Source organism: Carassius gibelio, chromosome B23 (assembly GCF_023724105.1).
Source record: "Carassius gibelio isolate Cgi1373 ecotype wild population from Czech Republic chromosome B23, carGib1.2-hapl.c, whole genome shotgun sequence".
Lineage (NCBI taxonomy): Eukaryota > Metazoa > Chordata > Actinopteri > Cypriniformes > Cyprinidae > Carassius > Carassius gibelio.
Genome location: NC_068418.1, coordinates 4,422,243 through 4,483,190, shown reverse-complemented (window position 1 = coordinate 4,483,190; position 60,948 = coordinate 4,422,243). Strand labels below are relative to the sequence as shown.

At 39.4% G+C, this 60,948-nt stretch overlaps 1 protein-coding gene across 2 annotated transcripts; it reads left to right on the top strand.

Annotated features, from left to right (window-relative positions):
- Positions 1 to 589: 589 nt before the first annotated feature.
- LOC128011284 (minor histocompatibility antigen H13) lies at positions 590 to 32,982 on the top strand. Of its 2 annotated transcripts, XM_052593516.1 has the most exons (13): positions 590 to 939; positions 3,426 to 3,524; positions 5,097 to 5,210; positions 5,668 to 5,750; positions 5,849 to 5,937; positions 6,022 to 6,107; positions 11,301 to 11,426; positions 11,513 to 11,570; positions 12,328 to 12,411; positions 13,909 to 13,945; positions 14,041 to 14,143; positions 18,516 to 18,601; positions 32,161 to 32,982. In XM_052593516.1, exons 1-13 carry the CDS (start codon positions 748 to 750, stop codon positions 32,228 to 32,230), a joined length of 1,227 nt encoding a protein of 408 aa, XP_052449476.1. In that variant the 5' UTR covers positions 590 to 747; the 3' UTR covers positions 32,231 to 32,982. The 2 variants fall into 2 exon arrangements, with proteins under 2 accessions (XP_052449476.1, XP_052449477.1); XM_052593517.1 differs by lacking the exon at positions 5,097 to 5,210 and having other exon boundaries at positions 593 to 939.
- Positions 32,983 to 60,948: the final 27,966 nt, after the last annotated feature.

The following is a 60,948-nucleotide window of genomic DNA, read 5'->3' as shown; positions in this document are numbered from 1 at the left end:
GTCTCCATCATTGATAATAGTCAGAAATGTTTCTTGAGCAGTAAATCATCATATTATTCTGATATCTGAAGATCATGTGACACTGAAGACTGCAGGAATGATGCTGGAAATACAGCGGAGCATCACAGAAATAAACTGCATTTAAAATATATTTAAATAGTTATTTTATATTGTAGAAATATTTCAGAATACTAGTGAATTTGATGTATTTTGGATCATGAAGCTTTGGTGAGCAGAAGAGACTGCAAATTGCAAGTGGAAGGAGAAGAAGGTCAGTACAAAGTAGTTAGACCGCTAATAGTAAAAATCAATCCTTAGGAATAATAATATTCTTAGGACGTAGAATTCTATATTTTACCCCTGGCTCAATTTTTTTATGTATTTTTTTTATTACTTTATTTTTTTATTACTTTGTTTTACTTTTGTCTGTTTATTTTACTTTCTTTTTACTGTACTTACTCTTTGTCTACTGTTTATAGTTATAATATTATTATTTTTTTAAGCTGTTATGTTTTTTCAATAATAAATAAACAACAACAACCCCTTCCGCTATTGTCTGATTGCTCCGGTCCAGCGGGGGGCAGTGCGCGTGAGAGAGCGCGAGAGGATCGCGGAGACTGCGCCGGTTGAGTTGTTAGGAAACGTGGCCTTAAGAGAGTGTCCAGCTCAGCTCAATGAGAAGCGCACTCAGCTGACACTGTCATCGCAACTGTATTTGGGCCTCGCAGTGTTTAAAGGCGCGGGAACATGGCTGATGTGGAGCAGGACGCAGCGGTGCCGGACGCAGCCGGTAACGGCTCAGACGCGGTGAACGGGAGCGCGGGCCGCTTCGTGTCCAGCCCCGAGGGCACAGCTCTGGCGTACGGCAGCCTGCTGCTCATGGCCCTGCTGCCCATCTTCTTCGGAGCGCTGCGGTCCGTGTGCTGCTCCAAGAGCAAGGTAACCGTGCGTGAGTCCGAGTCTCTCGAGAGTCACGCTGGATGGAGAGAGCAGGCCTGTCACAGGGACATATGTTTCCTAATACATCACCTGTTTAACACCGATGACTGCATCCTCTGATATGTGTTATGTATGCTTTCTGGACGCTTTGTCAATATGTTCTTACCAGTGTAACTCTCTGATTCTCTGTGTTTTGTTCCTTCTGAAGCGAGATGACAGCTGTGTGAGAAGTAGACGCAAGTTTTAAATTCTTTCTTTCTGCTGCCACGCTCAAAAGTTAGATGTTTTTGTGTTTCTTTGCAGATTAAGCATTTATTATATCACAAGACACGGTGTTATAGTGATGCTTCTGTGAGTGACCAGCTCACTTCACAACATCAGTACACGGTCTCTCCTCTCAGCCGTATTGACCCAGAATAAGACGATCTGAAAGTACGCGGTGCTCTTGTGTTGAGGGTCTAAACTGTGACACGTCAGTAATACACCCTCGACAACCCAGAGTCATGATGTGTGTGTGTGTGTGTGTGTGTGTGTGTGTGGTGAAGATCGCGAGAGAAACACACGAGGAAGAAGAAGCGTAGGGTTACCTGTTACTTTTATGATGAATCAAAAAGTGTATATTTTTAAATGTGATTATTGTTGGTACATTTTACCAATATGTATCATACTTTAAAAACAAAAAATTTAATAAAAAAAAATACGCAACGAAAATAATTTAGAAAAAAAAAGGTTTTACAGAGAGTAGAAAACAAGATTTGGTATATTTAAAAAAATTTTTTAAGGTTGATCTGGAAAAGGGGGGTCGTCTTGTAATCAGGCTCATCTTAAAGTCGGGTCAATATGGTCAATATTACATTTCAGCAGATTCTGGCTCAAAGTTCAGGGTAGTAATATTACTCTTGGTCAGTGGTTCCCAACCTTTTTCAACTCGCGGCCCACACAAACACACTGCCTGACCCTGCTGTAGTTGGGGTAATAGCAGTACTCAGAAGCTAGATCGTTAACTGTCTTTACTGAATGAATGCCATTTATACATGATTGAATTTGTTGTTCTTCAGCCATCTTTGTTGCATTACATGCTAGTAAAGATATCTCAATATCATTTTAAATTCCTTTTCTTAAAGTAACATTTTAATATGGTGTTCCTCAGTTTAAAGGACTATGTGGTTCAGTCCCAGAGACATTAGGAGCCCAGTGCGACTCTGTGCCCAATTTGTTGAATTTGACCTACTTTCAGTGGATGAAAGCCGAATGCGGTCCCTTACAGCTAACACTTGTAGTCAATGAACACTTTGATAGTCTGTTCTCCTAACAGGAAGTCCGTACAAGCAGCAGTCAGTAGAGGATTAGTAGACCGTCTGCTTTATTTTGGATGGGTCGATGAGAAACTTTACAGGTATAATGTCATCTTATTCTGCTAACCCTAACCCAATCCTAACCGTCCAGGAGACATGTAGCTGCATGAAGCAGAATCTGCTAAGTTACTTCTAGTTAGTAAAATGTCTAAAGAGGACCATCAAAATGAAGTGTAAGCAAGTAATACTGAAGGTAAATGTGATCACCTTCCCATCACCCCTGTGTGCTGTCTTTAATGCATTTAACAGACACTTTTATCCAAAGCTTTGTATTTGGCCTAAGCAAGTGTGCAAGATTCTTGTAACAATGTCAACACCATTTAAGATGATCCTTTTGCAGTTTTACATCAGCTGAATGTTGACATGAGCTTTTTCTGGAGAGCTTCTCAGTGTGGATCGAGAAGAAGAATATCTTGAGATGAGAGCATCTCTCTTTTGGATTGAGCATCATAGACAGATATTTTTAGTATGATGTATTTGACCAAAACTACAGGAAAAACAGCAAGGTTGTGAAATGGCACGGTCTAAAAGCCCTGTTTTCAGTCTTCAGTTTCACATCATCATTCAGAAATAATTCTAATATGTTGGTGTTCCAGAAACATTTGATCAATGTTGAAGACCCTTCAAAAAGACACATTAAAGAATCAAAAGTGACAGTGAAGAGATTTATATTGTTACAAAAGATTTCTATTTCAATGAAAAGCACTTTTAAATGATTAAATTTCACAATATTAATGACCCTCAGAATTGTTTTTTAAAACACCCCTTAAATGTTATAATCATCATTACAGCGTGGTTTCTTATTAATAATTTGCATGTTTCATATCCTGTGTGTGACTGTGTGTACTGGACTGTAACAGTCTCTCTCTCTCTCTCTCTCTCTCTCTCTCTCTCTCTCTCCCCCTCTCCCCCTCTCTCCTCTCTCTCTCTCTCTCTCTCTCTCTCCCTCTCTCTCTCTCTCAATCTCTCTCTCCCCCTCCATCTCCCCCCCCCCCTCTCTCTCTCTCTCAATCTCTCCCCCCCCCCCCCTCTCTCTCTCTCCCCCCCCCCTCTCTCCCCCCTCTCTCTCTCTCTCAATCTCTCCCCCCCCCCCTCTCTCTCTCTCCCCCTCCATCTCTCCCCCCCCCTCAGAGTGCTTCAGATATGCCCGAGACCATCACAAGCAGAGATGCTGCTCGATTCCCCATCATTGCCAGCTGCACTCTCTTTGGCCTGTATCTCTTTTTCAAGGTGACTGTGTGTGTCTTCAGTCATAGTCACAATGTTTCAAATTGTTTAATTTTTGTGTTCAGTTTGAAGGGTGTTGTTTTCTGCCGAAAGGTACAAACATACACACCAGTCCGTTTGTGAGCTTGCAGTACATGCAGTGTAATATCACTGCTTGGTCACACTTTATTTTAAAGGGTTAGTTCACCCAAATATTACAATTATGTCATTAATAACTCACCCTCATGTCGTTACAAACCCGTAAGACCTCCATTTATCTTCAGAACACAGTTTAAGATATTTTAGATGTAGTCCGAGAGCTCTCAGTTCCTCCATTGAAGCTGTGTGTACGGTCTACTGTCCATGTCCAGAAAGGGAAGAAAAACATCATCAAAGTAGTCCATGTGACATCAGAGGGTCAGTTAGAATATTTTGAAGCATCGAAAATACATTTTGGTCCAAAAATAACAAAAACTATGACTTTATTCAGCATCGTCTTCTCTTCCGTGTCTGTGTGAGAGAGAGTTCGAAACAAAGCAGTTTGTGATATCCGGTTCGTGAACGAATCATTCGATGTAAACCGGATCTTTTTGAGCCAGTTCACCAAATCGAACTGAGTCGTTTTAAAAGGTTCACGTCTCCAGTAAGCATTAATCCACAAATGACTTAAGTTGTTAACTTGTTTAATGTGGCTGACACTCCCTCTGAATTCAAACAAACCAATATCCCGGAGTAATTCATTGACTCAAACAGTACACTGACTGAACTGCTGTGAAGAGAGAACTGAATCAAATGTGCACAAACTACTAGCTACTACTAAATATTGTAGAAACATAATTTTCTGTAAAGTTGCTTTGTAACGATTTGTTTTGTAAAAAGCGCTATACAAATAAACTTGAAGAGAGAACTGAAGATGAACACCGAGCCGAGCCAGATAATGACTCGTTCTCGAGTGAAGAACCGGTTGCATCGGTGTTCGGATCACCAGTAGTTCTTTCGGACATTTCGATTCAATAAACCTGTTCAAGAAAACGGTTCACCAGTTCTTTTGCGCTCGACGTAATGCCGTCATTTGCGATGATTGCCCTTGATTCAAGTCTTCGGTTTACCCGCGCTCATAACACTAGCACAGAATCAGTTCAGTTCAGACGCTCTGTGTGTCGGTCTGCTTCACGCTGAATCACACATGCGCAGTATCACCAGCTCCTCGGTTCTCGAATCAGACGCGTCTGACAGAAACGGTTCTTCACTCGTGAACGAGTCAGTCTATTGTTCGTTATCTGGCTCGGCTCGGTGTTCATCTTCAGTTCTCTCTTCACATCAGTTCAGTCAGTGTACTGTTTGAGTAAATGAATTACTCCGGGATATTGGTTTGTTTGAACTCAGAGGGAGTGTCAGCCACATTAAAAAAAGTTAACAGCTTAAGTCATTTGTGGATTAATGGGTTTGGAGACGTGAACCGTTTAAAACGATTCAGTTAGATTTGGTGAACTGGTTCAAGAAGATCCGGTTACATCTAATATTCTAACTGACCCTCTGATGTCACATGGGCTACTTTAATGATGTTTTTCTTCTCTTTCTGGACATGGACAGTAGACCGTACACACAGCTTCAATGGAGGGACTGAGAGCTCTCGGACTAAATCTAAAATATCTTAAACTGTGTTCAGAAGATGAACCCGAGGTCTCACGGGTTTGGAATGACATGAGGGTGAGTTATTAATGACATAATTTTCCATTTTGGGTGAACTAACCCTATCCCGGTGAGAGAAACACTGTCCAATATTTTGAATTTGGACTGCGATACCTAGTTCAGTGGCTCTCAGACCTGTCCTGGAGTCCCCCCTGCTGGGCACGTTTTGTATGTCTCCCTCAGTTATCAGCTCATTAGTGGAGACTGAAAGATGGGTGTGTCAGATATAGGGAGACATACAAAACATGCAGTGCTGGGGGTACTTCATGGAGAGGTTTGAGGACCCCTGGCCTAGTTCAACCACTCGGTGTCAGTCCTACATACAGCACCTATCCCCCAGCCCTAGACCACTTTACTTACAAAATACACCTTTTCTGTTAACTGTAATATACATATTTTGCTCTGTTACACTGTATAAACTTTGCTTAAAAGCAATACAAAATGGTTTTGTAATGTATTTTTCTTTTACTTGTAGATTTTCTCGCAAGAGTACATTAACTTGCTGCTATCCATGTATTTCTTTGTGCTGGGAATATTAGCGCTGTCTCACACAATGAGGTATGTGTAGAGCTTCTACAATGTTTCATGAGTTTGAGTTGTGTAATGCTTTTGATATGACATGATTTAGGTTAACTGTTTTGGTTTTGCTGTCCCAGTCCGTTTATGTGCCGAGTTTTCCCTGCTAACTGGCCAAATAAGCAGTACCAGCTGCTGTTCACCCAGGGCTCAGGAGACGGCAAAGAGGGTGAGAAGTGTTTGGACATTTACACAACTACATTTGTGTGTATGGTGTAGAAATACTCTTGAACGTCCCTGTCGTCTCCCACAGAGATCGTCAACTATGAGTTTGACACCAAGGATCTGATATGCCTGGCAATCAGCAGTGTGGTAGGGGTCTGGTACGTCCTCAAAAAGGTAGAGTAGATCGCTTGTCATTTAGATCAGCTTTCTGTAGAACAGTGTCCGCATTTGCTCTATGTGTGTGTGTGTGTATTTTATTTATTTAAATTGTATTAATATTGCTGATTCTTTACATAGGCCAATAGCATATTGTATATAATTTAAATGTTTAAATCCCATAAATGGCAGTAGTTTCAAGTGAATCTCCAACCCTTTAAATACATTTACTATATTTGGTCACACAGATCTTTCTTCAGTATATCTTATTTCTGTGTGTGTGTGTGTCTATATATATATATATATATATATATATATATTAGTGGTGGGCCGTTATTGCCGTTAATGTGCTGCGTTAACGCGAGACTCTTATCGGGCGATAAAAAATATCGCTCTTAATCTATTCTCAAAGTTGGGTTGGGAGCTGGGTCTATACTAAGCAAGCTATGATGACTTTCAGCTTGATATTTTATATAAGCGACTCGCTGAGGACAGCCTAACGGACAGCGACACTGAACCGAGCTCTCTTCTGCGAAGTTCTCCTCAAAGTCCCTCCTGCACCGGAGCGAACAAATACAAATCGCAGTTTGAAACGAACAACAAGATGTGAAAGAGCCCGATTCAGTGCTCGCGGTGTTCTGGTGTTCAGGGCTCACGCAGAGAAAGGCGTCTCGAGACACTGAAAATAAGCGTTTTCAAGTGTTTAGATCAATACACTTGAACATCGAATTTGATTATGTTTGCTCTAATGCCGACAAATACATACGAAATATGTCAAAATATCCACCTTGGAAATTATGCTCGAAAAAACTGTCAGTTATTTCTTAAGTGAAAGTAAACTGTTGAGGAAAAATGGGATGTGTATTATATTGGGTGCGTTCATTGTCTCTTAAAGTGACCGCGCCTAATTTAGCCACTGGCTGCTGTAATGTTAATCCAAGAAAATGAAGATCACTCACTGCTCTTGACTACTTTGTAGTTTTAACAGTCAAACCAAAAATTATTCAGACACCAGATATATATTTTTTATATATATAGCAAAACTGTAATAATGTGAGAAATGTTGAAGGTGTCTGAATAAATGTAGGTTTCGTTGTATATTTCATTTTTACATTGAAGACTATCCAGTGCTATTTTACATTTAATTATTTAGTTTCTGTACCTTGACACCTACAAACTTGAAAAAACCTTGAACATTGTGTAAATGGCACAAATAAATAAAAATAAACAAACATACAAATTAGACAATTTCAAACAGGGCCCACTGGTGCAACCTTCGCCGGGTCCCCGCTTGTGCAATGTGGCATTAGTTTACAGCTTTTTCAAGCAGTTTGTGATGCATTTTGGAAACAGGAGATGTACATTTCTAATGCACCATCTAACTTGATAAACCCCTTCTCAAAGACTTACTGTTTGTCAATTTTATTTGGGTAACACACATATTCTGAATGCCGTCGGCACAATTCGAATGAGCCATTTTAATCTAGATTAATTTCAAGATCACAGTGAGATTAATCTAGATTAAAAAAAATAATCTATGCCCACCCCTAATATATATATATATATATATATATATATATATATATATATATATATTAGGGCTGTCCAAAATAGCGCATTAACGCTGTTAATTGGTTGTTTGTTGTTAATTACGTCAAATTTTTTAACGCATTTCTCGCATGCGCAGTGTGACAAATTATTCAGGTCAGGAAAGTCTCGTCGATCTCTGAATTCTCAAGATAGTAAAAAACAGCGGCGAGCGCCGCGACGAAAACACAGAAGAAGCTTAAGGTTTTATTCGAGTTACTCTCAAATACATTCATGCCAAGCTCGATAAACAGAGACGACTTTGGTAGTTGATACGCTGGAGCTTCTTCCTGTTATAGCGTCCTGTGTTTCACACTGCGCATGCGCAGAACGCCTACATGCAATGCAGCAAAAATTACAGCTGTTTGGAAAAGCATATGCATTTTTACCTGGTTTTACTGGCACTTGAAGCCTTCAGAACGTGAAAATATCGATCCTAAAGTATTGTGGCAGAGCAAATGAACACCTCCCAAAAACAAGAGTGCCCAGAGTGCTGCTTATGTGATGGTGGAGCATGTTTGTGTTTCTGAGTTCATTCTTTCAAATTTCTCTTTGCATAATTTCATAGATATGTGGCTATATTTAACCACTGGTTCACCTAAAACTCTTCCACTATCTGTAGTTAAATGGCATGGTTTGAGATAGTGCTCAGGTAAATTTGATCTAAGTAAATGTTAAACTTTTGAAATTCAGAAAAAAAGCACCACATATTGATGAATCAATACATGAAAATTATGTATCTGTGTCCTGTTATTTATCTTTTGGTGTGCATTTCAGAAAAAAAAATGGTTAGGATTCAGGTGTAATTGCAAATAGTGATTAATCCTAATTAATCCACTGAAAATTCTGATTAATTTGATTAAAAATTTAAATCATTTGACAGCCCTTATATATATATATATATATGTATGTATGTATATGTAATATTTAACATTTACACATGAAAGCTTTGGCCATCGTTTACTGATGAATAACATATTAATTACACATTGTGTTTATACATGTATGCACACATGTATTTACCCATATACTTGTCTCCACATTTACATTTGGCAAATGCTTTTATCCAAAGTGCATTTTTATCAGTTGTAGGGGAATGTACAGTTAAAACCCCAGGACCAGGAGTCCGAGATGTGATCAATTAATAACATTTACTGAAGAAAATAGCAGTTTCGTCAACTTAAACACTCTCTGTGGAGTTTGTAGACTCTGCATACACGTTCAAGACACAAGTGTTTATACTCTAACAGAGGTCGAAAATTACATCCGTACATAGGTAAACAAGATTCTGGTTGGTTGAATCCTAGATAAATTAATAAAATCTCCACACATGGACGTAAAACTTGAAGCATATCTTCTAGGGATTGATTGAAGTGATCAGAGGTCATGCACAATAGGTCTCGGATAGGTGATGACAAATGATGATCTCTCTCTCTCTCTCTCTCTCTCTCTTTCTGCATCTAGCTGCAAAGATAGACATCTACACACAAACACGGTGAACACTTATCGGTACTTCAAGGTTGCGGGACTCTGCTCTAAATCTTATCAAATATTGTTAACTTCATACACACAATCAGAGCAACTTAGAGAGTGAAAAGGCAGAATATAGACCTATTCATCATATTTTCTTACATGCAAAAATGTAGCTTTGATTAACAATTATTCAAGAAATATTAAAGTAACAATATTATGACAGCCATTGTAGATCTGCGATCCACTCCTTCACAGTTTACACTTTCACTGGGAACCAGCTTTATTGCAATATACTAGTGCCATTATTGACCATGACATTTCAAAATTGAAATACTGATGTCGTCTTAATATTACACACAAAATAATATAGTAAAAAATCCTGTAAAAAGTCTCGTTGATGCTGGCTTTTTCATCACAACTGGGCTGAATTCATTCCTGATGAATCTGAATGTAGTGTTTACAAACTAATTAACAATCGGGTTGATGTGCATTTATTTATTTTTTGACGTACACCGCACAAATAAAGAGTTTCCTACTGTTTGCACATAACCACTCTCCTACACTGTTTCTTTACTTGTTTTAAATGGCAGATGTATCCAGATGGATATTACATATAAACCGCTGCTTATGTCTTTCATGCAGTAAAATCGCTTTGTTAAAACACCGTTAAAATAGTTTTATGACAGGACACTCATTTGTACAGCTCTTTAGTCAGTGGAAAGAGCCGTTCATTCTGCGTGTCATTTCTTCTTCGTTGCACATGCTTAGTCCTTTCAGTCTCGGTTTCCATCTGTTCGAGCGGTTACTAATACATATTGGCCGTATTAGAAAAGGAATGAACCATCCTTAACAATCGAGCAATCGATGCCATTATTGACAGATTTTTGGATGCATGTAAATGTAGTCACTTGTAACTAACAAAAAAAAAAAAGTGTATAGCTAGTACTGCGGCACAAACTGCTGTATAAATGCTTAATTTCTTCTTTCTTTCATTCAGTAATTCATTTATTCAGTTGTTATTGCTATAAGTTTGACAGCCCTTAATTCACCAAACAAACCACACAAGTTGTTCACGCTAGCTGCGGTCTCTTTTTCTGCTGCCTCTTGATTGACATGAAATGATCGGGCCTGATCACCCATAGCGGATAGCGTAGATGATTGCTTTTATCAGCTGATGCAGATACATCGGTGTATCCCTACAGATTACCCTTTAGCTAACTGTTAGGTCTTAAAGAAATGCCACCGTTTTTCCATATTTCACAATGTTGTTCCCTCAACTTGGATGAGTTGATGCGTACCTCTCCCATCTCAGTGCATGTGCTTAATCGCTGTAGCACGCGGCACCTCTATGCTAGCGTTTAGCTTAGCACCATTCATTCCTTCGGATCCAAACAGGGATGAATTTAGAAGCCACCAAACACTTCCATGTTTTCCCTATTTAAATGATGATAGTGGGTAGCAGCTTATAGTTTGTTCTCGTATATTTGTTGCCTTTGCATGGTTTCAGTGGGGTCTTAAAAGTCTTGAAGTTGTATCAAATTTAAGGCATTAAAATGTCTTAAATTGTACAAGAAAGTCTTAATTATGATTTCAAGAGGTCTTAAATTTGGGGACGGAAAGACCAGAATTGCGATATAGCTGAATATGATGATTAAACTTCAAAAAGCTAATGTTATGATTTCCTTGAATAAACTAGAGCTGCAGCTCAAAGTCCCGTGCTGTGCTGCTTTGTGTTCTGCTGTTAACAGGGAAAGTTATTTTCCACCGAACGCTCCACCTGCCGGCAGAGAATGAATGAACATTTTCAATAAAACAGAACAATGCGAATATCAGGAGTCAGCTGTCCACGGTTGTACTTAAGAGATCAACACAATAACACACTTGGGCAAATATCATCTAATTATAGTTATCGATAAAATCCCACAGTAATTTGCAATATATATATTTTTTTTTTTTTCAATATTGCAATATCAAAAAATAATTTAAGTCAGTATTTTATGTCACAAATATATAATCCTGAGTACAAGTGTATATAATACTGAGTTTATGAATTACTCAAAGAAAAGGCAGCTAATTTTTGTCAATCGTCCAATAAAAACCTTTGTTGACTGACAGGCATATATAGACAAATGTGTGTGTATTTCCTGACAGCATTGGATAGCCAATAACCTGTTTGGACTGGCTTTTGCCCTGAATGGAGTTGAGCTGCTCCACCTCAATAATGTCAGCACTGGATGCATCCTGCTGGGAGGTCTGTTCGTTTATGATGTGTTTTGGGTAAGTTTTAAATGTAAACTTTAAATGCACAATTGTAAAACCTGCTTAAAATTGTGCCCACGACATGCACTGCATTTGCTTTCTAGGTTTTTGGCACCAATGTTATGGTGACAGTTGCCAAGTCCTTCGAAGCCCCAATCAAGTGTGAGTATCTGATCTATCCATCCTTCTCTCCATTAATCTCCAGAACAGAAGGTGGTTGGTTATTTCAGTACCATATAACCATATAGTGGTTACCTATATTCTTCAAAACTAGCTTTGGAACTAGTGAATTTAATCTCTTGAGCACGTCAAACATACTCCTATACCCACAGCATTGTGATGCTTGCCTGACCGGTGCTCGGACAGATGTGCTTGCTGTTCTGTACAATTTCCTCTGCACATAACTTACATTCTGTGGTCGTGTGTGTGTGGTTTGAATAAAAAAAAAGAAAGAAAAGAAAATCATTTTCATTTTGGATAAGAATCATGCTCAAAGTAAGTGAGTCTATAACAGACTGCACTGGACAGGGATAATTACATAACGTATGACATGCAGTTACATTTTCCTTGTTTTTGTTTACATAGCATTTACATATTTAAAGAGTTGTAGATAAATTATATATTTATTTAGGCATTTTATTTTTTTATTTTTTAATGCATTCAATAGAATACAGTGCACTTGTAGGTAAAGTGTACCTATAACTTGTCAGTGGCAATTTTTTTTAATCCTAGAAAAATGTCCTAATTGTCGTCTTATTATTATTATTATTATTATTTTTATTCCGTCATACAGGAACAGATTTTAAGGTTTACTTCAAAAGTCATGGGAACCCTGATAATCACCTCTTCTGCTAGAAATGACTACACTTAAACTTCTTCTGATATTTCTGTAGTTAATTCTCAGTCCTTTTTTTTCTAGTGGTTTTTCCACAAGATTTGCTGGAGAAAGGTTTAGATGCCAATAACTTTGCCATGTTGGGACTGGGGGACATTGTCATTCCGGGTAAATATATGAGGATGATTTCTGAGACACTTTGACATGTTTGCTTAAAGGGTTAGTTCACCCAAATATTAAAATGATGTCATTAATAACTCACCCTCATGTCGTTCCAAACCCGTGAGACCTGCGTTCATCTTCAGAACACAGTTTAAGATATTTTAGATTTAGTCCGAGAGCTCTCAGTCCCTCCATTGAAGCTGTGTGTACTGTATACTGTCCATGTCCAGAAAGGTAAGAGAAACATCATCAAAGTAGTCCATGTGACATCAGAGGGTCCGTTAGAATTTTTTGAAGCATCGAAAATACATTTTGGTCCAAAAATAGCAAAAACTTTTTTTTCTTTTTTTTTTTTTTTTTTTTTTTTTTTTTTTTTGAGAACGAGTCAGTCTATTGTTCTTTATCTGGCTCGGCTCGGTGTTCATCTTCAGTTCTCTCTTCACAGCAGTTCAGTCAGTCACTGTTTGAGTGCATGCATTACTCCGGGATATTGGTTTGTTTGAATTCAGAGGGAGTGTCAGCCACATTAAACAAGTTAACAGCTTAAGTAATTTGTGGATTAATGCGTATTAGAGACGTGAACCTTTTAAAACGATTCAGTTCGATTTGGTGAACTGGCTCAAAAAGATCCGGTTACATCGAATGATTCGTTCACGAACCGGATATCACAAACTGCTTTGTTTTGAACTCTCTAACAACAGACACGGAAGAGAAGACAATGCTGAGTAAAGTCGTAGTTTTTGCTATTTTTGGACCAAAATGTATTTTCGATGCTTCAGAATATTCTCACTGACCCTCTGATGTCACATGGACTACTTTGATGATGTTTTTCTTACCTTTCTGGACATGGACAGTAGACCGTACACACAGCTTCAATGGAGGGACTGAGAGCTCTCGGACTAAATCTAAAATATCTTAAACTGTGTTCAGAAGATGAACTGAGGTCTCACGGGTTTGTAACGACATGAGGGTAAGTTATTAATTACATTATTTTCATTTTTGGGTGAACTAACCCTTTAAGACAGTTACTGTATGTATTGCACAAGACAGGCCTCATTTATAAAATGTTGCACAGAAACCATCCTAGAATTCTCTCAAATATGCGTAGATGTGATTCGAAGATGCTTGCCTGTTTGTGTGTATGTTCAGTCTCTTTCAAATGTGAAAATACATGAATCGCAAATGATCTTGAACTTGCAATCAAATTAATGGTTTCAGCTCTCTGCCTTGTAAAAGTCTCCTAATTATAATGTCATTAACATGTAAATGATCGCAGTCATTGTACAAATGCTTTAATTTAGAACCGCAAGTTGCAAGAACAGCTTACATTTTCAAAAACCTGCTGTAAAAGCAGAAACGTGTGTACGTCTGTCCAAGATCAAATCTGAGTGTACACAAGCTTTATAAATGAGGCCCAACCTTTGAACTCGGAGTCATGACCATTATAATCAGTATTTAAATGAAAACGCTTCTTAATGAATCCACTATTTCCTGTTCTGTTAGGAATCTTCATTGCTCTGCTCCTGCGCTTTGATGTCAGGTAAAGACTGTTTGTTTGTTTTTCTCTCTCTTACTTCAGATGCATTTGATTTTGATTTACAGCTGTTCTGTCATTTTCTTGCCTTTCACTCTTAGTTTAAAGAAGAACACCCGAACTTACTTCTACACCAGTTTCCTGGCTTACATCTTTGGCCTGGGTCTTACCATATTTGTTATGCACACCTTTAAACACGCTCAGGTAAAAACATAACAATAAAACACAGTATTGTGGTCCTTCATGAAAGAAATCCTGCACAGATGAAAGTGACGTGACATTCAGCCAAGTATGATGACCCATACTCAGAATTCGCGCTTTACATTTCACCATTAGTGCAAAATGAAAATTCAGTTATGTAATTTACATTTGCCATTTCTTTGCTAGTTTTAATAGGTAAATAGGTAAAAACACATTTTAATTTTAATGCTTTATAAGTTGCAAATTCAAACGGAAATTGTATTGTTTAACTTGTCCTAGCAATAACTGTAGAAAAAATTATAATTTAAATGCAATTTTCCTAAATGCATTTAGACTTGCGGGTAGGACACTTGATATTGCATTTTCACCTTGCTACCGTGAGAATTGTAGACAAATGCAGTGTGAATTTCATAAACGCATTCTGAGCCAAATGTGCAGCAAAAGGATAGCAAAAATAGATGTAAATTAGGGCTGTCACTTTTAGTTCGAAAATCGATTGCACAATCAATTGGACCAACCAAAAAAAGTTGAAAAAATGAAAATAGGGAATCGATTTTAACCAAATATGTACACTATCAATTTTAAAATAATTAAACAATTAAAAATATATATGTAACAAAACTCCCAAACAAGCAGAAAAAGAAAATAAAGAATTCCGAAAGTGCAGTACGTGTTGCGAAAGCTAGACAGAAAATATTTTACACGCCAATAACATTCGCGCCAGTGACGTTGAAAGCGTCCTCTTATGCTGCGTTCACACCAAACGCGAATAGAGCGTCTGGCGCGAATGATTTCAATGTAAAGATGTGTTTTTCGCCTCATTCGCGCATCTAGTTACAGGGGATTCTGAGTTATGAAAAGGACCATTGCAAGCTGACAGCGACCAGCTTTTGTGATGGAAAATTGGCAGTAATACCCCCACCTTGCGCAGTGTCCCTGGGACATCAGTGCTGTTGGAGCACGTCTTCTCAACAGCTGGACATATAAATTTAAAGTTTCATTTTTTTGACAACAGTTGTTTGAAATGGATTGAATCATTAATTTAAAATAATCTGGGAGATTTTTTTAATTGCCTAAATCATAAATGCAGCCGGGTTGAAGCCTGAAGTGACGTTTTTCTTTTGTTATGGCAGCCGTCCCTTCTGCATATATATTTTTTCAAGAATGTTGCACTCCTGTTTTTTATTCTGCATGAAACTTCATGCCAATAAATAAGAAATATTGCTGACTTGTGCTCTTCCAGCGCTCTCTTTACGTTTGTCCGTTGTTTGACGTTGCAAAAGGAAACGTCTTTTTTTTGACATGGAAAACCGATTTTACAATCAATTCAATGAACACTTATGTCCTAATCTAAAACGATTTTTTCACAAAAGTGACAGACCTAATGTAAATGCATTTTATTTTTCTTAAATGCATTGACACTTACACTTGATCCAAAATATTATTCAAGATTGCGGCGCGTCCACACACAACGGCTTCTTTGCTCCCGGCAGGGCAGTGTTTTTTGTCTTGTGAGTCGCAGTGTTTTTGTACATCTTCATCGCATCGACCTCTCTTTAAGCATGCATACAGTTGTGAGTTTTCTGCTATATTTTGGCAGAACCAAATGTTTTGAGTTAAACTCCTCACACATGGAAGTTATGCGAGATCTCGGTCTGCTTGATCTAGGACTTCACCATCACGGACCCCCACTACTGAATCTCACCTACAGCGTAGGAAGCAGAACAGGGGTAACAGCTAACCCACACAAGCCATCTATACCCACCATCGTACTGGGTAACATGCTCTCTTTGGACAATAAACTTGATTACATCTGACTATTACGCTCCACTCCGAGGACTGTGTTTTTGTGTTCATGGAAACCGGTCTCAGCAACAGTGTTTCAGACTGTGCTATTCAGCTCGACCAGCTGACGTGCTCTCGAGCGGACCAAGCTCTCGTCGCGGGAGGAAAAACCTGTGGCGGCGGGCTTTGTTTACATCAATGATGCGTGGTGCTGCGATGCTGTTGTGGTCTGCAAACACTGCTCACCCCTGCTGGAGTTCATGATTATTAAATCTGCTGAGGGAATATACTGCCATACTGCTCGTTGCTGTTTACATTCCTCCGAACTCCAACAACAGGAACGAGACCCTAAATGAACTGTACCAGCACATCAGTGAGCAGCAGACAGCACACCCCGATGCTTTTCTCATCATAGCTGGGGATTTCAACCATGCTGACTTAAAGAGTGTGTTTCCAAAAATACACCAACACATTAACTTTCCAACATGAGTTAACAAACACTCTGGACTTTGTTTACACCACACAGAGAGGAGCTTAAAAACCCCTGCACCACCCCGGTGCCTCAGACCACATCACTGTCATGCTAATGCCTGCATACAAACCGCTCATTAAGGTCACCGAAACAGTTCAAAAACAGATTTATGTGTGGCCAGAAGGGCCGTCAGAGGCTCTTCAAGACTGCTGTGACACAACTGACTGGAATATGTTTAAGCAGCTGCCACATACACTAACACCACTGACCTCCAGGGACCCGTTTCACAAAGGAGGTTAAGTGATAACTCTGAGTATGTTAAGCCTGAAATGAGGGAAACTCTAGGTTTTCTGTTTCATAATGGGAGGTTTGTCAAACCTGAGAAAGTAGGGTAAGTCAAGACCGTTATTGAGAGAGAGGTAACTTACTCTATGAACCTAACCTGGTCGGGAGCAGGTTTTCTTCGATAAACCCAGAGTTTCTTTCAGTCTCCTCTCCTTTTTTAAACAATTCATTGATGCATGCTGGAAAAATGCTCTTCTTACTAAGTGTCCCCCCCCTCCCCCCAAGTACAAATATTAAAAAAATAATTAAAGATTGATTTTCTATATAAGATACTTAGTCTTGTTTCCTGGGGGAATCTATATTAAAAATTAAGTGCATTTTACTGAAGTAAAATTATATGCCAGTGTGGTAATAAAAATAATCTGAATGAAAATGGAAAGCAAGATTATTCGTAGTGTCCATTACTAAGAGCAAATCTCCTGTAGCTTCGCCCTCCATCGACACACAAGGTTAAATACGACACATGTGAATAACGGCTTCAGTGGTGTAGGCAGAAATGTTTTGGGCACGGAAACTAGCTTGTAACGCGATTGATTGTGTTAGAGTCCAGCTTTTGCTGAGCTTGATCTTCTCACTTTTCCCATCACATGTCATATTAAAATTTATTTTCAATAAAAATGAACTAAATGTTCTAAAAGTGGAAGTAAAGTGCCTAACAAGTGTTTAATAATGATGTAACTATTTGTGTAATAAATATAATCTGTTATTGCATTGTTAATATATAACACTGAGGTGCAAATCTATCTGCCAGTATAAAGTATAACTAGCATCTAATTATAATTTACACTTAGCCTGTTGCAAAGAACTGCTACTTTTACATGGTAAACAGAATATATCATAATTTTCACTGTACATTGCTCTTGGATCATTTGGTTCTTCGAAGCTCATCCCGGAGATGCCGTGAACTTAAACCTGCTCGGGAGCAGCTTATTTCATGTAAACAGGATTAGATCGCTTCTTTTCAACCAGAACTGATACTCAAAATATGTCTGCTACCACCGCTACTTTATTACAAGAGTATCGTACTGATCCAGGGACAATAATTTAAAATAATAATCATTCAAAAAAATATTTAAAAATAATGCTGTGTAGTACATAACTGCCTGCTATAGTTTTACTCACTGAAATTTATTTGTCATAAAATTATTACTTCATAATTGTATTAGAGTCTTACACACATGCTATACAGATAATAGAGTCATGCATTATTCTGAGTGATGATGATATTATTCGAGTGGCTTGATGGAGCGCAGGAGATGCAGATAACATGATATTGACCCTTGAGAAACTTTCATTAATGCTGTCACGTAACAAATCTGTCCAAATATAAAATGAAATGAATAGATCATTTCTACATTGAAATAAAAATGTAAAGACTGCACAACTATTATAAATTGCGAATCAAAATAATTGGGAATCATGAAAAAATTATAATAAAATGAAAACATTATTATCTGTTTTATATATTTATTATAACATTTATGTAGTTTTGTTTGCTTGGCTGTTTCCTTATAAAAGTCCAGAAATTTGTCAAGTTTTTCGTCAGGTGTCGTTTTAAATTATATGACGTCATTACAACTTATAAAGCATTAAAAAAAATTAATTTGCGTTACATGCTTTTAGTTTAAAAAAATTGTGTATGGGAAAATGTAAATTTAAATACAGAAATACATTGCCATTTGACATTGCATTGTCTTTTTGCATATTATATTTCAAAATGAATTTTGTTACGCATTTGCTTCCATATGAATTAGGCTGTGTTTTGTTTCCCAGCCTGCTCTGCTGTACCTGGTCCCTGCTTGTGTTGGATTTCCTGTGGTGCTGGCCCTGTTTAAAGGAGAACTGACGGAGATGTTCAGGTAACTCCCATCTTGACAATGATTATATTCAGAGTTTATGTCCAGGGACAGGATGTTTAGGGGACTTTAGCTTGGATTGTAGTTTTAAAGACCACAGCACACTTCTGCACTCAGATTCATGCATGCGTGTTATTGTCTTTCTTGCATCCAAAGCCAAATCCAGCAAATATGCTGCCTCGTTTCTGCTGTTGCTCTTACATTTCAATATACTCCATATCGCTTCACATTGTGTAAGAAGTGTTTGTGATCCTTGCAACTATGTTTAAAAGAGCACAAAGAACAGTTTAATCGGTCATAACTTCTGGAGAGAAATGCCGCAGACAGTTTTTCAAGCTGTTTCATACACTCAGTGGGTGTTGCACTGCAACAGTCCAAGAGAAGTTTAATAAAAATTGCTTCCATTAAAAAAAAAACAAGTGTCTTGCATGCCTCCAAAACCCTCCTGTAGTCAATCAATGCGTTTTTGTAAGAAGAATATACATTTTCAAAACGTAATAATTACTTTAATGTAGCTTGCACCAACAGTTGTACGCAGAAGCAATTTTGGGTTAGATGACGTATGGGGTCGGTGCCGAGTCTCATGAAAACCAACGTTTGTTTACAGGATCAAAAAAGTTTCCTTACTCGGGGTGTCCACGGTGTTGTAAAAGGTAGTAAGTGAAATTAGCCAAAATTAAGGAAAATAAACATTATCTGACAAGGTATTGAATTTTCAAGCCAAATATTTTTTTTAGATACATTTTAAATTTGTGTTAAGTAACTCTAAAGTAACTCTATACAATAAATGATCGAGGCAAATTCCTCTGCCTCGATGCCTCTTTTAATTTATTTTAAATCTCACGTCAGGTTCTTTCGCAATGATTTTTTTATGTGACACAGCGCGTTTACGTCACCCACAAAGCGGAAGGAGACACAAGCGCTGAGTCTGAAATCGCATACTGCAAGGAGTCAGCAGGATATGGACTAATATCTGTAAATATTAAGCCAGAACAGTCTTTTTAAATATGAATCCTGCATGTTCTGCGTGTGTCTGTTAATGAATGGAGCAGAAGCGCGTCTTCCTTTATTAACACACACTGAAGCACGCGCGACGCTCCGATGATTTCAGCATCTGCTGGTCACTAAATAAGGATGAACACATGAACAACATCTCCAGAACTGCTCTGAAAGTCACTTCATGAGCATTTGACCGTTTGATTTGAGTAAAACTAGCGTCACATCACATACATAGAACTGTAAAGGTATGTCAACCCGTCAAAATAAGTCCAGTTTAGTTGAAGACAAATATTTGACAGATATGTTACTATTGTTCAGCAGAATGTACATAGCCTACTACTACTACAAAAAAAAAAATAATCAAACATTATTTTTTAAGGTTTAATCACACAACATTTCTTCCAGGTTTTATTTTTAATCGTAAATACCCTTTGTTTACCAAAAACTTATGTTTGCTTAATTTTTAATAATTTAAAGATAAATTAAATTAAATGTTTTATGTGTTCAATGTTTAATGTGCGTCTCAGAAAATACTTTTATTTAAAACCCCATCTGAATGGCACTTAAATGCACTTAATTCCTCCGTCAACTTTGTCATTGTTCACAGTACAAGTACAGACAAACAAACAATGGGTAATTAAATGTTTGTTTTTTTCATGTATGCATTGCATTCTATGCATTTAAAAAATGTAAAAAATTCTAAAAAAAGGGAACTTAGTTGTTCATTTTAAAGGGTTAGTTCACCCAGATAGCAAAATTATGTCATTAATAACTCACCCTCATGTCGTTCCAAACCCGTGAGACCTCGGGTTCATCTTCTGAACACAGTTTAAGATATTTTAGATTTAGTCCGAGAGCTCTCAGTCCCTCCATTGAAGCTGTGTGTACGGTCTACTGTCCATGTCCAGAAAGGGAAGAAAAACATCATCAAAGTAGTCCATGTGACATCAGAGGGTCCGTTAGAATTTGTTGAAGCATCGAAAATAGATTTTGGTCCAAAAATTGCAAAAACTACGACTTTATTCAGCATTGTCTTCTCTTCCATGTCTGTGTGAGAGAGAGTTCAAAACAAAGCAGTTTGTGATATCCGGTTCGTGAACGAATAATTTATTTTACCAAATTGAACTGACGGTTCACGTCTCCAATACGCATTAATCCACAAATTACTTAAGCTGTTAACTTTTTTAATGTGGCTGACACTCCCTCTGAGTTCAAACAAACCAATATCCCGGAGTAATTCATTTACTCAAACAGTACACTGACTGAACTGATGTGAAGAGAGAACTGAAGATGAACCGGCAGGTTTTGTGCTTGATATTGTTTTGTTTGAACTCAGAGGGAGTGTCAGCCACATTAAAAAAGTTAAACGCTTAAGTCATTTGTGGATTAATGCGTATTAGAGATGCGAACAGTTTAGAATGATTACGTTCGACTTGGTGAACTGAATGATTCGTTCGCGAACCAGATATCCAGACTGCTTTGTTTTAGAGCTGAAGATCTTTGCCCGAACCCGACGGGACCTGATGGGTTCGGTCGGGTTCGGGCTTAATTTATATCATTTTACAAGGGCTCGGGCCGGGCTCGGGCTTTTGCTCCGGATTGCGCGGTAAATGAGCGGTCATGTGATGTGTTTCGATTAGCGCGAGAATAATGCGAAAATGGATGTTGAGGAGGTGAAACGGAGGCTTGCATCTGGCGATTATGTTTTGGTTGCACCAGCAACCAAAGCCAAGTCAGAGGTGTGGAAACGTTTTGACCATGTGCATAATGCGAATAATAAGCCAGTGGGTTATGTGAAATGCAAAAAAATGCGACATTCTGTTAAAGTACGACAGCAAAACGACAGGGAATTCATCGCTGATAAGGCATGTTGATCGGAGCTGTTCAACACCTGCCAGTGCCCAGAATCAATCTACAATCAAATTGTTTGTTACTGCATCAAAACCCATTCCTGCAAAGGTGAAACAAACGATGACGGAGAAGTGTGTCAGCTTTTGCTGTAAAGACATTAGGCCTTTTAATATCATAAATGGCGAGGGGTTTGAAGAACTGGTGCAAGAACTAATTAATGTCGGGGCTGTGTATGGGAAGGTCCCCGTAAACTCTGTTATTCCCTGCCATGTGACAATTGCAAAGAGGTGCACTGACATGGCAGAAGAAATGAGGGAAGCTTTAGTACAGAAACTTAAGATGGCACAGTCGCAATGACCACAGATATGTGGACAGAGGATTATCGGAAAATTTGTTATTTGACAATCACATGCCTTTCATAAGTGAGGATATGGAACTGGTGAATAAAACACTGACAACTACAATATTCCCTTTGGAAGAGGCAAAGACAGGAGAAAATTTCAGATGGGAGATATTGAAACTACTGGTGACAAAGTTTGGCCTTGATGCTTCCTCTCTCAGCAAAATTGTATGGGTGACTGATGAGGGGGCAAACATTAAATTAGCTCTGCGGCAGTACCAGAGATTGGACTGCATTGACCATGTCATTAATACGGTACAGCGCCATGGACTCGACATCGCAGTTATCCAAAGCCGACGGTGCTCCGGACATAGGAGATACCATTTCTGCTGCTAAATCATTAGTGAGGTACGTTAAACAGTCGGGGTTGGCTGCGCAACTGTCAACAACATTGCTGCAAATGGGAGACACTCGGTTCAGTACGGTGTACCTAACACTGACTTCTATACAGGCCATTTATCATGAGCTCCATGAAAAGCTGGAGGCACGAGGGGAGAGCGCACACATTGAAAAAATAGCACCGGACACACTGGGCTTTTTGATAGACTTTCTGAAGCCGTTCTATGAAGCACAGCGGGAGCTTGAGGGAGACAAGTATCCAACACTTAATCTTGTGTGTCTGTGGTGTGAGAAACTGAAACGCCACTGTCAGCCCAATGTCCTAGACTCCCCTCAGCAAGCTGTTGTGCGTAAACGGCACGAAGACTGGCTCGCACGTAAAGTGATAATACAGGACCTCCACAAGATCGCAACATTTCTCTGGCCAAAATGTAACCAGCTGAGAATGTTGTCACCCTCAGACAGGACTGCCGTACATGCTCATGCCCGCACTCTTCTCCAATCCATGGCTGCAGGTGCACTAGATGTGGAGATATGAGACCCAGAGCTCTCAGCAGTCGAACCCACTCCTCCTCCGTCAAAAAGAGTGAATTTTGCGGAGTGGGAAAATGTACAGCAAGCTGACCGGGAAGATGACGAGGTCACTCGCTATATTGAAACGGCTGTCATGGAAAATGAAATGGATGTTCTTGGCTGGTGGAAGATCAACAAAACATCCTACCCAAAACTTGCAAAATTAGCCAGATCAGTACTTTGCATCCCGGCCAGTAGCAGCAGCAGTGAAAGGGTGTTCAGTGCTGCTGGACGCACCATCAGTGAGAACAGGACCGCATCAATCAAAATGTACTTGTCGGGCTCGGGCCGAATTCTGTCGGGCTCGGGCCCTGTTGAGCCTAACTTTTAAGGCCGATTACAGCTCTACTTTGTTTTGAACCCTCTCACACAACAGACATGGAAGTGAAGACAATGCTGAATTGCTATTTTTGGACCAAAATGTATTTTCGATGGTTCAAAAAACTCTAACTGCCCCTCTGATATCACATGGACTACTTTGATGATGTTTTTCTTCCCTTTCTGGACATGGACAGTAGACCGTACACACAGCTTCAATGGAGGGACTGAGAGCTCTCGGACTAAATCTAAAATATCTTAAACTGTGTTAAAGTTATTTATTACATAATTTTGCTATCTGGGTGAACTTACCCTTTAAGAGACCCAGGAGTCTTATTTTTTCTTGCATAATTAATATTGCACTTTAATTAAGCAAAAACACTTTATCCGATTACTCAATTAATCGATGGAATTTTTGGTAGAATACTCTATTACTAAAATATTCGATAGCTACAGCCCTAGTTGAGAGTAGGACCTGAGTGATATCATGTGAGGTGTTTGTTCGCGTGTGCGCTGTAACAAACTGGGTAACCGGCTGGCTTGCTGCCAAACATTTAAGTGAGCTCGCTTCCATTCAGTAACTACGAAAATTGTGATCTTTTGTGAAAATTGGTCCGGAAACATGCATTTTTAATTTCCACTAGGGATGGGCGTTTTCCGCAAATATCACATCACATCAGAATATTTGAGCTCACAAAAAACTAATATTCATTTATTTAAATTAAGTTTAATGAGAATTATTTTTCAACAACATTTATTGTTTCCATCATTTTGAACAACCTTACACACAATAAGCTTGAATATTACACATCGTGTTTTGTAGCTGAAAACCTTTAACAATGCGTGCAAACAAACAAAAGTACGGATTAAAAGCAAAAAAAAAAAAAAAAAAGTGAATAAAGAAAAAACGTAAAGCAGCCTGCAGCAATTAGGCTATTGTAGAGCATAGCCTACACTTAACTTTGAAACTTTTAAACTGTCAGCAAATCTATTGTGCTTTTTTTTTCTATTGTTTTACATGTTCTTGTTAAGAAATACGGGCATGTAAACATGATTTGGGGAAAGTCGGCCCCTTAGTCTGTTAACAATAAAGCTGGCCGCAGAGAAAACGCGCTCTGATGAACTGTGTGCTAAGTGAATAAGTTTTGTGAAGCGCTTCGTGTTTTAGTTTCACCACCGAATGGGATCCTGATCTGGTGGAATAAATGTCTCCAGTAAGAACTGTTCCCACTCGTCTCGGCTGGACTCTCTGTAATCATCGCTGAAGAACTGGCTCAGCCTTTTCAGACGAGTGGGCATTGCATCCTCTTAATCGTTGTTGACTGCGGCTGCATCCGCACCACTCGCATCAAGGAAAATGTTCTGATAATGTTCAAAAAAGTTTTTTTTCTTCTCTCGTGTTTTCATCGAGAAACCTGAGATGTTTGTGCCGAGGGTCTAGGGCAGACATGAGAAGAGTTTTCACTGCATTCTCCAAGTTAGCTGTGTTTTTCATTGCTTGAGAGATGCCACAGCAATGTTCTTGAATTCGATCACTTTCTGTGACTCTCCACGCCATATTTGAAGTACTGTAGAAGACCGCAGTTCTTAGGGGCCGTTCACATATGCATGCTACCTGAAGGTCGTTGCTGTTTTGTGCTGGAATCTGTGCATGCGCTGACTGGGTGCGATCGCCGAAGTGTCGGAGAAATTGAGCTCTACTACATGGTTCGGTCGCCTGCCTGGGGATACACAATCCAGTCTGGTTCGTTCACCTGCCTCAGGTACCAGTGATGTTGTCCATCATTTGTTAACCTCACGTCAAGTCTCCAAACTCTGTCCCTGGCCCGGGATTAGTGGCCGCTACACAGACTTCCCACACACACACACACACACACACACACACACACACACACACACACACACACACTCTCCCATTGCACACGCATACACCCATACACAAACACTCGTTGGGATTATTTATTTTTCTTTGTTTTTTTTCTTCTCTCTTGTTTTTGTTTTCCTTTGAAAATTTAACATGTAAAAAGAAATGAACTTTAAAGAGGAAAACGAACTTTAAGACACTTGTGAATCAAGGACTCTCGTGATTTTGTGATTGTTTATGAAATCTTGAATTGAACTTGAACCGCAATATTGTTACTTTCTGTTTACACTTTCTTCTGTCATCTGTTATGGGAAGTAACAAAAAAAATCCAAATGGTGTGAAAATTTTACTTGATGTAGTTTTTTTTTTTTTTGGAAACACTTTTTTTTTCTTAAAATTATATTTTTTGTTGTGTAACAGTGGTTTGAGCTATTTACGGGGAAACTGAAATTAGTTACGCATTATAAATAAATCAAATAAATATTTTAGTTTTGCTTGTCTGGCGCCCGAACAATTTAACTTAAATTTCCATTTATTAAACAAAATTCTTTTTGGGGCAGCCACCGTTACAGCATCGAGTTAAAAACCTCTCAACTTTTCAGAATACCGCAAGCGCACCGCAGGTCATGTTACAAGAACTAAACATTCAGCTTCATCCTTTCCCGTAACAACGTTGAAAGCTCAGCCAAGATGAAGGAACAGCTGATCATAGCTGTATATGGATTGCCATTTTGAAATAAATTTAGTAGCAGAGCTACTGCAAGCGATTTTTAGTGCTGCAAATCCATTTATCCTTTGCTGAAATTTCCGCGTCTTCATGAAGAGTGCATCATTGTTACTTAGCAACAGCAGACGCCTCAGGTGCCTTCTGCCCGAGCGCATTGGAAAGAAGGAGCATTTTTAGGTGTGATATGTGAACGCCCCTTAATCATTAATTATTTTTTTGCTTGCATACATCTTCAAATATGCCGTGGAGAATCACAGAAAGGGACCAAATTAGGTTTTATTGTTTTCTTTTTTCTTTTTTTTTTTTTTTCTTTTTTTTTTGCGAAATTCGAATAATCATTTTTATTTACCGAATAATTAGAGCAGAACAAATATTCGAATGTTCGACTATCCGTACACACCCCTAATTGCCACAAAATATCCACATCATCTGGGCTTAGAAACGCCCCGTGACGTCATCGCAATGCACATTCAAAGATAGGCCTTATGTTCTCATCAGGAGCGATTTACAAGAGCTACACTGGATAAACAAACCGAAAGAGGAATGATTTCTAGTTCGGGCTATACAGACCGTTTTGTCTGCTCGAGCCGGAGCTGCAACACCGTTATACACAGCCCTGGGAGATACAGTCCAAAAAGAAGAATCAATAACATCTCTGTGAAATCTTGTGAGAAGCATTCAAACTCAGCCAAGAATTCTGTTAAAGCTGATATCAAAACAAACACCACTAATGTGGAAACCAGGAAAAACATTGTTCAATAAACACAACATCTCCACCATTCACCATGGACTTAACAGTGAACTACAAGAACAACTTGTCAGAAATGGTCTAATGTTCAAGTGATTTTAAATACGTCACATAACTTTTCCCAGCACTTTAAGTATTACCAAATTTGAAAGTTATTTTTAGTGTGATGTTTGTTAATCTTTAAGTTTCTCCCATTTATAAAACTAAAAGTTTCATAATGTAGGAAAGCAAACGCTTTAAAAAAAAAAAAAAAAAAAGATATTAAATGAGCACTAGTAGATGGCTGCAGAATAGTGACTATATGCCATTTCCACTCCCTAATATAGCCTACATATTTTTGTATTCATTAAATTAAATTTTTGATATTATGAATGACCGTAATAAAAGTACATTTTATCAGATATATTACACCTGTTAATATATCTGCTGTCAACTCTAAACATCTCAGCAGTTTTACAGGAAACATCTTAGAGATGTGCTGCAGATGAACAAGCACTCCTATACATATACATCTTGCATATGTACATGCAGACTTTAAATATACATCTCCGAGATGAAGATGTGTGATTAAGGTGCTTTACTGTCAGGTGCTGGAGCCACATGGTCCTCCAAGTCAGAGAAGTCATAACGGTGTTAGAAGAATGTTCTCTGGTATATTTTCACTGCAAAACAATAAGAAATGCTGCAAATATAATTGCAGATTTTGAGGAAAAACTGCAGCAAAATCAGTAATTTTGATAGCAAAAAAAAAAAAAAAACGGTGAAATCCTGGAAACCCTGTTTGATAGACCTATATGCTTACATAGTTGTTTGTATTCTAACATTTTCACGACTTTGTGATCATTTTATTATTTAGCCTACTGTTGCTTTTCAGTAATAGTAGCTATGATATTGGAAAATTTATTTAATTAAATGGAGGTTGAAGTAGACTAACTTACCTGTTAAATTTGCAATTTCATGGTTAATAGCTCCAGTCTAGGCCACAAGCAGGCAGGCCATAGGGTCCTGCTCCACCTCTCAAATTGACTACATTTCTAGGTCAGTGGTTAAACTTTTTTCACAGTACCCCCTCAGAAAATATTATGCTTTCCAAGTACCACCATTGTGACTAACATTGACATGGCTTGTGATGGGCATGGTGTTATAGACTTACTGTAATCCTACTTCTGACAAGTGTCTTTGGGAAGTCGTGGCCTAATGGTTAGAGGGTTGGACTCCCAATCGAAAGGTTGAGTTCGAGCGTCGGGCCGGCAGGAATTGTGGGTGGGGGGAGTGCATGTACAGTTCTCTCTCCACCTTCAATACCACGACTGAGGTGTCCTTGAGCAAGGCATCGAACCCCCAACTGCTCTCCGGGCGCCGCAGCATAAATGATGAACACTGCTCCGGGTGTGTGTTCACAGTGTGTGTGTGTGTGTGTGTGTGTGTGTGTTCACTGCCCTGCGTGTGTGCATTTCGGATGGGTTAAATGCAGAGCACAAATTCTGAGTATGGGTCACCATACTTGGCTAAATGTCACGTCACTTTCACTTTTTCACTTAATCTGAAGGTTTAGCATGGCTCTGATAAGGCCAAACATAAATTATAGGGATTTTGTTTAAATTATTTTATTATATGTCTTATCCAGAATACCACCAATAGTGAGTCACAGCTGGAGAACCAATTATCTAACTTTGACAAAACAGTCCTGACATATCTATCACGGTCCAATGTAGCCCAACACTTGGCTCATGTTTTACTTTAGGTTAATAATGCTATAATCATAGGATAAGGTTGTCTAATAAAGCAATTAGTAAAAGGTAAATAGTAAAAGGTATGAAATTTAAGTTGAGAATTTATTTATATACCCTGCTTACTTTAAAACCAGTCTCCTCTAGGGCTGGTCTGAATACCATTTTTTTGAGTTTCGATGTAGAGGTATCCACAGTGCACCCGAGAGCCATCGACTCGAGACCGGACCCGGGACCCGTACGGGGTTGGGTCCGAATCTATTTCTTCCTGTCCCGGGTCTGTTTAACATTTGTGTGTGATACCCGTGTGATAGGAGTCTTCGGACTTGGAGAACACCCGGCCGTGATCAGACACTGCTTGTGTTTCTTGTAACTTGCATCTTGTAGGCTTGTTTTAGGTTGATCCAGCTAGCACGCATAGTGCAGTCTCGAGCGCGTGTCATGTTTCTATGGCAACCAGTGAGGGACACAATGACTTTGACCACAAAACCGCACTTTACTTTTTCTCCAATTTTTATAATATAAATGAACCGTTTAATCTTAAAGTTTTAGTATTTCAGTTCAATTCAATTCAAGTTTATTTGTATAGAGCTTTTTACGATATGCAAATTTACTGAACATTATCAAAATCGAAAAAGCTCTACCTCCTTTAGACTTTGCTATTTTAGGAACTACCAAAAGTCCAGTGTTTTGTGATCTTAGGGAGCGTGATGGGTTGTAGCGTGGTATAAGGCTACTTAGGTGTGCAGGAGCTAAACCATTTAGGGCCTTACAGGTAAGTAATGATAATTTGTAACTGATACTGGACTTAATCGGTAGCAGAGAATATAAAATTGGGGTAATATGATCATATTTTCTTGACCTGGTAAGGACTCTAGCTGCTGTATTTTGGACGACCTGTAGCTTGTTTATTGAAGAAGCAGGACAACCACCTAGAAGTGCATTACAATAGTCCAGTCTAGAGGTCATGAATGCATGAACTAGCTTTTTGCATCAGAAACAGATAACATGTTTCGTAGCTTGGCAATGTTTCTAAGATGGAAGTATTCAGTTTTTGTAACATGGGAAATGTTTTTTTTTTTTTTTTTTTGGTCCAATAATTAATGTCTTATCCGAATTTAATAGGAGAAAATTATTGGTCATCCAATCTTTTATATTTTTAACACACTCTGTTAGCTTAGATGATTTAGAAGTTTAATCTGGTCTCTTTAGCTGAGTATCATCAGCATAACAGTGGAAACTAATCCCATATTTTCTAATAATATTACCAAGGGACATGTATATTGAAAATAGAAGGGGACCTAAGATGGATCCTTGTGGCACTCCATATTTCACTGTTGATAAATGAGATGACTCCCCATTTAAATAAACAAAATGGTAGCGACAGGTAGGATTTAAACCATCTTAGATCAATTACAAAACTATTCAGGTATTCAAGGGGAAGGCTCTTATGAGTTTTTCATGATCTATGGTGTCGAACGCATCACTAAGATCAAGTAAAACTAGCAATGAGATGCAGCCTTGATCTGATGCAAGAAGCAGGTCATTTGTAATTTTAACAAGTGCAGTTCAGATTCAGACTTGACGCATAGCAGAGAGCACAGAGATGATAGCAAATAAATGACCTCAGTGTCAATGGCACTGAACGAGCAATGATTATTATAATTCAAAAGAGCAAACAGTCGAAGTTATAATGCTAGTTAACTTGAGTTAGAATGTACATGTGCACAGTTGCATTTGTCATCCGTCATTGTGACATCAAGTGGACTTTTGAAGCTGAAATAATGAGTGGATTAAGCTTGGACTTTATTACAGTACATTATCTTTCGCAGGCGGTTTATTGACTTGGAATATGTGACAATCGGGTCCAGTCAGGTCTTTGTCTTCCCGGCAGGTTCGGGCTCCGGTTTTCAAATAATGGGCTGGTCCGGGTAGGCATTTCTCGGATCTACACCGGTCCCGGTCCATCTTTTGAAATAATAGATGGGTCCGGGTTGGTTCTGTGTAGTACATTACGGGTCTCTTTCGGGTTCGGTCACAAATTTTTGGACCCGTGAAGACCTCTACTTCGAAGCTTCGGTAGTAATCTACACTGAATAGCGGAGGGATGGGGGCTGAACATATTCTTCTCTCTAACACTGTCTATACCGTACGCAAGAGGTGCGGCACAACAAAATACATTAGAAACTATTTTGCTGTCTACACTTGATGCGGTGCATGCACAGCTGAAAAATTCCTGACAGTAAACTGCTGCTACGTTATATTTATGACGTACTGACACAAGTCTCTAATGATTTTCATTGGGACATGGAGTCCCAAGATTTAAAGTTAGGCTGAAACATTCTTTTGTGCTTCAGGCAATCCAATAGTTGAAAAAGAAACTTCATAAAAAATGTAGAGTATTGTGAACATGGTGTAGCTGTATAAGTGTAGTAGGAGGGTAAGATATAATGAAATGTTATGAGTGTATTGTATAATGTCTTTTTGTTCTTGTGTGGATGAAGTGCATGTTTTTTAAAGGATTTCGATTGTTGTAAACCAATAATGTGATGCAAGAAAAATCAGACTTGTCTGACAAAGTGTTATATCATGTTGACTTGATGCATTGAAATTTTTCAATTTACTTCAAATACCTTCTAACATTGGCACTTTAGTCGTATAACACAATGCATTTTTCAGTGCAGCGCTTGATCTAGAGGTTCCATTTTTTTTTACGGTTATTATAAACATTGCCATTAAATTCAGAAATAAACAGAATATGCCAAATGTTAATGTAAATTGTTAAATTTAAAGGCAACCAAACAGATGACGTTTTGGATTTTTGGAGGTTAAAAAAAATGTATATATTGATTTGCTGCATTAAAAAAGATTTATTGTAAAAAAACAAACAAACAAAAAACACTGAAGATATAGAACTACAGCATTTTGAATGAAATCAAGTCGAAGTTTATTTAAAGTCCACACACACTCCTAAACTGAAGGTTTTCCACTTGCCTGTGCTGCACTCCTCAATCGTATGGAACCTTATTGAAAAGCTCCTCTTTTCTTTCACTCTATCATGTCCCTTCTCTGGCATGCAGCTATAAGTTGTCAGATGAGGTTATGCCCCACACGCCATGGCTCACTCATTTCCCAACTATGTCTGGCTAGCTCCCCTTGAAAGTACCTCCAGGAGCTTAATTTTGTTATCCTCCTAGTTAAGCTCTCTCGAAGTGTCATGCATCTGCTTCATCTGATGATGCCTCGCCTCCAGTAGTTTCACTCCTGCATTCAATGACCGCAGTGCAAGACCGCAGTGTTGTTCCATCTGTTGACTACCGTATTTTTCGGACTAAAAGTCGCACTGTACTATAAGTCACATTTCTTTAGAACCAAGAGAAAACATTACCGTCTTCAGCCGCGAGAGGGCGCTCTATGTCTTCAGTGGTAGATTACAGGAGCAGTGAGCAGCATAGAGCGCCCTCTCACTGCTGTAGACGGTAATGTTTTCTCTTAGTTCATTTCTCTTGGTTCATGTTAAATTAATTTTGATAAGTTGCACCTGACTACAAGTCACAGGACCAGCCAAACTATGAAAAAAAAGTGACTTTTATAGTCCGGAAAATACGGAAATCGTAAACTTTTTGATTTCAAGTAATATGGTTCAACAGTAAAACTGCAATGTTCATAGGGTTGCATCTGGGGATTATTGTACATTTAAGATCCCAGGAGCCTTTTATAATAATGTTTACAGATATGAAATCATTTGACCTGTAGTTCTGTCTTCAGTAAACACTGAACTTCGTTAGCTTCTTGATGTCTGTTTGATTCTCTCCCTGCCTCATGGCTTTCCTTGTCATCCATGTACATCTGTCGCTCGAATCAACTTCAGCAGACATTCATTTATGTAAAAGGCGCAAGTCACATGAAATGTAGGGACAGAGCAGCCCAGCAGCTTTCTCTATTTATGCATATGAAATAATGTTGATTGCCTCCCCATCACCCTTTTGACTTGTTTCTTGTGTCTCCTGCAGATACGAAGAGTCTTCACCAGAGGAGGCGTCATTGAAAGAGGAAGTAACAGAATCTGATAAAGACAAATAAAAATGTGGGTTGAGCCCTCAGTCATGTCCTAGAGATGTGGTCATGTTCAGAGTCTGCTCATGGCAGTCACGTTTTGTACTTTTGAGCTTTATTTGATTGATGTACAACAGCTTGCTCAGTGCCTGTGTATTGTCCTTGTTCCTTTCGTTCAATTCATTGCCTTCAACATTTGAAAATTTGATCGGTTATTTACTTTCAAACGTGTGGTTGTTTTTTGTTTAGTTTTTTTATCCTTATAATTTGAACCGCGTAGAAGTTAGGCTTTCTGAATGTAATGTGTCGGATTGCTAAACAGATGTATTAAAAATCAGATGTCACAAGTCACTACCTATTCCCCAGTAGCTGGTTTCTGTTATTGGTTTTATTCTAGGATCTCATAAGAGATTCAGTTTGTGAAACAGAAGTAATTATCCATATGTTATTACATGAAAGGAAACAATTATTCTTTCTGCAAGTGTAAACAAAAGTGGGACCAAATATCTCCTTCTAATGTGATGGTAGTGTTTACATGTGATGTTTTCTGTCTGTAGCTGAAGGGCTCTGAGTTTAGTTTTCTATGCCACATCGTTTCCTGATCATATTTGTTTGTACAACTCATGCTTAGCTTGGTAAGCATTATTTTACAGTTTCCTCTTGTGTAATCTTTATTTTCACAACATAAAAGTGTAAAATTTAAGCTGACATGAGGAGCATTTCTTTCTCACTTTAACTTTTATTTGCATTAAACTGTGGTTTTTACCACTGTAAACAAAGCATTTATTCAGTGTGCGCTTCACTATGTTTTTCATATTGAAAAATCAGTAATGGTCTAGATACAGTGCTTGTGTTGATAAACAAGCCAAATAGTCATCATTCAACTGACTCCAGGGTCAAGATGAAGAAAGAAACAAGTTATTAGTCACCTTTATTTATATAGCACTTTTAAAAATACAGATTGTTTCAAAGCAGCTTTACAGTATTAAATGGGGAAAATGATGTGTCAATAATGCAAAATGACAATAGTAAACGTTTCTGTAATGGTTAGTTCAGTATGTTTAAGCTAATCACAGCGGTATTTTTATGGTATAATAAAACTGTTAAGCATGAATTTTTTAACTTACTGTTTTACAAGAAAGGCAGAAAAATGGCAAAGCACTTTATTATAATTATTATTTAGATGCCCAGTTACAATAAATAACAACAGAGATTGTGAAAAGTACATACAACAATGACAGTAAAAATGCAAGCTGTTAGCAAGATCTAAGGAGGCTATTGAGTTTGTGAGTGTTCATTTAATTATTTTTTGTTATTATTATTATTGGTTATTGTGTGCAAATAAAAACTGTTTAGTTGTTTCAGTTTTGTATTTGCCTAATTAATGACAATCAAATTTGTATTTTAAACAATTTCTCAAATATTTCATACAGTCATTAAATTTATTAGAGTGTATTTATTAACTGTAATTGTGCATCTGAAAATTAATAAAAAGTGATTCACTTTTTTTGAAAAAAAATGCCTTGTTTGTAAAACAGTAAATCAGAAATGGACTGAAAGAGCTTAAACATTATTAACCATTACAGAAAAAAGTCAAGTCAAGCCACTGCACAAGATGACAGCCACAGGTGTCCCCAGAGTCGAGTCAGGTCACCGTTTACACTCCAGAGTCAGGTCAAGTCACCAGTAACACTCATGAGTTAAGCACTACCAGTTAGACCTCAGGAGTCAAGTTAAGTCACCATTGTTTCTGCTCAGGTTTGTCAGTTTACAGGTTTCTGAGACCAAAAAAAGCTTCTCTCTCAATGAAAGCTGTTTCATTCAATATTCAGTGCAAACCTTGCCAAACTGCAGGATGCTTATGCCTTATGAAACACAATGTTTTTGCAATGCTGTAAGACTGTTTTTAATGTGTTAGAAGTTATATGCACAAAAACAGGTTTCTGAGAGCAGTAATGTTGAAATACTGCTTCTGTTCAAATGAAGTGAAATCTAGCCCAAATCTGCTCAAAAGCTTTTCTCTCTATCAGAGAAAGCTGTTTCATTCAATATTCAGTGCAAATCTTGCCAAACTGAAGGATGCTTATGTCTTATGAAATAATATGTCTTTTGCAATGCTGTAAGACTGTTTTTAATGTGTTAGATTAGATGTTATATGCACAAAAACTTATGTTAGGCTTCATTGCTCAAGAAAACACTGTGTTGCAGTAAATATTAAAAGAGGAAAAAAAGAGAGAATGACAGAATCAAATAAGAGATGGGTGCCTCCGTGTCAGAGGCTCATCTAGGAGGATGATCCTCACAGATTCTGTTTTGAGCGTTTGGGGGAAGAGCACGCTCTCGAGGGCGAATGCGAGCACTGTGATATGTTATCTATAAAAGTGGTTCGCGTGCAGCTCACGTTTTTCAAAAATTACGAGAGAGAAGATTCTCCCTCATTAAGATCCTGGGGGTCGCGTGTCGATCTGGCCGAGGCGCGTGGCATGACTCCGCCCCTTTCTCTCGCGCTCTCGCCAGATCATGAAGCCCTCGGATATGTTTCTCAAGTGCACCCCAGCGCTTGTTCTGAACGGCCCGAGGAGTCTTCATCTCTTGCCTCTGTTGAGATGGAAAGTGCCACCTCCCATGATGATAAAGCGAATGAAGAGCTACTCGAGGTGGGAACTTGTGCAGTCGGTCACCTAAGGCTAGACTAGCCACAGGAGCAAGAGACCAACAAACGCTCAAAATTAGATGACAGATTTCTGTCAAGTGGCCAAGGGGAGGGGCCTCAGCGATGGTCTCTCTCCTTTATTCGTGATCTCCACGATGAGCTAGCATTCTATGGCTGCTATGGTCTCCACGGAGAGACATCTGTGGCTGAACCTCACGGGCATCAGGGAGAGAGATCGAGCTTTCCTTCTTGATGCCCCTGTCTCGCCTTTTTGGCGATGCCGTCAACACAGTCGCCACTAGGTTTCGGGAGGCGAAACGCTATGAGGAAGCATTTGTGAGGTTCCTCCCCTGCCGTGCTCAAGCGTCGGGACCGTCAGCCACCCCAAGTTCAGTTTCTCTGAGGCGAGAAGCCCAGAAGTAGAGTGTGGCAAGTCGTGCCCCCCCTCGAAGAGAATGGGGAGCAGCTTGCCACATTTCTCAGCCCGCCTGTAAAAGACCGGACCTGCAGAGCATCATCTCCGGCAAAAAGAAGTCCTGAGGCTGGCGCGTGAAGTTCCAACAGAAAATAAACACTCCTTTCTGGCACCCTCCAGGGCCCGTTGTTTTATCTCCACCACCACTGGTGTTTCGGGGAGCAGCGGCCTCCAGTGAAATGTTAAATGCTCGGTTGCCTCCTGCCATGTTTCAGGACATCGGACATCTAACATCCCCCAACAAAACGAAGTGTCAAAATTAGTGCCCCTTTCGGAGAAGCTGGCAGCGTGGAAGCTACTGCCAAATGTCTCCCCATGGGTGGAAAGGACTGTAGTGAAAGGCTACAGGATTCAGTTTGCGTATTGTCCTCCGCGTTTCAACGGCGTGGTCTCCACTTCCGTGAAACCGGAACGAGTGCATTTGTTGGCACAGGAATTGCAAACTCTACTGGAAAATGGGGCCATAGAACATGTTCCCCTGCCAGACAGACAGTCAGGCTTTTACAGCCGGTATTTTCTTGTTCCCAAGAAAGATGGGGGATTGTGTCCGATTGCCTCAGAACATACAAGTTCAAAATGCTGACAATCAAGATGATTGTGTCTCAGATCCAGTCCGGCAATTGGTTCGTGACTATCGATCTCAAGGATGCTTATTTTCACATCGAGATCTTGCCACAAAACAGGAAGTTCCTGAGGTTCACTTTCGGGGGTGAAGCTTACCAGTATCGGGTTCTTCCATTTGGCCTAGCTTTGTCACCCCGCACGTACAGGGGCGAAAATCTCATCTAAATGTTGGGGGGGACAATAAACATAACATTTCTCACAAGCAAGTTTTGAAGGGGACACCAATAAAACAGGCAAATTGTATTTTAGGATATGTGTACAGAGAGGAAAGCCTTACTATTGCATGGAGACCGTTCCATTATCCTTCTCCTCAAAGTTTATTTCTGGTTCAATGAAAAAGCTGACTAAATTGACCAAACATTCTTCAAAAAAATTTTTTTTGCAATGTTCTTGAAGTTGTTTACACAATCAAGCCACCAAAATACAATGGAATTTGAACTTAACTTCAACTTTTATTTATTTATATAGCACATTTAATAGCAATGTTGTTGCTTCACAGTTATAATTAAAACATGCATGTATAAAAACATTTGCCATGCCTAGAAAAATGAAGGCATACACACTCTTAGACTTACACCCTCACACAACTTTATAGTGAGATTTTTGTAGACGTGAATAAAAGGGGGAAAAAAATTATTACGTCAATGACTGATTTGTTCAAAAAGTGGATTCACTCAGTTACATTTTTATAAAAATCTAAATCACATTTGTTATGCTAATATCTGGAGAACAACTGCACTTTTAGTATGATGTTATATTAGATTAACTATATTAAATGAAATAAATCATGGATTTTAAAATAGAGAATCAATCAATCAATCACCTTTATTTATATAGTGCTTTAAACAAAATACATTGCGTCAAAGCACTGAACAACATTCATTAGGAAAACAGTGTGTCAATAATGCAAAATGATAGTTAAAGGCAGTTCATCATTGAATTCAGTGATGTCATCTCTGTTCAGTTAAATAGTGTCTGTTCATTTATTTGAAATCAAGTCAATGATATCGCTGTAGATGAAGTGACCCCAACTAAGCAAGCCAGAGGCGACAGCGGCAAGGAACCGAAACTCCATCGGTGACAGAATGGAGAAAAAAACCTTGGGAAAAACCAGGCTCAGTTGGGGGGCCAGTTCTCCTCTGACCAGACGAAACCAGTAGTTCAATTCCAGGCTGCAGCAAAGTCAGATTGTGCAGAAGAATCATCTGTTTCCTGTGGTCTTGTCCTGGTGCTCCTCTGAGACAAGAGCTGCGTCGGAAATCGAATACTGCGTACTGGGTACTACATTTGAATTTGAACGCACTACTCGACCGTTAGAAAAGTACGTTCTATATAGTATGAATGTGGGTAGTATGAATGGAATTCGGACGTACTACATCCGCCATGTTGACATTGTCACGTGACATACATCGTCACAACAGCGCGTAAATTTAAAGAGCCCAATCTACTGAGCGTTTTTCTTACCGCTTTCGTCTGCGTTTTTACGTCGTTTGAATGAACAATTAAAAGCAGGCGTCGGTCAGCTGTTCGCAGATCATGCCTTCGTTGACAGCTTGTAAATCCTTTACTAAAATAAATGTAGCTTTTAATTTTCTACCTCAGAATAACAGCAGCTACAGCTGTGAACATAATGACAGCCTGATTTTATGTAAGGATATAAAGTAATTTATTGTAATAAATAAATAGAAATAAAATTACACAAAACGAACATAAAATAATTAATAGACTTGAATGAATGCTTAGACAAATACACACACACACATATATATACACATAAATACACACAAATACATTATAGAAATATACACAGAAACACACATACACACATCACAATATATACATAAATACATAATATATACATTATAGACAATATACACACATATATAAATATATATAGTTAGATATAGATATATCAGCAAAAAAAATGTGTAACCTATTGACATTTTATTCTATAAAACACAAAACTACATATTTACAGACTGTGAACAGCATTTTTTTTGACATCCAAGAGCTGCATAACATTGTGGACAGAATGAGCAGGTCTGTCATGGGGATTTTGAGGAGGCTGATTGCCTTCTCCACCACAGATGACCTGGAGGCAGTGGAAGCAGCTTTTCTTCTGGTAGCTGACACAATAGATGGCTGTCACATACAAATTGAACCTCCAGCAAGTGAAGCCTAATGTTATTTCAACAGGAAGTGGTTTCATTCTGTTCAGCTGCAGGTCACCACCATGGTAAGTACCTTGATATGTTTGTAGAGTATCCCGGGTCTGTGTATGATGCCAGGGTGCTGAAGAACACTGGAGGCCTATCCACCTGCAGGAAAACACATCCTGGGAGATGGTGTGTGTGTCCTTGTGTGAGTGTTCATCTGCCTCATCACAGCAGACAGAGAGTCTGAACACAATCCTGCACAGCTTTGATTCAACACCAATGATGCTCATGCACAGAACATTGTTGAGAGAGCCTTCAGATGATGAAGACCAGCTGTGCTCCATCTTCTTCTTCAAGGCCCTGGAAGTGAGTTCTGCCTTTGTGCAGATGTTGTTGCATGCTGTGCAGTGCTCCACACTGACTGCTCCATGTCTTCTGAATGAGGACATTGCGGATCCACAAATTGTAGAGAATCATGACGATGATACACTGGAACCCCAAAACACAGAAGTCAGCACAGAAGAGCATGTGTGGGACAATCTGACCATAGCTAACGTGTGCAGCTCTTCAAGAGCAGATTACCTGTAGGACAGTAGAAACATATCACATAACATAGCATACCAACATATTTACAACAAGTTTAATTTTATAATATGTATTACTTTATCCCTGGGGTATATTTTAGAATTCCACTTTTTTGCACTCACTTTTGATTCCCAAATTTAAAGTCCTCATCTACAGTTACTGAAATTAAGCTGCTGAAGTTTATTTTCCTGACATTATTATAGAAACGTCTAAAGAAATTCCCTTTTGCTGTTGCTTTAAGCTCTATTATACTACTTTATGAAAATGTTAATGTGGTTTTGTCTGAAGCTTTGTGCTCTTATCCATGTAGAAATGAAAAATAAATAAATAAATACATAAAGAGAATAATTTGTATGGGTATTTCTCTAAAGTGTGGCACCCATTCTCAAGACAACATTTTTCAGATGTTAAGATGTTGCTTGTTTAAAAAAACAACTGGAAACTGCTACAAAATCAGTGCACACAACTGCTTCAAAGTTATTTGCTATTAAGTACTTTGCAACTGACAAAATAGAAACTGGAAATACCTGTAAATTCATATTATAATAAAAAAAACAGCATAAATCAGTGATGATCCTAACATAAATACATGTAAAGAGTGTGTGTAGTTAAGATTAATTTTAATTTATATACTTACTGAATTATGCTTTCCAGTGAATAGGGTTTCATCAGTGGATGAGAACATGATTGTGTTCATTAGTCTCTGTAACATCAGAACAGGATTTACACATTACAGATGATTTATGATCAAACAGAGGCACCTGTTAACAATAGTTTGCCTTGTAAGTTATACAACACATTTTTTTTAATCAAAATATCAACACTAGTAAAATGTAAATTAACTCGTTTCAATTACTTAAAATGTTGTAACTTTATATCATTAAATTACTTAACGAGCCGTCTGTATAAAGCAGCCTTAACAAGCTGAGGCACAGCCTCTGATCGATAATGATTATTAAACATATTTTTAAACTCAATTTACAAAATAGTCTCATCAGTTTACAATGTGTAAAACTTTAACAAGTCAGTCGTTTACTTGGATTATGTTAAACAAGTACACTTTAACCACAATGAACAGCGTTTATCCATAAGGTACTTACACTTCAAAACAGCGGCGTCACGATTTTCCGTTATTTTCGAATATGAGTATGACGAGTCCTCTCCCGTGGCCTCATGGGATAGAGTAGTGTCCATCCTATGCATACTATGGAATTCGGCCGGAAGTAGTAGGCCATCCGGGTACATCTCGCCTACTGTTTTTCGAATACTAAGAATTCGGACATACTACTTGCTTCGCATACTGTTTTTCGCCCACTATATAGTATGGAAGTATGCGATTTCGGACGCGGCTAAGGTCTTTACAGGGGATCTGTATCTGGGGCTCTAGTTGTCCTGGTCTCCGCTGTCTTTCAGGGATGTAGAGGTCCTTTCTAGGTGCTGATCCACCATCTGGTCTGGATACGTACTGGATCCGGACGACTGCAGTGACTCTCTGATCTGGACACAGACTGGATCTGGTGGCTACGGTGACCTCGGAATAAGAGAGAAACAGACAAATATTAGCGTAGATGCCATTCTTCTAATGATGTAGCAAGTACATAAGGTGTTATGTGAAGTGTTTCCGGTTCCGGTTTACCTAATTAATGCAGCCTAAAAATCCTTTAACGGATTTGGATATTAAAAGCATATTAGTATGTTATGTGTATGCCAGGTTAAAGAGATGGGTCTTTAATCTAGATTTAAACTGCAAGAGTGTGTCTGCCTCCCGAACAATGTTAGGTAGGTTATTCCAGAGTTTAGGCGCCAAATAGGAAAAGGATCTGCCGCCCGCAGTTGATATTGATATTCTAGGTATTATCAAATTGCCTGAGTTTTGAGAACGTAGTGGACGTAGAGGAGTATAATGTAAAAGGAGCTCATTCAAATACTGAGGTGCTAAACCATTCAGGGCTTTATAAGTCATAAGCAATATTTTAAAATCTATACGATGTTTGATAGGGAGCCAGTGCAGTGTGGACAGGACCAGGCTAATATGGTCATACTTCCTGGTTCTAGTAAGAACTCTTGCTGCTGCGTTTTGGACTAGCTATAGTTTGTTTACTAAGCGTGCAGAACAACCACCCAATAAAGCATTACAATAATCTAACCTTGAGGTCATAAATGCATGGATTAACATTTCTGCATTTGACATTGAGAGCATAGGCCGCAATTTAGATATATTTTTGAGATGGAAAAATGCAGTTTTACAAATGCTAGAAACGTGGCTTTCTAAGGAAAGATTGCGATCAAGTAGCACACCTAGGTTCCTAACTGATGACGAAGAATTGACAGAGCAACCATCAAGTCTTAGACAGTGTTCTAGGTTATTACAAGCAGAGTTTTTAGGCCCTATAATTAACACCTCTGTTTTTTCTGAATTTAGCAGTAAGAAATTACTCGTCATCCAATTTTTTATATCGACTATGCATTCCATTAGTTTTTCAAATTGGTGTGTTTCACCGGGCTGCGAGGAAATATAGAGCTGAGTATCATCAGCATAACAGTGAAAGCTAACACCATGTTTCCTGATGATATCTCCCAAGGGTAACATATAAAGCGTGAAGAGTAGCGGCCCTAGTACTGAGCCTTGAGGTACTCCATACTGCACTAGTGATCGATATGATACATCTTCATTCACTGCTACGAACTGATGGCGGTCATATAATTACGATTTAAACCATGCTAATGCACTTCCAATGATGCCAACAAAGTGTTCAAGTCTATGCAAAAGAATGCTGTGGAAGGCAAACTAATTGTATTGGTCTGGGGATCCCTCCCGATTCTTATTATTATTATTTGCTTAACCACTTTAAAATGCCTTTTTGGTGGCTTTTAGACAGAAACCGTAAAGAAAATATATTCAGTATCGATACTCATTATAAATACTTGATGAATTATCAGCCCAGCCGCTCCGGAAGACGTTCAAACCATAAGACTGTATAAAATAAGGTTCAAACTAATCGCATTTAATTTATGTCTCTATGATGGTTGGTTGATATACCAGAAGGGAGGCTAGCCTCCTCTATGATGTTACTTTTCTCAGCACTCCTCAGCACTGAAAGTGAAAACTCGATGCTGATTGGTTCCCCTGGCCTCCCCCTCCCCTTCTCTTTCACTTAGCAGTGTAATTACATCAGTAGATTCGCCACATTCGCGATAGAAAATCGGGGTTTCATGTAATGGTATTACAACTGTGAAATTACAAACAAAATTATATACATTCTGAGACATGAACTGAAATGAATAGTGGATTTTATGAACATTAAATTTACCTCAATTTCACCTCAAAATTTGGGGAAAACTGTGCCTCCCCTGCCTCACCCGATGAGCCGCTACTGAAACCGACTAATTCATAGTGAACACAGGAAAATCTAAATGAGCACCCGCACTAATCTAATTTAACGTACAAGACTCGTATATGCGTACACTATGGGTGTGTGTAGGATGTTATTAAACAAGCTAGGTAAATGCCTGTATAAAACAAGGGTAAACGTTATAATCGCTAACAGCGCAGACTACATCGGTGACAAAAGTAAATTGGTAACAATAATATTTTTGGGACAAGATTTATTAATGACTCAGCATCATCTAAATTAAAGAAAAAATAATCACATCATCCGATGTTTAATGTGAATAAAGTAAGCTTGACTTATGGAGTTCCACAACTACTGAAACACTGGCTAATTCTGGCTCAGTCTCAGGAGCTAACGCTTCAACATCGGGATGTCGTTCTAGCTCATCTCGAATGTGAATAAAGTAAGCTTGACTTATGGAGTTCCACAACTACTGAAACACTGGCTGATTCTGGCTCAGTCTCAGGAGCTAACGCTTCGACATCGGGATGTCGTTCTAGCTCATCTCGAATCTCTGGGGTTGAGACTCAACTCCAAGAAAAGCGTTCTCTCACCTGCCCAGAGGAAAATGCATTTGGGGGTGGTATGGACTCGGTCGCAATGCAGGCACAGCTGTCTCCTACACGTGTCGAATCCATTCTAAACACCCAAAAGAACATCAAGCTAGGCCAGAAAGTCACAGATCATTACTTTAGGAAGGTTTTAGGTCTCATGGCAGCTGCATCCACAGTGATAACTTTGGGCCTCCTGCACATGAGATAATTTCCGTTGTGGCTCAGAGCCAGGGGATTTTATCCAAGGGCCAATCCCCAGAGGCAAATAAGGGTTATGTGCCAGGGGCTTCATACCCTATCTATGGGGTTCAGACCCCAGTTTCTGACTTTGGGTCCCACTCTAGGTCCGTGTTGTCGTCGCAATATGCTAACGACTGATGGTTCCCTCACAGGCTGGGAAGTGGTCTTAAATGGCCGTCCAGCCCAGGGGATCTGGAGAGGTCATCTTCTCGAATGGCACATCAATAGCCTCGAAATGAAGGCTGTATTTCTCAGATCTAATATCCCTCCTCGACGGCTCGCCGTGGGCGATTCCTTTCAGGAGAGATCTTCTCTCTCAGGCACAGGGGACAGTATTTCATCCCTGGCCCGAGCTCTGGAACCTTCACGTCTGGCCCCTGAGAGGGCCCAACTAAGAGATGCTGGCCTTTCAGCAAATGTAATAGAATCTATTCTAAGTGCTAGGGTTCCATCCACTAGAAGAATGTATGCCTTCAAATGGTTGTTTACGAGGGTTGGTGCATGAAACACCATGTAGACCCAGCTCACTGCCAAATTGTTTCAGTACTGGAGTTTCTGCAAGAGAAATTGTCCTCAGGCACAGGCCCTAGTACTCTCAGAACCTATGTGGCTGCTATTTCGGCTTGCCACCCTCTAGTCACCCGCTTCATTCTTGGGGCTAAGTGGTTGAGGCCACCCACTAGAGCTACTTCACATTGTGTGAGGGTTGCTATTGCCCTAGCCTATGAGGCGTGTGGTCAAATTTCGCCTCTAGGAATTAGAGCCCATTCAACCATGGGGGTGGCATCTTCAAGGGCTTGATGCGGCAGGTTGGTCCTCTCCGTATAAATTTTTCAGATTCTATAGCTTGGATGTCCATGCTACTCCAGGCTCGCATGTCCTTGAGTCCACAACCCAGAGTTATGTCGAAGACCTCTTCGATGTTAAACCTCTTAGCCTGCACCCCGACGCCCTCGTCCTCAAAGCCACTCAACTCGCACGTGTCAGTGTTTATGAATAGATTAAATGAAATGGGACAAATTTAATCTTGACAATCTATGTATCATTATAAAGATCTAAGCCTCAAGCATCGATAACAGATCGCTGTTTTTCAATGGAAAGCTTATAAAGACTGTATTAGCTACATTTGTGTAAGCAGTACACATACAAACATGAACATTAGAAACGCTGTACATAACAGATCCGTCATAATAACGAGTCATAAACACATCCACAACTGTAAATCCCGGTTTAGTTAGGAAGGTATGGGTCCACTGAACGACATCTCATGAAGCACGTTTAGTCCAACGAAGCAATAACGTTGTAATATGGATCATAATTCCTTTGTTTACATTTCATTTCTTCAGCCAAAGTCAAAGTCACCTTTATTTATATAGCACTTTAAACAAAATACATTGCGTCAAAGCAACTGAACAACATTCATTAGGAAAACAGTGTGTCAATAATGCAAAATGATAGTTAAAGGCAGTTCATCATTGAATTCAGTGATGTCATCTCTGTTCAGTTAAATAGTGTACGTGCATTTATTTGCAATCAAGTCAACGATATCACTGTAGATGAAGTGACCCCAACTAAGCAAGCCAGAGGCGACAGCGGCAAGGAACCGAAACTCCATCAGTGAAAGAATGGTATGGCGTGCATTTTGTGACACATCGAAGGCTTAGCAGGAGAAGGAGAAGGAGCAGTCGACCCTTCCGTCCCCGTCAGTCTGTGTCCATTTTTGAATGGGATTGAATGGGAGTGCAGACGACAGACCCGCGGCGACGTCACGGCAATGTCACTGTTGGAACCAATCATAGGCGGCGACGTGACGACGGCGTACGTAAGAAATTTATCAAAAATAGTATGTGTACTAAGTACGTATGAACTAGCTACGCCTTACAAGACGCCTGATATATACATTGTCTCAATATACGTCACCTCACAAGACGCCTGATATATACATCGTCTCAATATAGTCGCTTTACACGAAATGTAAAGTTTGCATTACAGTAGATGCATTTGTAACAGGTTGTTATTTAGATATTTCTCAAAACGTGGTAATAGTGCATAATAATTACTGCATGAAGTCTATTTAATGTTTGATAAATTCTGTTTATCTGTTAAGTTGGTGTTGAAGTACAGCACATTAATGTTCAGTTTGCTTGGATGCTACAAAAAGTAGGGAAAAACTGAGAGGAAATGGATGATTTCTGTTTGAATTACATTTCTTTCTTGTTTCCTTGCGATCTTGACATAGAAGAGTGTAATTTTAACACAAATAAAGTTGTATTTATAATAGATATTCATTAGACATTCGATCTTTAACATTAAATTGCGTCGAGAACAAAGTCGTTCTAAGCAAACATGCTTAGGTTTATTAATTTATAATATTTGGGACGCTAAGGCTGTGATGTTAATGTTGTCCCCTAGATGGCGCCCTGGGATTGATTTTAACCCAAATGTGCTTCGAGAAGTTTTTATTCCTTATGAATTGAATCAAACGCGATGATCTACTTCATTTGCTTAACTATGGTGCGCTTACAGTATAGTTTTATATAATTACAGTACATAGAAATCTTTGAATTTTATATTTATCATTACATTAACTTTTATAGACATCAATAAAACATAAAACATCAAGATAGGATTAAATAAAAACCCAAATCAAAAAAAAGATTTTTTAAATGCAATAAAATCAAGATCTTATAATAAAATCTTAATTCTATTGTTTATTTGATAGGTAAAAGTGCAAAGAAAAGATTTTCAATGTTTTCACTGACCAAATAATTGGTAATCTGTAAATATAAGATAACTGGGACAGAGACATGTTTAACACTGTGTCCCAGCAACTCTCTTTTAAATTACAATGTTTAATTGTTTGTAAATCGAAGATACTAATAGTTTTTTTTTTTTTTTACAATACTTCAGCTGCTCATCAGTCTGTGGTCATCATTGCCTGATGTCCTTTTCATGATGGGTTAGGGTTCATGATGTTCAATATAGGAGACAGATCTGGACTGATCTAGCACATTCACTCTGTCTCTACGAAACCATGCTGTTGTAGCACATGAATGAGAGAAGGACAGAATGAGAGCTGACGTTGTCTTGGTCTAATAACCATGGACTTCTCTTGAAAGATGTCATCTTGATGGCAGTATATGTTTCTGTACAATACCAATGACATGTAATGCCTCCAAGTCAGTGTACCCTCACAAATGCCAGTCACCCATTCCCCTTGCTCTGATAAACCCCCATCCAACTACAAATATTTGCTTTTGCATCTATCACTGGTAAAATTCTGGATGGCCCATTGGTCTTTGGGACTGAGAACTCAAGTTTTTCCCAGTGGACTAATCTGAGCACATCACACATTTCCATTGTCTCTGACTATCTGAGAGAATCGTGGCATCACTGCATAGAATTGATGTATAGCTTTCTGATGAGTCAAACCTGATACCCTGACCTATTACCAATTTACTCTGATAATAGACCGTTTGAACCCTTTTGGCCCTGAGGCTTCACCTCAGTGAAGGTATTGTTTTTGCTTTGATATACACAAAAATAATGACTCATAACTCAAAAATTGTAGCAAGGAGAGTCAAAAGGATGCTATCATTTGATAGAAATCTTTCTATATTTTTAGAGGGAAAAATCTTTGCCCTCTGAATATTCTCATGTGGAGAGATAGATGATAAAATGTAAGAGAAATTTGCATGGTCCCGGGATATTTTTTTATATCTCTCTTATATTTATCTCAAGATAAATCGAGCGCAGTGTTAGTTCAGTCAGGCCATGGAGGCAAGGCTGTGAACAGCTGACGCGGTCAGCTGTCAAATCGCTCCAATCACCACCTCTCTCCTATTAGACACGGGACCTATATATACGTGGCACTACTGCTCGGTAAGTATGCTCAACGGCTCACAACCCTCCCTCCCCATTATAAGCATGAGCACATTACTGCGCACCTTCTGGCTGTCGTCTTCTTTGTTTCAGATCACTAAGGCTTCCTAAATCTTAGCTGGTGGACCTCACCACTGAGAGACACCCATCTTCATAACCAGGCTACAGGATAGACGTCCCACTGCCACATCTACATGATTGTCACTGTTTGCTTTAAAGACTTTATCAAAAGTCTTAATTGTTATGTATTTCTAAATGCATGGTTCCAAGGGGTTAATGTTAAAGCTCTTGTATGTTCAGTTATTCTGGGAGCAAGAACCCCCATGAGGGACCATACCGCCAAAGATTAATTGTGTTCAATGTACTCAAGTAAACTTGCCAAAGTGGTTCCTGTCTGAAATAAGGTAGGAGAAAATTTCATTTTTGGTGATGTTCTACATGATTCATTCATGTATGTGAATTACATTTTATGGTGATATCATGAAGTAATCAAAAGTTACAGCATTTGGAACCAAGGTAGCCTTTCTCTTAGTCCTTGACAGTTTAGAAACTTTTGTTTTGAATTTCAAGTTTAGTCAAAGTCCTAAATAACTACACTTGTTTTATTTGTTTATTTGTTCTGACATATTAGGGTACATGGCACAAAAAAAAAAAAGATTGAATTTCTTTAATTATATATAGTTATATAAGTTATATTAAAGATAAAATACAGAAACATTCTAGGTTTTATATTCTGCTTGCCAAGTGTTCAAAGGATATTTCCAAGTGATTTCTTTAATTCATGGGTTTAGGTATTATTATTCACATGAAAGACGAAATGGGTTGTTTTGATTTTAGATTTATTTCAATTGTGAGAATCTGCTGTAAATAATGAAATGACATTTTCCACAATCAGAGCATGAGTTATGAAATGACCAGCATAAAAATCCACGAGAAAGTTACACAATGTGCACACTTGGAGTTTATAATTAGATAATGAATATCTTTAGATCTATGACAGATTATGGTAAACTCTTTTTAATCAGGAGAATTTCCTGAAAATAATGACATCCAATTATGTGCATGTGTCACGGAGATGAACCCCGTGATTCCCGCTACTGGCCAGCAGAGGGCTCCATCTCCTGAATATTGACTCTCACACTCACTTATACTGATTCGCACTACACTACCCATCATCCCCGTGCCTCGGACTCTGATCATCACACAGGTGCAGCTCATTGGTACGGGTATATAAGCTGCACAACTCCATCAGTCAAACGCGAAGTCTTGTTTTGCTCCGGCTGACATTTCCAAGCGTTATTTCCCGTGTTTGATTTCCTGTTACCAGTTCTGTTTGTTTACCGTCTCTTGAACCATTGCTGCCCGCCTCTTGACCTTGGATTGTTTATTGGACTCTGAATATTGCTTGCTACCCCGATCTATTGCCTGTGTTTGACGACGATTCGGATTACCTCTACTGTAGTGTTTGCTGATACTGATCCTTGCCTGTACGACCACGAGTTGTTCAATAAAGCTTGCAAGATGGATTCCCCGTCTGGTGATGATTTGTTACAGAAGACTTCGCCACAACCGAATCCAGCGGCTTACGATCATCTGTGTGCTACAATGGCAGCTCAGGCAAGTCAAATCGCTGCTAACCAGCATCAATTGAATCGGTTGACTTCAATCACTGAGGAACTGGTACAGGCTGTTCGAAACCTCCACAGCTCTGCCGTGACGTCACCACCACCGGCAGCGACCGCCATTGCTCACGCGGCAGGAACGCCAGCGCAAGTTAATCCACGACTGGCTTACCCGGAGAAATTTGACGGGGACTCTACCAAGTGTAAGGGCTTCCTACTGCAATGCTCGCTGTTCGTCGAGCAGCAACCCACCCTTTACACCACTGATGCTGGTAAGATCGCCTTCGTTTGCTCATTATTAACGGGAAGAGCTTTGGAATGGATAACGGCTGTATGGCGCGAGGATGGAACAGCGTTCACCACTTTCACTGACTTTCTGGTGCGATTCCGTGAGGTATTTGATCACCCCCGAGAGGGGAAAGGAGCGGGTGAGCGTCTACTTGAATTGTCGCAGGGAGGATTAACAGCAGCGGAATACGCTATGAACTTTCGTACACTGGCTGCTCAAACATCATGGGTGAGTGACACGCTGAAAGTATTGTTCCGCAAGGGGCTTAATCACGAACTGCAAACCGAACTCGCTTGCCATGATGAGGGGAGAACTCTGAGTGATCTCATTTCGCTTACCATCACCATTGATAACCTACAACGCTCTCGCCGTGTCAGTGATCAACACCTCTTCCCTGTTACAACAACACGGTCCGCAGAAACTACAGAACCCATGCAGATCAACTCCTATCATCTGACGGCTGAGGAACGTCAACGTCGCATGTCTCATCGACTCTGTCTCTACTGTGGCGCTCCGGGACATCAACGAATTACTTGTCCGTCACGCCGCTCTTCCTGTACTCCCAAGTCAGTGAGTGCCTCTTTTTACTGTGTCTCAGTTCCGCTGGTAATCAAGACTAGCAACGTTCGTGTAGCTACCACTGCTCTACTTGACTCCGGTCCTGTTATTTTGGGCTTGCCCTGGCTCCAACTGCATGACCCTCAAGTGTCGTGGAGAGAGGGATAAATTCTTAGATGGAGCACCCAGTGTCAGAAATCATGCCTTTCGACCATCTCTCCCATGACTGTGCAAGTTGTAACGTTAGGCTCGGAGTCCACCAACATTCCCAATCTGCCCAAGGAGTATCACGATCTCGCCACCGCCTTCAGCAAGGTACAAGCAAACACATTACCACCACATCGCAGTCACGATTGTGCCATTGATCTAATTTCAGGCTCATCACCACCCCGGGGTCGAGTATTTCCATTATCATTACCCGAGTCAGAAGCCATGGCCAAGTACATTGAGGAGGAGTTGGAGAAGGGGTTCATACGTCCGTCCACCTCTCCTGCTTCAGCTGGCTTCTTCTTTGTCCGTAAGAAGGATGGAGGTTTGCACCCTTGCATCGATTATCGTGGACTCAACGAGATAACAGTAAAGTTTCGCTATCCACTTCCACTGGTGCCCTCTGCATTACAACAGCTACGAACTGCACAACACTACACCAAATTGGATTTGCGCTGCGCATGCAACCTCATCCGCATTAGGGAGGGGGACGAGTGGAAAACAGCTTTCTCAACCACCAATGGGCACTACGAATACCGGGTGATGCCGTTCGGTCTGGTCAATAGTCCTTTGGTTTTTCAATCCTTTGTCAATGACATCTTCAGAGACATGCTAAATAAGACTGTTATCATATACATTGACGATATCTTGATCTATTCAGATACCCTGGAGGAACATATCCAACATGTGAGAGCCGTGCTGCAGCGACTTATTGAACACCAACTCTATGCCAAGGCGGAGAAGTGTGAGTTCCATACCACCTCCACCACCTTTCTGGGGTACGTCATCAGTCCAGAGGGGGTCGCCATGGATGAGAGCAAAGTCAATGCCGTTCTCAGATGGTCTGAACCCAAAACACTGAAGGAACTCCAACGCTTTCTGGGATTTGCTAACTTCTACCGCCGTATCATCAGAAACTTCAGCTCTGTGGTCAGTCCTCTCACGTCAATGGTCAAAAAAGGAACCCATCGGCTACACTGGTCAGAGGCTGCTCTCCAAGCATTCCAAGATCTAAAGGAACGGTTTGTGACTGCACCCATACTCCACCATCCTGACCCATCTCTTCAGTTCCTTGTCGAAGTGGACGCCTCCAACACTGGTATCGGGGCTATTCTCTCTCAACGCCAGGTTTCTACCGGTAAACTCCACCCTTGTGCCTTTTACTCCCGCAAACTCAATGCTGCTGAACGTAACTACGATGTAGGGGATCGTGAACTCCTAGCTATGAAGGCGGCCTTCGAGGAGTGGAGACACTGGCTGGAGGGGGCCAACTTTCCTTTCACTGTACTAACAGATCATAAGAACCTTGAGTATTTACGCTCAGCCAAGCGCCTCAATCCACGGCAGGCAAGATGGTCATTGTTCTTCTCCCGATTCGACTTCTCAGTCACCTACCGCCCGGGCTCCAAGAACACAAAGGCAGATGCGCTATCCCGTATTCACGAGGATGAACAGATCTCCTCCGAACCTGAACCTATACTCCCTTTCAAGGTAATCATTGCACCCGTACAATGGGACATCATGACACTTATCCAACAGCACAACTCTCAACAGGCACCTCCCACAACTTGTCCTCCTGATAAGGTTTACATACCACCTACTCTACGCGATCAAATACTCAACCACACGCACTGTTTGCCCGCATCCGGTCATCCAGGTATCACGGCAACCATTCATCTGCTTCAGTACCAGTTCTGGTGGGAATCATTACCCAAAGACACCATAGCCTTCATCCAACAATGCCAAACCTGTAATGCGCACAAGACTCCTCGCCAATTGCCAGCCGGATTACTCCAACCACTCCCCATCCCACAACGACCTTGGTCCCACCTGGCAATAGACTTTATCACTGACCTACCTGTCTCTCAAGGCAACACTGTTATTCTTACTGTGATTGATCGTTTCTCCAAAGCCTGTCGCCTGATTCCTCTGCCCAAACTGGCCACTGCCCTACAAACAGCCGAACTACTCTGTAACTGGGTCTTCCGTCTCTACGGACTACCGGAGGATATCGTCTCCGATAGAGGTCCTCAATTCACATCCCGTCTCTGGAAAGCCTTCTTCCAAGCCCTTGACGTAAACCTAAGCCTGACCTCCGGTCAGAAAGACTCAATCAGGAACTCACCCGGTTCCTGAGATCATACTTTAGTTCCAACCAAGAAGATTGGGCACGGTACCTCCTTTGGGCTGAATACGCACAGAACTCCCTGGTCAAGCCAGCTACTGGAATAACTCCCTTTAAGTGTATCCTAGGCTATCAGCCTCCCATGTTTCCCTGGTCCGGGGAACCCACCGACGTACCCGCTGTCACGGACTGGTTGCAACGCAGTGAGGAGACTTGGAACCAAGCTCACGTACATCTTCAGCAAGCCATCCGCCATCAAAAGGAACATGCAGACACCCGTCGGCGTCCTGGGCCTGTATCCCAACCCGGACAATGGGTGTGGCTCTCTACCCGAGATCTCCGTCTCCGACTACCCTGCAAGAAGTTAAGTCCGAGGTACGTGGGTCCATTCAAGATTACACATCAGATCACTCCTGTCTCATTCCGTCTTGCATTACCTGACACCTATCGCATTTCTCCCACCTTTCATGTATCTCTGCTCAAGCCCGCTGTGGCCCCTGGAGAGGAGGGAGAGGGGAGGTCCCGTGAGCAGAGTCCCCAGCCCGTCCAGATTGAGACTGAGGAAACTTACCAGGTGCGAGAACTTAACTCCAGGCGTCGTGGACGCATCCTGCAATATCTGGTCGACTGGGAGGGGTACGGTCCGGAGGAACAATCCTGGGTCAATGCTGACAACATACTAGACCCCAACCTCATCACTGAGTTCCATCGGTTACATCCGGAGAGACCGGCCCCTCGACCACGCAGTAGACCCCGCCGTTGTCTACCATCTCGCGCCAGGAGTCGCTCGCAGGGAGGGGGCTCTGTCACGGAGACGAACCCCGTGATTCCCGCTACTGGCCAGCAGAGGGCTCCATCTCCTGAATATTGACTCTCACACTCACTTATACTGATTCGCACTACACTACCCATCATCCCCGTGCCTCGGACTCTGATCATCACACAGGTGCAGCTCATTGGTACGGGTATATAAGCTGCACAACTCCATCAGTCAAACGCGAAGTCTTGTTTTGCTCCGGCTGACATTTCCAAGCGTTATTTCCCGTGTTTGATTTCCTGTTACCAGTTCTGTTTGTTTACCGTCTCTTGAACCATTGCTGCCCGCCTCTTGACCTTGGATTGTTTATTGGACTCTGAATATTGCTTGCTACCCCGATCTATTGCCTGTGTTTGACGACGATTCGGATTACCTCTACTGTAGTGTTTGCTGATACTGATCCTTGCCTGTACGACCACGAGTTGTTCAATAAAGCTTGCAAGATGGATTCCCTGTCTGGTGATGATTTGTTACAGCATGTTTCGAGAAGTTACGAATAAAAACTTGTAGCATTGGGCCTTTTTTTCTTTGCGGCATCATATGTGTCCCTGTGACCCTGTCTGATTTAATGTGTTGTGCTTTATGAGGAATATCTATCTATCGATCTGATCGACTGATTATGGTAAATTTTGGATTATTAATCAGAAGAATTTTCTGAAAAGAATTTTTCAAGATCTATGCATATTTGGCAGGAGTGCAACCTCTGATTTATATATATATATATATATATATATATATATATATATATATATATATATATATATATATATATATATATATATTACTTAATTAATTAATTAATATTTTGCTCAGCTCCATGTCATAATTAATTTTTATGTATTATAGCTTTATGAGAGATATCGTAGGATCTAAATGATGGTTTTTCTGCCAATAATGACGTGCCTTTTTCTATGATATATGATATTTCATGAGGTTACGAATGAAATCGCCATTACAGATATCTTTAATATTTTTTTGTTTTTTTTGCCAAGCTCCTGTGTAGTTTAATGTGTGTTATAACTTCATAGGAATATCTTTAGATAATGACAGATTATAGTGATTTGGGGCTCTTTTTAATCAGGAGAATCTAGATAATGGTATTTATTTTTGTTTTATGTTATATAAAGTTATGAGCAAAAACAATAAAGCCCAAAAATAATATTACTTAAATTCATTAGAGCTGAGATATTCGAAGCTTTTAAATAATTTTTTTTTGGTTATTTCATTCAGGGGTTACTTACTAATTTGATTATTTTTCATGCAGGAGGTGTTCTTTCACTTTCATTTTTATTTGATTTTTTATTTTTTACATTATTATTTTTGTATTTTTTTTTTTTGCAGCCATCAAAATTAAAATGTGTTTATATTTACAAAATATATTTAATCTTTTAAATTATTTTATTTGTACTTTATGTAATTTAATAACAGTTAAAGATTAAAGATTGTATTGTAAAACATTTACAAAAACTCCAACCGATAATATATTTGTTATTAAATGATTAAACTTTCATCTGCAACATCACATGGTTTTCTTGTTGTGACTTTTACTCAAGTTTAAATATTTAATAACCATTTTAAAAAAATTGTCTATTTTGTTTTTAAGTCATCAAAACAGTTGGATCATAATATGAAAGTATACTTTGATTTTTATTCTTAGTATTTTTTTTTTTCATTTATAGATTTCTCACAATCCAAAATTATGATTCAGTGAATTGTGATGGCTTTAAGACCTCTTCCCACAATATTAAATAAAGCAGTGTCAATTTTTGATACTTTGCTTTATTCCATGAGCAAGCAGAGTACGAACAATGTTTAAGTAATGAAATCTGAAAACAGCAGAAGTTAACAAATTAAAATGGGGGAAAAAATACCAGAAAATAAATTGATAAACTACTAAAGTGGGGTTGCAATGAATGATGGGTTAAATGCAGAGCACGAATTCTGAGTAGGCTATGGATCATACTTGGCTGTTTATCATGTTATTTTTTTATTTTTATTTTTTTTAATGAATATATATATATTATATGTTTTATAAATATTAGTCATGATAGTTTTTTTCTAATATTCAGTGAAATGAGCCATTGTATACTTATCGAAAGCCAAAAATCACATGTTTGAGGGACATGGAAAAAGTATTGGATTATAGGAAAGTCTTAGAATAACTTTTATGTCCCACAGAAGAAATAAAATCCTGCAGGTTTGGAAAGACATGAAAATGAGTAAATGATTTCTCAGTGATTACTTGATTATGAAGTTCTTGATTTTGGTGAACTATCCTTTAAGTAAAATACAAATAAATCCCTTAAGTAAAATCAAATACATTACTATATGCATGAAAGTATACTTCAGATATTACTTATTTCAACTTATTTCACTGGATTATAGAAAAACATGTTCTCTTTCATTTTATTACTTGGTAAAATTACACCTCCGATGATGAGGTATTATTTAGAGGGTTAGTGTAATGCAGAGATGTACTTAACGAATAATAATTTCTTCTTTTTTTTGGCAGACGTCAGTTGAGGCGACGTACCCTTCTCACACGTAAAAGTACACGACTGTCGACTTCGGCAGGTAATCCTGTCACATTCCACTTGCCATAGAATGGAGTAAAAAACCTTGGGAGAAACCAGGCTCAGTTGGGGGGCCAGTTCTCCTCTGACCAGACGAAACCAGTAGTTCAATTCCAGACTGCAGCAAAGTCAGATTGTGCAGAAGAATCATCTGTTTCCTGTGGTCTTGTCCTGGTGCTCCTCTGAGACAAGGTCTTTACAGGGGATCTGTATCTGGGGCTCTATCTGGGGCTTCAGCGACAGAACTGTTTGCATCCATTATGGAATAAACCACGGTCGGAAACTGCATCTTGGTAGTAAAAACACGGCATGGTTTTGCAGCGTACAGTGTCACAAACAGAATGAGGCGATCAACCGGAAAAAAGAATGTATGAAAAATAGGCGGAAGATAGTTTATTTGAATTTGGCACTCCTTTGTGACGTGCTCTGACGCACCTGTCAGCTGATGGAGGCTGTACTTACAGTGATCGCCTTTTCTATTGTTGTTTTATTTTTAAACAGTTTTTTATATATGTGAGAGTGTGTTTTATGTTGAATGTGAATGTATCTGCATGATTTCCATCTGTTTGAGTGCAAATCAGCCCAAATCAGCTCTATTACTGTATGATCACCGCTATCAAAGTGAACGTGTCTATATGAATAGAGAGAGTGGATTATTTACTTTATGGCACATTTGTGTTATTACCATCTGTATAAGTGGCCATCAGCACATCAGCACTTATTTGCATCGTAATTCATTGCAAAGTATGCATTTCTAGCAATTTCAGGATGTTCTGCAATTGGCAAACAAAGTTAAATCTTTTTTTTATTTTTCTTACTCAAATTATTCTTATTGTATTTTTCTAGTGCTCAAATAAATCACTTATATTATGTCTGTGTTTCTGTCTAGTGTGTTATAATTGAAAAAAAAAAAAATATGCAGTGGTATGTTTACTGACTAAATAGTTTGTAGAAGCCTTCAATACTATTGGGAAATATATTTTCTTATATATGGGGGATGGGGCGTGTAGACATAATCTCATAAAAATATTTGCAGGAGTCTAATTTTTCATGATATTTTATTCAGATTTGAAATAGAAACTCATGAGACATGTGACTTTCAACCCATTACTTTTCTAGATTGCTCCAGCACTCATTTCATCTATTCTTATATCAAATAAAAAAAATATTTAAGAGTGGTAAAAAAAAATTCAAGGCACTTCAGTGTCTCCTCCAACTGCCTGGCAGGTAGTTGATTGCTTCAAGCTGTACCTGCTTACCAATCAAGAGAGAGTCCAGATAAAAGCAGAGATCCAGCTACAAGAGAAGAGAGAATGTTTCCCCAAGAGCTTTCTCCAGAGCTTTGCCTGTGTTCTGCCCAGCCTGTTGTCTCAGTTGGTGGTTGTTGAGCTGCTTAGTGTTCTGCTTTGGGTATTGTAGTAGTTTTGTTTCTTTATTCATTATGATATTCTTTAATACTTACCTTTTGTTATTTTTGTTAGTTTGTATTGGCTATTAACATCTCTTTTAGCGGCTACTTTAATGTTTGACTATTTGTGTTTTGTTATTTTTGATTTGGAAGCTGTAGGGAGGTGGATGCCATTTCTGTTTAACCCTGTTTTGGGATAGGAAGGGAGCTAGGGTATAAACCTGTATTTGTTTTCTTTTTCTTTGTTAGTATAGTTACAGGTCATTAATTCCTGTTAGCTTGTTTTTTGTTGTTTTGGCCTTATCCTCTCCTGAAGTTAATGCTTCCCTTTTTTTTGTACGTGTTCCACGAGCTGTAAAATAATAAAATCTTTTTCTGGACAACTAGTGCTTGTGGTGCTGTGGCAGGACTCAGAGCAACACTCTTTAAAATATTGTATTTTTGTTGCATCCACATTTACCCCTAGACATATGCGGGACGTAACAATTGGGGGCTCGTCCATTCGTTCAATTATTTTGTGGAACATTAGTTCATTTCTCTTAACCTAAATTTTGTTTTGGGGTGTCGTAAGTTTTTCAGCAGCTTCGAACTTGTGTGGGTGAGGAAGTGTATATGTTATAATTTGAATAATGGAATTTGATTTGGTTAAGTTTTACTTTGTCTCCGACAGTGGAAGAGTTTGACAGGTGTAGAAAACAAGATCTGAATGTGATCGCAGAGTTTTTTAATATTCCTGTCAGCAAGGAGGCAAAGAAACAATGTATCAAAGATGAGTTGTGCCGAAAGCTTGTTCAAGAAGGTATTTTGCTAGCAGATTCTAACGTGGGTGGGGAAGCTATGGTAGAACAGTCAATTTCTCCTAGTAAAGGTGGCGACGCAAGTTCTGATTCTTGGACTGCTCTTAGGTTAAAAGAATTAGAGCTTGAACTCAAGAAGCAGGAGTATGAAACTCAGCGGTTAAAGTTGAGAGCTCTAGAAATTGAGGCAGATCGAGATATTAAGCTTTGAAAGTTGGATCTCGAAGCTCAGACACTTCATAGTAGGCCGACTCCTTTGCCTAGGTCTCGTCCTCCCTCAGACAGTGCTTTTGCACCAGTAGAAACGGCGTTTGATGTGAGTAGGTATGTGAGATTGGTCCCTCCCTTTCGTGAAGGTGAAGTGGATGCGTACTTCGTAGCATTTGAGCGTATTGCCACAAAATTGAACTGGCCAAAGAATTTGTGGGCTCTTTTGGTGCAGAGCAATATTGCTGGCAAAGCTCAAGAGGCATGTGCGGCATTGCCAGTTGAGAGTTCGTTAGATTATGATGCTGTTAAATCCGCTGTGCTCCATGCCTATGATTAGTCCCTGAAGCGTACAGGCAGAAGTTTAGGCTGTGTTCGAAGCTGCCTAACCAAACTTTTACTGAGTTTGCAAGGGTAAAGCGGGTACTGTTTGAAAAGTGGTGCTTCGCAAGCAGGGTCATGGCTTTTGAGTAACTTCAGGAACTTTAGTAGTCCTATCATACACTTTATCTCAAGTCTTGATGATTTATGACCCTGATTTATGGCCTGATTTATGGCGTACAGTCAGTGTAGATTGACCGGTAGTCAGAAGTGTGCATGGTCAGTTTGGATTGATTTATGACTATATGGCCTGTCAGTCAAAGCGGTTGCCATGTCACCGGGATCCTGTGACCCTTGATTGACATGGCAGAGGTGTGTAAATCAAAAGATCAAAGAGATCTCAGATTTGACTTGTGTTGTGTTTATTACTGGATATATGATGGTTGTATCTGTAACCAGAGCTGTGGGGGGTTTCTGTGAAGTCCTGTTGTTCACACCTAAAGACAGTGGGGGGGGGGGGGGGGTGTTTGGGTTCTTCCTGGGGGAAAAAAAATGGCTGTGCAAAAGTGAGGGTTTTGACACCTTGACAGGATCAATGTTTGTTTGCTCTATATGGTGTTGATACCTAGGCACCGACAGGCCACATGCTCCCCATCTACAAACACATTTGAAAAGGAGGACGATGTCTGGTGTCTTTCCAGGTGAGAATTTCAAAGAGTGAGAGAGACAATTATCTAAATCATCAACTAACAAAGCCGTTGAAGAGACAAATAATTGAATGTTATCTGGAATTAATAAAATCAAACAGGCATTCCTTAATGTTAAGAAAATACTATCCATGATATGTGATGTGTAAAAGGAGTTGAAATCTCATGCTAATTTTAAAACCGACTTTAAACACACGCGCGCGCACACACACACACACAAATGCATGTTGATATTTAAAATAGGTGATACTATTTTCTTTATAAAAAATAGTCTCCATTCGTTTTCTTAAAAAATACAGAGTGGTTTTTACGTTAGGCTGTTGCTCACACCTACATTGCTTCCTTTGAGGCTGCTGCGGCGCCATGTGACACGCCTCTTTTTCGCGACAGTTTTTCGCGTGTACAAAAGCTAACGCCACAGAACCTGAAGCTTTCTTCAGCGGCTAAAACAGTTTTTTTTTGCTACGTCTTAAAAGTACGAAAACATTTTTAAAAATGTCTGGCTCTCCTAATGGTAAGTCTAGTTTTCATTAACAGCCATTTAAATCAAATTTGTTTGTGCGATCACGAGTCATTCCATTACTTGACAAGCAATTTGATGTTCTGTGCACAGAGCAACGGTTATGAGACGATTGTGAACGAAATCAAAGCACTGAACGCGGGCGGTATGTTTGAATGATTGTTTCTTTATTTATTAAAAACCGTTATGTATAACGAATGCGTGTTTATGTTCGTTCGTTTTTCATTATCCCCACCGACAGCACGCCCTCCACAGCCTAACGTTGCGTACGAGGTACCGGGGGTTAGGACTGACATCACACCCGCACCCGGTAAGTTCTGTTAATAATTTATATTTTGTTGTAAAAATAAAATAAAACTGTACTTGTGGTAGGATTGACGTTTATGATCTTTTTTTTTTTTTCTTTTTCCCTTTCTACGAGTGCACAGTCGATTAGTACGGTGAGGGACCGAGCCGTGAGAGATACGCTAACTGAAAACAGGGGATCGCTCTGTGGGTTTTTATTTTTAATCAATATATAGATCTATTAAAGATTTCTCTTACAATGTCAGAAGAAAAAAGACTAAATAAAACTTTGTGTCTGTGCCAGCTTGTTTAAGACGACTTGTTAACTGGTACCCGTCCGTTACAACTGCGGAACGACATGAAACAGCAAACAGTGCTAGACACGGACCATCGTTAGGAAGAAGAGTGGTTGTGACCACGCAGATCCATTCATATAAAACACACTACCTCCCAAAAGACACAATAGCACTGACACACAACAGCGCGTATATCTACTAATTCTACACCTGTTGGTATGTATTAATCATTTGTATTATTATTATTATTTAGAATATATTTGTATCACGTCCATGAAGAAGAAAAAAATGTTTGTTCTTTCCACTCTAGATTGTACGGGGAGTTTTGCTAACAGTATACCTCAAGCAGTTGCTGATGCAGGTGTTAGAAGACCGTGGGTAGTATCAAGATCACGCCAGGAACACCAGAATGTGACTGCTCTCCCGGTTCAGCCCGATAGACAAAAGACTGTAGATCCCTGTGAGATCGACGTGATACCTAACACCCCCGAGCGAAAACGTCCAAGACAATCAACTCGTGAGTATAGAGGAATTAAATTAAATGATTATTATTACTACTATCGGTATTAATTATTATCAATATTGTACAGAATCAGAAGACAAGGGGCTCTGGGACGAGCATTTTGCTCAAGCATGGGATCGATGCGATATGAACGTCCAATCTAATGTGGATCAAGAGAAGAATTTAAATCAACCCACAGACACCCTTGAAAGCGTCGCAGATTCAGATGATGATGATGCAGACAAGCTTCCTTCAAACCAGGAGGAATACAAGAACCAGCAGCTGAACGACACAAACAATGACATTTTGAACACTATTGTCAAGAACCAAGAAAGAATTATAGAGGACCAAGCACGTCATAAACAGCAGAACGACGCAAACAAAGCCATTTTGGACACTGTTGCCAAGAACATCATAAACGGCAGAACGACGCGAACAAAGCCCTTTTGGACACTGTAGCCAAGAACCAAGAAACACGGGATCATCCTTAAACAAATTGTTGCGTTACTAAAACGTCATGATGGTGGACATGCTAAGGCGGCCTGTGATCAGGAAATGACTGTAACGCTGTTAACTGAACTGCTGGACCTTTTTAAATAACTGTATTGGTGAGTCCTATTTTCTTTACCCAGTTTCTTTTTTTTTTTTTCTAAGTGTATTATTTTTGTCACAAGTGTGCATAGATGTGGTTTTATGATTAGATTTTTTTTTCCTTCTACGTTTAGATGTGTGGTGTGTATTTTGTGAATATTTTAAAATGGTGTTAGAAATGGCTGCAAAACGTTGTCGGGAGTCATGTGATGGTGAACAAGATCCACCGTTAAGGGGCAATAGGGATGATAATTTCCAAAATCAACAAAACACCACAGAAAAGCTACTCGGGCTCATACAGACTGTTGATGAGATGAAAAAACACAAGCCGTCTAAATTGTTAAAATTAATAAAAAGGG

Bases quoted from the DNA above. Each gene is read 5' to 3' on its own strand.
- LOC128011284 (XM_052593516.1), top strand. From the start codon at position 748: ATGGCTGATGTGGAGCAGGACGCAGCGGTGCCGGACGCAGCCGGTAAC. The intron at 940-3,425 runs GTAACCGTGCGT...CCCCCCCCTCAG, and splicing joins TGTGCTGCTCCAAGAGCAAG to AGTGCTTCAGATATGCCCGA. The intron at 5,751-5,848 runs GTATGTGTAGAG...TTGCTGTCCCAG, and splicing joins GCGCTGTCTCACACAATGAG to TCCGTTTATGTGCCGAGTTT.